Consider the following 72,089-nt stretch of genomic DNA (forward strand, 5'->3'; position numbering starts at 1 on the left):
AAGTCACCTCACTCCTCTGTGCCTCGTTTACCTCATCTATATAATGAGGATTATGATTGTGAGCCGCATGTGCATCTTGGACTGTGTCCAGCCTAACTAGCTGGCATCTATCCCAGAGTTAGTACAGAGGCTGGCACATAGTAAGTGCTTGACAAATAGCATTTAAAAATAGGCCCTGAAGAGACTGTAGAGGCAACTCCAGCCTCCTCATGTGATTCCTCCTCCACACCTTAAAAATCAACCCAGGGAGAGTGTAGTGTTATTAGTTAAGCACTTATTAAGTGCCAGGCACTGTACTAAATTCTGGGTTAGATACATGCAAATTGGGTTGGATACAGTCCCTATTCCACGTGGGGCTAACAGTCTTAATCCCCATTTTACGGATGAGGGGAGTGAGGCAATGAGAAGTTAAATGACTCACCCAAGTCCCCAAAGCAGACAAGTGGTGGAGTCGATTTTAGGATCCAGGTCCTTCTGACTCCCAGATTCGTTCACATACACTGCATCATGCTGCTTCTTGGTGGACACACAAAGGTGAGGGCAGTAAAGGAATGTCAGGAATTGTTTAGAACATCAGAAGCAGGAAGGATCAAAACTGTGCAAGTGTACATGAGAGTCAGAATGATTCCCCTTGGTCTTCCTGTTCTCCACTATCTTTCTCATTCTCCACTGTCCTTAAGTTCCCTCAGGCTGGAAAATATCTTACCCCTAAAAATGGCCAGTAGCACGGTGGTGACTAAATTCGTCCTCCTGGGGTTTTCGGAGGTCTGGGAGCTGAAGCTTATCCACACAACTCTTTTCCTCTTGGTCTACCCGGCGGCCCTGAAAGGGAATCTACTCATTGTCACCGTCCCCGCTCTTGACTGGAGCCTCCACACCCCCATGTACTTCTTATTCAGGCACCTGTCCATCCTCGACCTCTGCTACATCCATGTCACCGCCCCCAAATCCTTCCTCAACTTCCTGACCAACAGCAGCTCCGTCACGTTTCTGGGCTGTGCTTTCCAAGTGTTCGTGTTCATTTCGCGTTCCTGTGCAGACACCCCTGCTCATAGTGATGTCCTCTGACCATGTCGTGGCCATCTGTCACGCCTTGCACTATGAGGTTATCATGGACAATAGGGCCTGTGTAAAAGTTGCGGCCACCTCGTGGCTCTTTGGCACACTGAACGCCATGACACACACACCCCTGCCACCTTCTCCGTCCCCATCTGGTGGTCTAACGTCTTCCCTCGGTTCTTTTGTGATATCCCCCAGGTCATCAGACTCACGGTTCCCAATGGAAATCTTCAGGAATTTGTGGTTAAAACTTCCTCCACCTGACTCACCTTCGATTATTTCCTTGCCACCGTCATCATGTGCGTGTGCATCTATCTTTTGGGCCGTGCTGAAGATGCTGGCCACTGAGGGACGGACCAAAGCCTTCTTCACCTGCCTGCCCTACCTCGCCGTCGTAACCTTATTCATGGCGAACAGCCTCTTTCCCCACCGCAAGCCCGTGTCTTACTCACTTTCGGCCCTGGATCTGCTGATCTCCGTTTTCTACACCGTGGTGCCTCCCAGTGTGAATCCTCTCATCTACAGTCTGAGGAACCAGGGCATGAATGCCGCCCTTAGGTAAATGATAGCGGGGAAATGCCTCTAAAATGAAGGTAGACCCTCCTTCTCAAAGAGGTCATGGACGCTTCTAGCCCGGAGGATGCTGGGTCACCTCCCCTTGGCATCAGTCACCGGAGAATCACTGGTGTTGATGGAGTCTCCAACAGAGAAAGATGGTCGGCACAGTTGCTTAGAACTCAGGGTCAAGGACCACCGTGCCTGAATAACACCAGCCTCTGTTCCTTGCACACCTGCCCACTTTGTCCCTGCCAGTCCCATTTCCTCTGGGGTATGGAGTACATTGAGTGCTTGGGTGGTCTGGGGTAAGAACATTATAAAGGGCCAGAATACATTTTTTTAGAGAAGCAGCGTTGCTCAGTGGAGAGAGCACGGGCTTTGGAGTCAGAGGTCATGTGTTCAAATCCAGACTCTGCCCATTTTCAGCTGTGTGATTTTGGGCAAGTCACTTAACTTCTCTGTGCCTCATTTACCTCATCTGAAAAATGGGGATTAAGACTGTGAGCCCCAGATGGGCTCCCCAGGGCTGGTAAACTCCCCAGCGCTTAAAACAGTGCTTTGCACATAGTAAGCGCTTAATAAATGTCATTATTATTCATTCATTCATTCAATCGCATTTATTGAGCGCTTACTGTGTGCAGAACATTGTACTAAGCGCTTGGGAAGTTCAAATTGGCAACATATAGAGAGGGTCCCTACACAACAACAGGCTCACAGTCTAGAAGGGGGAGACAGACAACAAAACAGAATATGTGGACAGGTGTCAAGTCATCAGAATAAATAGAAGTAAAGCTAGATGCACATCATTAAAAAATGTATAGAATAGTAAATATGTACAAGTAAAATAAATAGAGTAATAAATTTGTACAAATATATATACAGGTGCTGTGGGGAGGGGAAGGAGGTAGGGCGGGGGGATGGGGAGGAGGAAAGGAAAAGGGGGCTCAGTCTGGGAAGGCCTCCTGGAGGAGGTGAGCTTTCAGTAGCGCTTTGAAGGGAGGAAGAGAGCTATCTTGGCGGATGTGCGGAGTTTGGGCATTCCAGGCTAGGCCGTAGAAGGAAGGAAGGGAGGTGAGGTAGGAGGGGGGTGATGGAGAACCTTGAAGCCTAGAGTGAGGAGTTTTTGCTGGATGCGTAGGTTGACAGGCAGCCACTACGGATATATTTTTGAGGAGGGGAGTTACATGTCCAGAGCGTTTCTGCACAGAGATGATCCGGGCAGCAGCATGATGTACAGAATGAAGTGGGGAGAGACAGGAGGATGGGAGATCAGAGAGGAGGCTAATGCAGTAATCCAGTCGGGATAAGGATGAGAGACTGAACTAGCAAGGTAGCGGTTTGGATGGAGAGGAAAGGGTGGATCTTGGCGATGTTGCAGAGGTGAGAATGGCAGTTTTTGGAGACGTATTGGATGTGAGGGGTGAACGAGAGAGCAGAGTCGAGGATGACACCAAGGTTTCTTGCTTGTGAGACGGGAAGGATGGTAGTGCCTTCTACAGTGACAGGAAAGTCAGGGGGAGGGCAGGGTTTGGGAGAGAAGATAAGGAGTCCAGTATTGGACGTGTGAGTTTTAGATGGCGGGCAGACATCCATATGGAGATGCCCGGAAGGCAGGAGGAGACCCGAGTCTGAACGGAGGGAGAGAGAGCAGGGGCAGAGTTGTAGATTTGGGTGTCATCAGCGTAGAGATGATAGTTGAAGCCGTGGGAGCGAATGAGTTCACCAAGAGGGTGAGTGTAGATAGAGAACGGAAGGGGACCAAGAACTGACCCTTGAGGAACCCCTACAGTAAGGGGATGGGAGCGGGAAGAGGAGCGGGAAAAGGAGACTGAGAATGAACGACCAGAGCGATAAGAGGAGAACCAGAAGAGTCTGTGAAGCCAAGGTTGGATAGCATGTTGAGGAGAAGGGGGTGGTCCACAGTGTCGAAGGCAGCTGAGCGGGCGAGGAGGATTAGGATAGAGTAGGAGCCGTTGGACATGGCAAGAACGAGGTCATTGGTGACCTTTGAGAGGGCAGTTTCGGTGGAGTGTAGGGGACCGAAGCCAGTTTGGAACGGGTCTAGGAGAGAGCTGGCGTTGAGGAATTCGAAGCAGCGCGTGTAGACGACTCGTTCAAGGAGTTTGGAAATGAATGGTAGGAGGGAGATAGGGTGATAACTAGAAGGGGAGGTGGGGTCAAGAGGGGTTTTTTTTAAGATGGGAGAGACGTGGGCATGTTTGAAGGCAGAGCGGAAGGAACCATGGGAGAGTGAGCGGTTGAAGATGGAAGTTAAGGAGGGAAGAAGGGACGGAGCTAGAGATTTCATAAGATGAGAGGGAATGGGGTCAGAAGCACAGGTTGCCAGAGTAGCACTTGAGAGCAGAGAGGAAATCTCATCTGATGATACTGCTGTGAAGGATGGGAGAGTAGCGGAGAGGGTTGAGATCCGGGGGGTTGGAGAAGGGAGGGGAGTGACTTTCGGGAGCTCAGACCTGATGGATTTAATTTTATTAATGAAGTAGGATTCCAGATCGTTGGGGGTGAGGGAAGGCGGAGGGGGAGGAACGGGGGGTCTGAGAAGGGAGTTAAATGTATGGAAGAGCTGACAGGGATGATGGGCATGGGTGTCAATAAGGGAGGAGAAATAGTTTTGTCTGGCAGAGGAAAGGGCAGAGGTAAGGCAGGAAAGGATAAACTTGAAGTGAACGAGGTTGGCATGGTGTTTCGACTTTCACCAGCAGCGTTCAGCAGCTCAAGCATAAGAGCGAAGGAGGCGGACAGTGACAGTGATCCAGGGCTATGTGTTAGTGATCCGAGAGCGGCGAAGGGAAAGGGGACCGAGGGAGTAGAGCTGAGTAGAGAGGGTAGGGTTGAGAGCAGTAATCCGATCATCAAGATTTGGTAGAGAGGAAAGGTGTGAGTTGCTGAGAAAGATGGATGGGGTCGATAGAGCGGAGGTCTCTGTGAGGTAGTAATATAGATTTACAGGGGAGAGGAGTGTGAGTGAGGAGGCAGGTGGGAAGGTTATGATCAGAGAGAGGGATTTCAGAGTTGGTGAGGGTGGAGATAGTGCAGCGGTAGGAAATGATGAGATAGAGGGTGTGACAAGTTGGTGAGTGGGCGAGGTGGGGTGGAGCAGGAGGTTGGCAGCATCAAGCAGAGATAGACGACGGGTGGCAGAGTAGCCACCAGGGACATCCATGTTGATGTTGAAGTCTCCTAGGATCAGAGTGGGAATGGAAAAGGAGAGAAGGAAGGTGAGAAAGGGGTCAAAATCATTAAAGGAGTTGGAGGTGGGGTTGGGGGGGGCGTGGTAGGTGACAGCTACAAGAATCTGCAGGGAGTGGTAGAGGCGAATAATGTGGGCTTCAAAGGAGGGGAAAGAAACGCAAGGGGGAGAAGGGATAGTGTGAAAGCGACATTGCGGAGCGAGAAGGAAACCGACACCTCCTCCTTTTCCTGTGAGTCTGGGGGAGTGGGAGAAGAAGAGGCCTCCACTGGAGAGAGCAGCAGAAGAGACCGAGTCGTCCGGAGACAGCCATGTTTCGGTTAGGGCGAGGAGGAATAGAGAGCTGGAAAGGAATAGGTCCAGGGTGAAAGGGAGCTTATCTATAATGGAGCGGGGGTTCCAAAGGTCACACTTGGCAGCAGCTGTGGAGGGAGGGTAGCGAGGAGGAAGGGTGCGAGGGGTGAGGATTGTTTGGATTGGCATGAGTTGGCGGGGGCCTGGGCCGGGAGAGTGGGAAGAGGGGTGGTGATGGGAAAGGAGAACTGGGATGAGGTGGGGGCGGGGGGGAGGGGAGGGAGGTATTACTATTATTATTATCATTTTACCCATCCATTTATGGCCAACGTGGCAGAACTTTGTACCCCTGCAACGTCTTTGTGTCATGATTGAGCAACCTCAATAGCCACGGCTGGCTGCTATGTTAGTCAACTATTTTGGCTGTGTGCCCCTTAAGCACTTTCCCCAGTTCCAAAGCACACATGTAAAACTTATTCGACTCCACGATTTCTCCTATCCTTAATCTATTTTAATCCCTGTCTCCACCTGAAGCAGCGTGATTTAGAGGATAGAGCACGAGCCTGGGAGTCAGAAGGTCATGGGTTCTAATCCCGGCTCTGCCACATGCCTGCTGGGTGACTTTAGGCAAGTCACTTCACTTCTCTGGGCCTCAGGTACCTCATCTGTAAAATGAGGATCAAGAGTGCGAGCCCTATATGGGACAGGGACTGTGTCCAACCTGCCTGACTAACTTGTATCTACCCCAGGGCTTGGAACAGTGTTTGACACATAGTAAGCGCTTAACAAGTAAGCTCCTTGTGGTCAGGGGCCATGTCTATCAACTTTGTTGTACTGTACTCTCCCAAGTGCTTAGTGCAGTTCTCTACACTCAGTAAAACCTCAATAAATATCATCACTTGTTCATTTAATTGTATCTATCAACTCTGTACTGTACTTTCCTGACTGTTTTGCATACAGTAAACTCTCAATAAATGCCATCAGTTGATTGATAGATTGTGTCTCCCAACTCTGTTGTATTATACGTTTATAACCTCTTATTAAAGTCCTTAGTACACATCAGACTATCAGTCAGTTAATGATATTGATGGAACATTTACTGTGTACAGAGCACTGCTCTTGGAAGAGTCCAAGACTCAAATGTTGGTAGATACAATCCCTGCACATCAGATGCTCAATAAAGACTAGGTTGAGAAGCAGTGTTCCCTAGTGGAAACAGCATGAGGTGTCATGGTATTGACACCTATCTACTTGTTTTGGGTTTTTTTTTTGTCTGTCTCCCCACTTTTAGACTGTGAGTCCGTTGTTGGGTGGGGACTTTGTCTATATGTTGCCAATTTGTACTTCGCAAGCACTTAGCACAGTGCTCTTCACACAATAAGCGCTCAATAAACATGAATTAATGAATGAAAGAGCACGGGCCTAAGAGTCAGAGAAACTTGGTTCTAATCCCTGCTCTGCTAAATGCTTGCTGTGTGACCTTGGGCAAATCCATGACTTCTCTGTGCTTCAGTTACCTCATTTGTACAGTGGGGATTAAGACTAGACCCCATGTGGGGCATGGGCTGTGTCAAACCTTGTGTTTACCCTAACGCTTAGAACAGTGCCGGGCACATAATGAATGCTTAACAAATGCCATTAAAAAATCCTTGTTCCCCCTCTTACTTAAAACTGTAAGCCCCAAGTGGGACAGGGACTTTGTCCTTCTTGAATAACTTATACCTACCTATGTGCTTGAAACAGTGCTTTACACATCGTGAGCACTTAAAAATGCAATGACAATATAGTACTAGCAATAATAATAATAATTATGGTATTTGTTAAGTACGTACTATGTGGCAAGCACTGTTCTAAGCACTGGGGTAGATACAAGATAACCAGGGTGGCCACAGTCCCTGGCCCAAATGAGGCTCACAGTTTTAAATTTTCCATTTTACAGATGACGTAACTGAGGCACAGAAAAGTTAAGTGGCTTGCCTAAGGTCACACAGCAGACGTGTCAGAGCCGGGATTAGAACCCACGTCCTATGACTCCCAGGCCCATGCTCTTTCTACTAGACCATGCTACGACCATTGATGTAAATCCATCTATTCCACTGAAACTGCTCTCTTCAAGGTCCTGACTGGCCAGATATTCTATGGGAGCAACCCCAACCTGCTCACAAGATTCCACCCAACATGTTGAAAATCATCATCGTCATCATCAGTGCTATTTATTTATTTATTGCTAACTGTGGGCAGAGCACTGAGCTAAGTGCGTGGGAAAGTACAATACAACAGAGTTGGTAGGCACATTTCCAGCTCATGAGCTTATGCTCTAGAGTGGGGTGAACGGGTATTAATTAATCAGTCAATGGTTTTTTTTGAGCGCTTACTATGTGCAGAGCACTGTATTAAACGCTTGGGAGAGTACATTACACAGAGTTGTTAGACATATTTCCTGCCGACAACGAGCTTACATTCTCCAGGGGAAGGATAGGCATTAAAAGAAATAAATTAGAGATATGCACGCAAGGGCTGTGGGGCTGAAAGTGGGGGTGAATAAAGGATGCAAATCCTAGTGTGAAGGTGAGAAGAGTGGAGTGGGAGAAGAGAAACTGAGCACAATTTAGTGACATGTGCTTTACAAGCTGGGATGACTATTTTCTGATGAGTTCGTGTTGAGTCACCGAGCGTGGTAGATAGTCAAAGGATTGTATCATAGTGCAGGTGTCTCAGGATTGAGGATACACAAGAAGTGTGGTGTAGCCAGCTTTGCTACAGGTCCATAGTCAGAAAGCTGAGGGTCCGAGACTTGGTTCTGCCCGTTGACTTGAAACCATGTGAAAATTAGTCTACCAGTAGTATTTACTGAGCACTTACTGTGTGCAGAACACTGGATGGGGTGCTTGGGAGAGTACAATAGAATAGAGCTGGTAGACACGTTTCCTACCCACAATGAGCTTACACCCTCCCTCAACTTCAAAACCGTCCTAAATAGACCAATGACATTTATAGAACACTAACTGTATGCAAGCCACTCAACTAAACACTTGGGAGAGTCCAGTAAAGCAGAGTTCATAGACACATTTTCTGCCCCCAACGAGTTTACAGTCTAGAGTCGGTCGGGTCAATCATATTTAATGAGCACTTACTGTGTGCAGAGCACTGTGGGAAGCGCATCGGAGAGTACACTATGACAGAGAAGCAGCGTTGCTCAATGGAAAGAGCACGGTCTTTGGAGTTAGAGGTCATGGGTTCAAATCCAGGCTCCACCTCATGTCTGCTGTGTGGCCTTGGGCAAGTCACCTAACCTCTCTGAGCCTCAGTTAATTCATCTGTAAAATGGGGTTTAAGAGTGTGAACCCCACGTGGGACAACCTGATCACCTTGTATTCCCTCCCAGCGCTTAGAACAGTTATTTGCACACAGAAAGCGCTTAAAAATGCTATAAAAATAAAAAAATCAATACAAAATAAACAGACACATTCCCTGCCCACAACGAGCTTACAGTCTAGAAGGGCAGACAGTAATATAAAGAAATAAATTACACATATGTACATAAGTGCCATGAGGCCGGGAGAGGGCTCAATAAAGGCAGCAAGTCAGGGCGAAGGAAAAGGGAGTGGGAGAAGAGGAAAGGAGGGCTTAGGCAGGGAAGGCCTCTTGGAGGAGATGTGCCTTTAATAAGGCTTTGAAGGTGGAGAGAGGTGGGGAGAGGGGTGGCAGATATGAAAAGGTAGGGCATTCCAGGCCAGAGGCCGGATGTGGGCGAGAAATCGGTGGCAAGATGGATGAGTTTGAGATACAGTGAGAAGGTGGACATTAAAGGAGTGAAGCGTGCGGGCTGCATTGTAGTAGGAGAGTAACGAGGTGAGGTAGGAGGGGACAAAGTGATTTAGCACTTTAAAGCTAATAGTAAGGAGTTTCTGTAATGGTTGATGGGCAACAACTGGAGTTTCTTGAAGACTGAGGAAACGTGACCTGAACGTTTTCGTAGAAATATAATGCAGGCAGCAGAGCGAAGTATGGACTGGAGAGGGGAGAGACACGAGACATAGACGTTAATATAAGTGAATAATTCATAATATATCATTTATAGGTATGTACATAAACGCTGTGGGGTTGAAGGTGGGCAAATACCAAATGTCCAAATGTCAATGACACAAGTTCATAGATGAATCAGAAGGGAGAGGGAGTCGAGAAAAAGAGGATTTAATGGGGAAAGCCTCTTGGAAGAAATATGACCTCAATAATGCTTTGAGGTGGGGAGAGTGGTAGTTTGTTGTAAATGGGTATGTAGCCGAGGGGAGAGGAGTTCCAGGCCAGAGGCAGGACGTGCGCAAGAGGTTGGCCACAAGATACGCAGTATCGTGATTCAGTGAGTCGGGTGGCATTTGAGGAGCGAATTGGGTTATAGTTCGAGATCAGTGGGATGAAGGGAGGAGGCAGTGATATGACTGAGTGCTTTAAAACCAGTGGTAAGGATCTGTTTGCTGCACCGGTGGGCGGGCAGCCACTACAAGTTCTTAGGGAGTGAAGAAACATGGACTGAACGCTTTTGCAGAAAAATGAAGTGACGTTTACACTAAAGTTGGGAGACACACAGAGAAATGACTGAGCCAAGATCTCATTTGGGATTGTCCAGACTTTTTCACGGGGTTGTGCAGTGTACGATCCCATTGGAGGTGGGAGAATGGTGCGGAGACGACGAAGACGATGAAGGGAACTGCTGGGCTCTGGGGACCAGTGGTCCCCTCCCTCCACCATGGCCTGAAGGAATTATTATTCAGGAGCCTGCATAGGCAGCAACATCACCTCTGGGGCTGTGCTATGGCTTGTGGGTCCCCCGGGAAAGAAGAGAAATGGGGAGAGAATCTGTGCGGTCAGGAGAAAATCTCCCATCCTCTTGATGCACCAACAGGCAGAAAGAGGCAGGCCGTGAAGAAGCTAGCTGCCCCAGATCCTTCCAGGTGAGTTTGGAAGTGGATGGAAGTGCTATGAGCTCTCAGCAATTGGGGGGGGGGTGATGTAATAATAAGGATAATAATTATAATAACAATGATAACAATAATTCATTTAATCGTATTCATTGAACATTAACTGTGTGCAGAGCAGTGTACTAAACACTTGGGAAGTACAAGTCGGCAGCATATAGAGACGGTCCCTACCCAACAACGGGTTCACATTCTAGAAGGGAAGGCAGACAACAAAACAAAACATGCAGACAGGTGTCAAAAGCGTTAGAATAAATAGACTTACAGCTATATGCACATCATTAAAACAAATGGAATAGTAAATACGTACAAGTAAGATAAATAGAGTATTAAACCTGTACAAATATATGCAAGTGCTGTGGGGAGGGGAAGGAGGTAGGGCAGGGGGGTTGGGAAAGGGGAGAGGAAAAAGGGGGCTCAGTCTGGGAAAGCCTCCTGGAGGAGGTGAGCTCTCAGTAGGGCTTTGAAGGGAGGAAGAGAGCTAGTTTGGTGGATGTGTGGAGGGAGGGCTTTCCAGGCCAGGGGTAAAGGATATGGGCCGGGCATCGATGGCGGGATAGGCGAGAACGAGGCACAGTGAGGAGCTTAGCGGCAGAGGAGCAGAGTGTGCAGTCTGGGCTGGAAAAGGAGAGAAGGGGGCTGAGGTAGGAGGGGGCGAAGTGATGGAGAGCCTTGAATCCGAGTGAGGAGTGTTTGCTTGATTTGTAGGTTGACAGACAACCACTGGAGATTTTTGAACATGCCCAGAGCCTTTCCGTACAAAGATAATCTGGGCAGCAGAGTGAAGCATAGACTGAAGCGGGGAGAGACAGGAGGATGGGAAATCAGAGATTTTGTTTTGCATTGCTGCACCCTCTGTACATAGAACAGTACTCTGCACACAGTAAATAGTAAATATCATCGTGACCTGGGAGAGAGTTGGGCACAGAGGGAGACGCGTGGAGGGGTTCCCCTGCTGCCCTTATTTCTTTGCCAGACCTGTTATTGAGTACTCTGGACAATTTATTCACTATTGTACTGACTAACCTGATTCATTATCAGCTTTATTACTACTGTATCTTTCATGGGTCTGCTCATATCGTGTTATTCGCATGTAAAGAAGGCAGCAGCTGAGGTTCAACTTCCATCAAACTCACATTTAGATAGAATGAATTCACCCATTTTCACAGATGCTTTTATTTCTGTTGCCAGAGGGGAAAAGAATGAAAGGAGGTGTGGGGTTATTATTTTTCTGCTTGGTGGTTAAATGAATATTCAAATATATAAACCATAAACCAGAATAAGAGCAAGTGTGAGCTCGATCACTATTGTCATCCTTATTATTATTATTATTATTGCATTTGTTAAGCACTCACTATGTATCAAACACTTTATCAAGCACTGGGGTAGATACAAGTTAGTTAGGTTGGACACAGTCTCCTGTCCCACATGGAGCTCACTGTCTCAATTCCCATTTTACAGATGAGGGAACTGAGGCACAGAGAAGTTAAGTAACTTGGCCAAAGGTCACACAGCAGACAAGTGGAGGAGCTGGGATTTGAAACAAAGTTCTTCTGACTCCCAGGCCTATGCTCTATGCACTAAGCCATGCTGGTTCTCATTCATTCAGTCATTCATTCAATCGTATTTATTGAGCGCTTACTGTGTGCAGAGCACTGTACTAAGTGCTTGGGAAGTACAAGTTGGCAACATATAGAGACGGCCTCTACCCAACTGCGGGCTCACAGTCTAGAAGGGGGAGACAGACAACAAAACAAAACATATTAACAAAATAAAATAAATAGAATGAATAAGTACAAGTAAAATAAATAGAGTAATAAATATGTACAAACATATATGCATATATACAGGTGCTGTGGGGAGGGGAAGGAGGTAAGGCGGGGGGGATGGGGAGGGGAAGGAGGGGAAGAGAAAGGAGGGGGCTCAGTCTGGGAAGCCCCCCTGGAGGAGGTGTGCTCTCAGTAGGGCTTTGAAGGAAGAAAGAGAGCTAGCTTGGCAGATGTGCGGAGGGAGGGCATTCCAGGTCAGGGAGATGACGTGGGCCGGGGGTCGACGGCTGGACAGGCGTGAACGAGGCACAGTGAGGAGATTAGCAGCAGAGGACTGGAGCGTATGGGCTGGACTGTAGAAGGAAAGAAGCGAGGTGAGGTAGGAGGGGGCGAGGTGATGGAGAGCCTTGAAGTCGAGAGTGAGGAGTTTTTGCCTGATGCGTAGATTGATTGGTAGTCACTGGAGATTTTTGAGGAGGGGAGTAAAATGCCCAGAGCGTTTCTGCACAAAAACGATCTCATGTTTTGAAGCCCGGGTAACAAATAGCACTTCTTTTCTTTTTTCTTTATTCATTTTACAAGTTTCACTTTCTTGTAATGAAACCCCGACCTCAGGAGATCAGTCAGTCTCTATTTCCTTAGCGCTTAATATATGCAGAGCACTGTATTAGGCACTTGGGAGAGTACAATACAACAGAGTTGCTAGATACATTCCCTGTCCACAATAAGCTTACAGTCTAGAGGGGGAGACTGACATTAAAATAAATTACAGATGAGGAAATGGCAGGTTATAAGAATGTGCACATAAGTGCTGAGGGAGGAGTGGGCACCAATAAGTGGCAATTATTGAGCACTTACTGTGCACAGAGCACTGTACTAAGCACTGGGGAGAATGCAGTACAACAGAGCTCCTAGACACGTTCCCTGCCCACAGGGTGCTTATAGTCTAGAGCGGGAGACAAACATTAAAATAAATTACAGCTATAGGCATAAGTGCTGAAGGCAGGGGTGAATAAAGGCTACATATCCAAGTGCAAGGATGGCAGAGAACAGAAAAGGAGTAGGGGAAATGAGAGTTTGGGCAGGGAAGGCCTTTTAGAGGAGATGTGATTTGAGAGTGGCTTTGAAGGCAGAGAGAGTTATCAGTTGTCAGTTATAAAGGGGAAGGAAGCTCCAGGCCAGAGGCAAGATTTAGGTGAGGGGTCAATAATGAGATAGTTCAACATTTCATTCCTTCATTCATTCATTCATTCATTCATTCAATCGTATTTATTGAGCGCTTACTGTGGGCAGAGCACTGTACTAAGCGCTTGGGAAGTACAAGTTGGCAACATAGAGAGACGGTCCCTACCCAGCAGCGGGCTCACAGTCTAGAAGGGGGAGACAGACAACAAAACAAAACATATTAACAAAATAAAATAAATAGAATAAATATGTGCAAGTAAAATAAATAGAGTAATAAATACGTACAAACATATATACATATATACAGGTGCTGTGGGGAGGGGAAGGAGGTAAGGCAGGGGGGATGGGGAGGAGGGAGAGACGAAGGAGGGGGGCTCATTCATTCATTCATTCAATCGTATTTATTGAGCACTTACAGTGTGCAGAGCACTGTACTAAGTGCTTGGGAAGTACAAGTTGGCAACATATAGAGACGGTCCCTACCCAACAGTGGGCTCACAGTCTAGAAGGGGGAGACAGACAACAAAATAGAACACATTAACAAAATAAAATAAATAGGATAAACATGTACAAGTAAAATAAATAAATAAAGTAATAAATACGTACAAACATATATACAGGTGCTGTGGGGAGGGGAAGGAGGTAAGGCGGAGGGGATGAGGAGGGGGAGAGGAAGGAGGGGGCTCAGTCTGGGAAGGCCTCCTGGAGGAGGTGAGCTCTCAGTAGGGCTTTGAATAATAATAATAATTATTATTATTACTATGTGCCAACTTGTACTTACCAAGCGCTTAGTACAGTGCTCTGCACAGAGTAAGCGCTCCAGTGTGGCTAGAGAAGCAGCGTGGCTCAGTGGAAAGAGCCCGGGCTTTGGAGTCGGAGGTCATGGGTTCGAATCCCGGCTCTGCCACATGTCTGCTGTGTGACCTTGGGCAAGTAACTTAATTTATCTGAGTCTCAGTACCCTTATCTGGGAAATGGGGATTAAGACGGTGCCCCCCTGGAACAACCTGATCACCTTGCATCCCCCCAGCGCTTAGAACAGTGCTTTGCACATAGTAATTGTTTAACAAATGCCAACATTATTATTATTATTATTATTATTGTTAATAAATACGATTGAATGAATGAATACAGAGCCGTGTGCTAAGCGCTCATGAATGAATGGCTTCATTCATTCATCTAGACTGTGAGCCCGCTGTTGGGTAGGGATCGTCTCTATATGTTGCCAACTTGTACTTCCCAAACAGTCCAGTGCTCTGCACACAGTAAGCACTCAATAAATACGATTGAATGAATGAGTGAATAAATGAAGGTTGGCAGGACTGGCGCCCACGAGATCCCCGCCGCCATGTTGGCGTCTCCTCCAGCTCGGCCTCGGGCCCTAGACCCCCGAAGGAGGGACCCGGGCCCCCAATGTGGAGGCAAGAGGAGGACCAAGGAGGAGCCCCCCGAGTGGGGGTGAGGGGGCGCCCCCAAAACCGCTCCGACCCCCGACCGACCGGCCGGCCGGCCCACTTACGGTGCCCGAGGCCTTCATCCTGCACCCGCATCCCTCGTGGCCCCCGCAGAAGCTTACTGGTTCCGGATTCCTAATTTCGGGTTGGTGGGAGACACCTAAATCTCAGGAGTTCTAGGTGATCCAGGAAGAGCAGTCTGCGAGACTACTTTTTGATGGTATTAATTAAGTGTTTACTAGGCTCCAGGTTCTCTATTAAATACTGGTGTAGATACAATCTAATCAGTTTGGACACAGTCCATTCCCCATGAGAGTCTCACAGTCTTACTCTCCATTTTACAGTTGAGGTAACTGAGTCACAGGGATTTGAAGTAACACGTCAAAGGCCAAACAGCAGACAAAGGCAGAGGAAGGATTAGAATCCGGATCCTTTTGACTCCCAGGTCAATGGAAGAAGCAGCTGGGAGAAAGAGGAATAGGTTGGGGGGACGGGGAGGAGACTATTTAGAGGAGAAGCTTGGGGAGAGGAAGAAGAGGAAGATGGGGGTTAGTGGAAGAAATGGAATGGAGAAGGAAACTGGGGGTTGGAAGAGGAAGCTAAAGGTTAGTGGAGAAGGCTGGGGATTAGAAGAAGAAACTAGGTGATGGAGGAGGAAGTTGGGGGTTGGAGGCGGGAGCTGGAGGTTGGACGAGGAAGCTGCAGGTTGGAGAAGGTAGCTGAGGGTTGCAGGAGGAAACTTGGAGTTGGAGGAGGAGGTGGTAGCTGGGGGGGGGGAAGGAAAAGGGGAAGAGGCAGAGTACAGCAGAGTAAATTGGAGACAATCCTTTCCTTCAATGAAATCAGTACCTGTTGCCAGTCAGCCTCAGGAGTCACATATCACACTTTTCAACCTAAAGGAGGTCTGAACAAATATGAAACATTATTTTCTGATCATTTTTTGGAAGACTAGAATTTTCAGAGTGAAAGAGGACACTTTATCCTAGGTGAGTAGCTTTTTTCTGTGGTATTTGTTAAGCACTTTCTACATGCCAGGCACTGTGGTAAGCTCTGGGGTAGATACAAGCCAATCAGTTTGGACACAGCCCATGTCCCACATGGGGCTCTCGTTCTTCATCCCCAGTAACCTGAGTAACCTGAGGCACAGAGATGTGAAGTGACTTGCCCCAGGTCACATATCAGTCATGTGATGTTGCCAAGGAATAGAACACCGGTCCTTCTAATCTAAGCCCCAGGCTCTATCAATTAGGCCACGCTACTTCTCAGCTTTCTCAGCCCATGCTCCCCAAAGCGGCCTTCATGTCCCTGTTCTTCAGGCTGTAGATGAGGGGGTTCAGGGCAGGGGGCACCACGACGTAAAACACGGACACCAGCAGGTCCAGCGTCGAGGGAAAATTTGAAGGAGGCTTCAGATACTCAAAGCTGCTCATGGAGAGAAATATGATGACGACGACAAGGTGAGGCAGGCAGGTGGAGAAGGCTTTGACCCGGCCCTCGACTGATAGCATATTCAGCACGGCCCAGAAAGGATGAACGTAAGAGATGCCAATGAACGTAAAGCAGATTAAAGACAACAGGGTAAGGAATGTGCAGACCCCCACTTCCTGCAGCATGTCCTCAGAGCCAGAGAGTCTCATGTGCTGGGGAATGTCATAGAAGAACTGGCGGACGACAATACCTCCCCAGAAAGGTAGAAAGGAGATTGTGGCCGAGTGCATGATGCCAGAGAGGCCCCCGCTGAGCCAGGAGGTGGAGGCTATCTTCCAACAAGCCCTTGGGTTCCTGATGACCTCGTAGTGCAGGGGGCAGCAGATGGCCACATAGTGGTCATATGACAACGCCGTAAGGAGGGTGCTCTCTGACGATGCAAATGAGATAAAGAAAAACACCTGAAGGACACAGCCCAGGAATGATACGGATCTACGGTAGCTCAGGGAGTTGTGGATTGTGTTGGGGATGGTGACGAAGATGAGGCAGAGATCGAGGATGGACAGGTTCCTGAGGAAGAAGTACATGGGAGTGTGGAAGTACCGATCTAGGGTGGTGATGGCATCGAGGAGGAGATTCCTCATCAGGGCCGCTAGGTAGAGCAGGGGAAACAGCGTTGTATGGACCAGCTGCAGCTTCTGGACCGCCGAGAACCCCAGCAGGAAGAATTCCATCACCGTGGTGCAGTTTGACATGTCCTCTCTGGCGGTGAAAGATAATGAATATGAAAAAACTGAGATGTTGGTGCTGTTACTCTCTGTCTCTCACTATTTTAGTCCAAACTTCGCTCTGCTGCCCAGATAATTTTTCTACAAAACTATTCAATTCAAGCTTATCCACTTCTCAAGGACCTCCAGTGGTTGCCCATCCTCCTCCCCATCAAAAGAAACTCCTTATCACCGGCTTTAAAGCACTATATCCCCTTTTCTCTTCCTACTTTACCTCGCTGCTCTCCCATAATAATGATAATTAATTACGGTATTTGTTAAGCACTTACTGTGTTCCAGGTATTGTACTAAGCACTGGGGTGGATACAAGCAAATTGGGGTAGACACAGTCCCTATGCCACGTGGGGTTCACAGTCTCAATCCACATTTTACAGATGAGGTAACTGAGGCATGGAGAAGTTAAGTGACTTATCCAAGGTCACACAGCAAACAAGTGGCAGAGCCAGGATTAGAAATGATGACCTTCTGACTCCCAGGCCAGTGCTCTGTCTCCATGCTGCTTCCCATTTCATCCTAGCCCATACACTTCTGTAACACCAACCTACTCACTCTACCTAGATATCGTCTATCTCACCACCGGCCCCTTTTCCACATCCTCCCTCTGGCCTGGAACTCCTTCCCCTTACAAATACACTGGCCCACCACTATCCCCACCTTCAAAGCTTCATCTTCCCCAAGGCGTCTTCCCTGATTGAGTCCTCTTTTCCCCGGCTCCCTCTCCCTTCTGCATCATCTATGCACTCGGATCTGTGACCTTTGAACCTGATATCCAAAACTACATCTCCTCCCATGATCTCTCTCCCTCTCTCCAGGCTCACATCTCCCCCTGCCTTCGACACTTCTCTACTTGGATGTCCTCCCGTCACCTCAAACGTAACATGTCCAACACAGAGCTCTTTTCCCACCTGAACCCTGTCCTCTCCCTGACTTTTCCATTACTGTAGATGGCACCACCGTCCTTCCCGTTTCACAACCCCATAACGTTGGCATTATCCTTGACTCCGCTCTCTCATTCAACCCACATATTCGAGCTGTCAAAAAATCCCGTTGGTCCCACCTTCACAATATCATTAAAATCTGCCCTTTCATTTCCATCCAAACTGCTACCACGTTCATTCATTCAATCGTATTTATTGAGCACTTACTGTGTGCAGAGCACTGTACTAAGCACTTGGGAAGTGCAAGCTGGCAACATATACAGATGGTCCCTACCTAACAATTGGCTCACAGTCAGGAGGGGGAGACAGACAATAAGAAAAAACATTTGAACAGGTGTCAAGTCATCAGAATAAATAAAAATAAAGCTAGATGCACATCATTAAGAAAATAAATAGAATAATAAATATGTACCACGTTAATGCAATCACTCAGCCTATCCTGCCTAGATTACGGCATCAACCTCCTTGCTGACCTCTCAACCTGTCTCTCACCACTCTGGTCCATACTTCATACCACTCCCCGAATTATCTTTCTACAGAAACGCTCAGGACATCTCACCCCCCTCTTCAAAAATCTCCAGTGGTTTTATATACACCTCTGTTTCAAAGAAAAAAATTCCTCACGATTTGCTTTAAAGCACTCCACCATCTCGTTCCCTCCTATTTTATCTCACTTCTCTCCTACAATCCAGCCCGCACACTTCGCTCCTCGGTGCTAACCTTCTCATTGTGCCTTGATCTCACTTGTCTCACTGCAAACCCCTGGCCCATGTCCTGTCTCTGTCCTGGAATGCCCTCCCTCCTCTGATCTGACAGACAATTACTCTCCCACCCTTCAAGACCTTATTGAAAGCACGTCTATTCCAAGAGGACTTCCCAGGCTAAGCCCTGTTTTTCCTTATCTCCCACTCCCTTTTGAATCATCATAACTTGTTTTCTGTGCTCTTCCTCCCTTCTCCCATCCCCACAGCACTTGTGTATATATCTATACTTTCGTTTCTTTGTATTGATGTCTATCTTCCCGCCTCTAGACTGTGCGCTCATTGTGGACAGGGGTTGTCACTGTTTATTGTAGCATTATTCTTCCCCAAGGGCTTAGTACAGTGCTCTACACAAAATTAGCACTTAAGAAATATGATTGAATGAATGAATAAATAAATCAGTCGACCAACTCTGTTTTACTCTCCCAAGTGCTTAGTTCATTGTTCTGCACACAGTAAATTCTCAATAAACACCATTGATTGATTGCTTAAGTAGTGCTAAACTGAAAGAGAAAAGGAACTGGAGAAGCAGCAGCAGCAAAAGAAACTTGAGTGCCTGACTTGACTGCCTGTGAACCCCATATGGGACAGGGACCATATCTAACTCAATAATCATGTATCTACTCAAGTGCTTACCATAGTGCTTGGTACCTAGTAAATGCTTAATAAATACCAGAATTATTATTATTCACAAGAGGGCACAAAAATCAATTCAGGACATAGGCTCTCAGCCTCGCAAATGCCTTCGGAAGCTCAGTACAATCTCAATTCACCTCCTCTGAGAGATTTGGCTAGATATGATTGGTCAGAAAGATTCCTCCTCCAAAGATGCAGCATGGCCTACTGGAAAGTCAGAGAACTTGGATTCTATTCCCAAGTCGGCCATTTACTTGCCATGTGACCTTGAGCAAGTCTCTTCACTTCTCTGGACCTCAGTTTTCTCATCTATGAAATGAGGATTCAATACCTGTTCTCCCTCCCATATAGACTCTGAGCCCCACGTGGGACAGGGACAGTGTCCAAAATGATAAACGTGTATCTACTCCAGAACGTAGAACAGTGTTTGAAGACTTGGTAAGTAAGCACTTAACAAATGCCACAAAAAGAACCTCTCCCCACCCCATGCAATCTGAGAGAGGCTTTACCACGGCACGGGTGCTGATATTGGTGGAATGGGGGTGACCCAGTGGCAGGATGACTGGAAACTCAGCCGGTCATAGACCAGATCCTAGCTCTGCTCTGGACACTCAGGAAAGTCACCTGATGCTTCAGTTTCTTCCTTTGGGAAAAAGCTTGACTGGGGAAGAAGGATAGAAGGCAGATCACTAGGGAAACATGTGAAAGGGAAGTTCCCCTCCACATCCGTTACTCACTGCTCTATGCAGTGCAGGCCTCTTCTTCTCCCACTCCCCCAGACTCACCGGAAAAGGAGGAGGTGTCGGTTTCCTTCTCGCCCCCCAATGTCGCTTTCGCACTATCCCTCCTCCCCCTTCCCTTTCCTTCCCTTCCTTTGAAGCCCACATTATTCGCCTCTACCACCCCCTCCAGATTCTTGTAGCCGTCATCTACCGCCCTCTCGACCCCCCTTCCAACTTCTTTAACGAATTTGACCCCTTCCTCACCTTCCTTCTCTCCTTCTCCATGCCCACTCTGATCCTCGGAGACTTCAATATCCACATGGATATCCCTAACGACTCCTCTGCCGCCCGCCTTCTATCTCTCCTTGACGCTGCCAACCTCTTTCTCCACCCCACCTCACCCACTCACCAACTTGGTCATACCCTCGACCTCAACATCTCCTACCGCTGCACTGTGTCCACCCTCACCAACTCTGAAATCCCTCTCTCTGATCATAATCTTCTCACCTGCCTCCTCACTCACACTCCTTCCCCCTGTAAATCTGTATTACTCCCTCACAGAGAACTCCGCTCTCTGGACCCCACCCATCCCCCCACCTCGCACCTCACACCCCACCTCGCCGCCCTCTCCTCTCTACCCAATCTTGATGATCAGATTACTGTTCTCAACTCTACCCTTTCTACTCAGCTAGACTCACTCGCTCCCCTTTCCCTTCGCCTCTCTCGTACCACTAACCCACAGCCCTGGATCACTGCCACTGTCCGCCTCCTTCGCTCTTATGCTCGAGCTGCCGAACGCTGCTGGCGAAAGTCTGAACACCATGCCAACCTCGTTCACTTCAAGTTTATCCTTTCCTGCCTTAACTCAGCCCTCTCTTCTGCCAGACAAAACTATTTCTCCTCCCTTATTGACACCAGTGCCCATCGCCCCGCCAGCTCTTCCGTACATTCAACTCCCTTCTCAGAACCCCGGTTCCTCCCCCTCCTCCTTCCCTCACCCCCAACGATCTGGCCTCCTACTTCATTAACAAAATTAAATCCATCAGGTCCGACCTCCCCAAAGTCACTTCCCCCCCTTCTCCAACCCCCCGGTTCTCAACACTCTCTGCTACTCTCCCATCCTTCCCAGCAGTATCCTCAGAGGAGCTCTCCTCCCACCTCTCAAGTGCTACTGCGGCCACCTGTGCTTCTGACCCCATTCCCTCTCATCTCAAGAAATTTCTCGCTCCATCCCTTCTCCCCTCCTTAACTTCCATCTTCAACCGCTCACTCTCCACTGGTTCCTTCCCCTCTGCCTTCAAACATGCCCATGTCTCTCCCATCCTAAAAGAACCCTCTCTTGATCCCACCTCACCTTCTAGTTATCGCCCCATATCCCTCCTACCATTCCTTTCCAAACTCCTTGAACGAGTTGTCTACACGCGCTGCCTAGAATTCCTCAACAACAACTCTCTCCTCGACCCCCTCCAGTCTGGGTTCCGTCCCCTACATTCCACGGAAACTGCCCTCTCAAAGGTCACCAATGACCTCCTCCTTGCCAAATCCAACGGCTCCTACTCTGTCCTAATCCGCCTCTACCTCTCAGCTGCCTTCGACATTGTGGACCACCCCCTTCTCCTCAACACGCTATCTGACCTTGGCTTCACAGACTCCGTCCTCTCCTGGTTCTCCTCTTACCTCTCCGGTCGTTCATTCTCAGTCTCTTTTGCAGGCTCCTCCTCCCCCTCCCATCCTCTTACTGTGGGGGTTCCCCAAGGTTCAGTGCTTGGTCCCCTTCTGTTCTCGATCTACACGCACTCCCTTGGTGACCTCATTCGCTCCCACGGCTTCAACTATCATCTCTACGCTGATGACACCCAGATCTACATCTCTGCCCCGGCTCTCTCCCCCCTCTCTCCAGGCTCGCATCTCCTCCTGCCTTCAGGACATCTCCATCTGGATGTCTGCCCGCCACCTAAAGCTCAACATGTCCAAGACTGAACTCCTTTTCTTCCCTCCCAAACCTTGCCCTCTCCCTGACTTTCCCATCTCTGTTGACGGCACTACCATCCTTCCCGTCTCACAAGCCCGCAACCTTGGTGTCATCCTCGACTCCGCTCTCTCATTCACCCCTCACATCCAAGCCGTCACCAAAACCTGCCGGTCTCAGCTTTGCAACATTGCCAAGATCCGCCCTTTCCTCTCCATCCAAACCGCTACCCTGCTCATTCAAGCTCTCATCCTATCTCGTCTGGATTACTGCATCAGCCTTCTCTCTGATCTCCCATCCTCGTGTCTCTCTCCACTTCAATCCATACTTCATGCTGCTGCCCGTATTATGTTTGTCCAGAAACGCTCTGGGCATATTACTCCCCTCCTCAAAAATCTCCAGTGGCTACCAATCAAACTGCGCATCAGGCAGAAACTCCTCACCCTGGGCTTCAAGGCTCTCCATCACCTCGCCCCCTCCTACCTCACCTCCCTTATCTCCTTCTACAGCCCACCCCGCACCCTCTGCTCCTCCGCCGCTAATCTCCTCGCCGTACCTCGTTATCACCTGTCCCGCCATCGAACCCCGGCCCACGTCTTCCCCTGGGCCTGTAATGCCCTCCCTCTGCCCATCTGCCAAGCTAGCTCTCTTCCTCCATTCAAGGCCCTATTGAGAGCTCTCCCCCTCGTCCCCCTCTCCATCCCCCCCTTCTTACCTCCTTCCCTTCCCCACAGCACCTGTATATATGTATATATGTTTGTACATATTTATTACTCTATTTATTTATTTATTTATTTTACTTGTACATATCTATTCTATTTATTTTATTTTGTTAGTATGTTTGGTTTTGTTCTCTGTCTCCCCCTTTTAGACTGTGAGCCCACTGTTGGGTAGGGACTGTCTCTATATGTTGCCAATTTGTACTTCCCAAGCGCTTAGTACAGTGCACTGCACATAGTAAGCGCTCAATAAATGCGATTGATGATGATGATGATCCGTTATCAATGAACAGATAGACATATCCATTCAAAGCCCCACTGAGAGCTCACCTCCTCCAGGAGGCCTTCCTAGACTGAGCTCCCTCTTTCCTCTCTCCCTCCTCTCCCTTCCCCCAGCCTTACCTCCTTCCCCTCCCCACAGCACCTGTATCTATGTATATATGTTTGTACGTATTTATTACTCTATTTATTTATTTTATTTGTACATATTTATTCTATTCATTTTATTTTGTTAATATGTTTTGTTTTGCTGTCTGTCTCCCCCTTCTAGACTGTGAGCCCGCTGTTGAGTAGGGACCGTCTCTATATGTTGCCAACCTGTACTTCCCAAGCGCTTAGTACAGTGCTCTGCACACAGTAAACGCTCAATAAATACGATTGAATGAATGAATAAACGAATGTAGTAAGCACTTGGGAGAGTACAATGCAACAGAATTAGCAGACATGCTCCCTGTCCATAATGAGCTCACGGTCTAGATGACTGTACTAAGCGCTTGGGAGACCACAGTGCCACAGAATTGGTAGACACAGTGCTGTTCACAACGAGCTTACAGTCTAGAGGGGGAGATAATAATGATAATAACTGCGGTATTTATTAAGTGCTTATTCTGTTCCAAGCACTATTCTAAGCGCTGGGGTGGATACAAGTAAATCAGTTTGGACACAGTCCCCGTCTCACATGGGACTCACAGTCTTAATGCTCATTTTGCAGATGAGGTAACTGAGGCCACAACTGGAGATTTATTTTCCTCTTATGCGAAACTACTTGCTGTACCTCGATCTCAGGGAAACAGCGTGGCTCAGTGGAAAGAGCATGAGCTTTGGAATCAGAGGTCATGGGTTCAAATCCCAGCTCCACCAATTGTCAGCTGTGTGACCTTGGGCAAATCACTTAACGTCTCTGTGCCTCAGTTACCTCATGTGTAAAATGGGGATTAAGACTGTAAACCCCCCGTGGGACACCGTAATCACCTTGTAACCTCTCCAGCGCTTAGAACAGTGCTCTGCACATAGTAAACGCTTAATAAATGTCATTATTATTATTATTATTATTATTATTGTTATTATTATTATTATTATCATTATTATTATCTCATCTGTTTCACCGCCAACCTGTCGCCTGGCCTGGAATGCCCTCCCTCGTCATATCTGACAATCACCATCCTGACACTTTCAAAACATCATTGGCGACACATCTCCTCTAAGAGGCCTTCCCTGTCTAAGCTCTTATTTCCTCTTCTCCCAAACCCTTCTACGTCACCCTTTCTCTGTACTAAGAGCTGGGTCGATACAAGGTTGGACACAGTCTCTGTCCCATATGGGGCTTACATTCTTAATCCTCATTTTACTGATGAGGGAACTGAGACCCAGAGAAGTGAAGTGATTTGCCCACGTTCACACAGCAGACAAGCGGCAGAGCTGGGATTAGAACCCAGGTCCTTCTGACTACCAGGTCCAGGCTGTATCCACTAGACCACACTGCTTCTAGTGATTGAGAGGGGTCTCCTCGGCTTGGCCTGAGGCAGGCCCATAATAGGGAGACCATAACTCCATTGTGATCCTTGAATGTATTGGTAAAAGACAGAGGAATTTGTACCTCCTATCCTTTAGACTGTGAACCCTGGCTGGGCCAGGAAATGAGCCTCATTTATTCTCTCATATCTAACCCAGTCCACTCTCAGAGTAACGCCTGGAGATTTCCCAATACTCTACCGGGCTCAACTGCAGGAGGGAAAGTCAGGCAGAGGCATATCAATTACATTCCTAGATTGACCAGTGGTTAGCGAATGGAAGGCAATCTGCTATAAGTCAAAACTCACCTGTGCTGGGCAGCAGCAGATCCCCTTCTATTCTCTATCTACACCCACTCCCTTGGTGAACGTATTCGCTCCCACGGCTTCAACTATCATCTCTACGCTGATGACACCCAAATATACATCTCTGCCCCTGCTCTCTCTCCCTCCTTTCAGGCTCGGGTCTCCTCCTGCCTTCAAGACATCTCCATCTCGATATCTGCCCGCCATCAAAAACTCAATATGTCCAAGACTGAACTCCTTATCTTCCCTCCCAAATCCTGCTCTCTCCCCGACTTTTCTGTCACTGTAGATGGCACTACTATCCTTCCCGTCTCACAAGCCCGTAACCTTGGTGTCATCCTTGACTCTGCCCTCTCGTTCACCCCTCACATCCAATCCGTCACCAAAACTTGCCGGTCACACCTCCGCAACATCGCCAAGATCCACCCTTTCCTCTCCATCCAAACCGCTACCCTGCTGGTTCAATCTCTCATCCTGTCCCGAGTGGATTACTGCATCAGCATCCTCTCTGATCTACAATCCTCCTGTCTCTCCCCAGTTCAGTCTATATTTCACGCCACTGCACGGATCATCTCTGTGCAGAAACGCTCTGGGTATGGTACTCCCCTCCTCAAAAATCTCCAGTGGCTACCAGTCAACCTATGCATCCAGCAAAAACTTCCCACTCTCGGCTTCAAGGCTCTCCATCACCTCGCCCCCTCCTACCTCACCTCCTTTCTCTCCTTCTACATCCCAGCCCGCACCCTCCACTCCTCTACCGCTAATCCCCTCACTGTGCCTCATTCTCGCCTGTCCCACCGTCGACCTCCAGCTCACGTCCTCCCCCTGGCCTGGAATGCCCTCCCTCCGCACATCCGCCAAGCTAGCTCTCTTCCTCCCTTCAAAGCCCTACTGAGAGTTCACCTTCTCCAGGAGGCCTTCCCAGACTGAGCCCCCTTTTTCCTCTCCCCCTGCACATTCCCCCCGCCCTACCTCCTTCCCCTCCACACAGCACCTGTATATATGTTTGCACAGATTTATTACTCTATTTATTTTACTTGTACATATTTATTATTCTATTTATTTTGTCAATGATGTGCATCTAGATTTACTTCTATTTATTCTGATGACTTGACACCTGATCATATGTTTTGTTTTGTTGTCTGTCTCCCAAACAAGGGTGAAGCCAGGATTAGAACTCAGGTTCCCTGACTCCCAGGTCCGGGGCCATTCCACATTTGTGTGGAAAATCCATCCCTTTGGCGTGGTCTCCAAGTCCCCTCAGTAATCTCCTACTACAACCCAGCATGCACACTACTTTTCTCTAATGCTAACTCTCTGATTGTACTTCGATCTCGTCTGTCTCCCTGCCCACCTCTCGTCCACATCCCGCCTCTGGCCTGGAACTCCCTCCCTCCTCATATCCGACAGACAATGACAGTCCCCCCTTACAAAACCTTACTGAAGGCACATCTCCTCCAAGAGGCCTTCCTTGAATAAGCCCTCCTTTCCTCTTTTCCCACTCCCTTCTGCATCATCCTGATTTGCTCCCTTCATTCATCCACCTCCCTGCCCCACAACATTTATGTACATATCTGGAATTTATGTATTTATTCATTTTAATGTCTGCTCTGTCTCCCGCTCTAGACTGTAAGCTCGTTGAGGGCAGGGAACATGTCTTTTATATTGTTATCTCATCCTCTCCCAAGCATTGAGTACAGTGCATTGCATGCAGTAAGCACTAAATGAATACAATTGACTAACTGACTATCTGACTCAGGTTTGGGAGCACTGATGCCCACCTGTCTGAGCATTATGATTCCATCTACCATATCTACTTTTTCCTCACATGTGGTTCCCGCATGATCGTCCCTTGCAGTATAAGACTGAATCAAGTCGGCACTGAGAAATTGAACCTCTGTGACGAAATTCATCCTCCTCCGCCTGACAAATGATCCCTCCTGGTAATTTTGCCTTTTCTCCTTTTTTCTCCTTGCCTACCTGCTGAGCATCACTGGCAATCTGACCATCATCACCCTCACCCTCCTGGTCCCTCAGCTTCACATGCCTATGCATTTCTCATTGTGTAATTCATTCCTCCTGGTAATCTTTGTCTGCATTTCTGTCTGCATTGTCTGAATTCAGAAATTTCTGTCTTCATTCCCAACTCGTTTGTGGGCATTTTGACAGGGATCAAAATCATCTCCTATAATTGTTGTACAACCCAAATATTCTTCTACATCCTACTGCGGGTGTCATAGTTCGGGCTTGCATGTCCTATGACCGTTATGTGGTCATCTGAAGACCTTTACACTACACAACCATCATGACCCCCAGGGTCGGTACACTGCTCATCCTCTGCTGCTACCTGGAAGGCTTTCTGACTCTCCCTTTGCCCTGCAGCTGGATTTCTGTACCACCAATAACATAAATCCTTTCAGGCGTGACACTGTCTCCTTGCTGCAGATCTCTTTCTTGGACACACTATCTCTGGAGGTGCTGACATTTTATTCTGCCATGGTCAGGCTGCTATCACTCTATCATTAGTTATCCTGTCCTATGTATACATCATTAAGACCATTTTGACAATTCCCTCCACCCAGCAGAAGAAAAAGTCCTTTTTCACCTGTTCCTCCCACATGGTGGTTGTCTCCCTTTCCTATTGCAGTTGTAGCTTCATTTACAGCAATCATTCTAACAGGGAGGTGACAACAACCCAGACGGTGGCCGTTCTCAATACGTTTGTGGCCCCCATTCTCAATTCCTTTATTTACACACTGAGGAACACGCAGGTAAAGGAAGCATTCACAAACATGGCCTGAAAAGTCTTTTAATCCCAGAAATGAAAGGTCTCATTGATCCTCAAGTGAACCGCTAATGGATAAACCCAATGAACGTATCGATCCACCGATCAACCAATCGGCGGTACTTATTGAGCACTTCCTGGGTGCAGAGCACTGTATTAAGTGCTTCGGAGAGTACATACAACAAAGTTGGTAGATACGTTCCCTGCTCACAATGAGGTTACAGTCTAAAAGGAGGAGACAGAGTGTGATATGAATAAATGCATTATGGATGTGTCCATAAGAGCTGTGGGACTGAGGGAGGGGTGAATAGAGTATGCAAATCCCAGGCCAAGGGGGTGGGAGAAGAGGAAGTGAGGGCTTAGTTGGGAAAGGCCCCTCCAAAGTCACTGGTAATTTGTAGGGGGGTCTGCTATGTTCAGCATTTAGTAAAAAGTAAGCACTCAATAAATACCATTGATGGATTGATTGATTGAATCAGAGCATAGTAATGAGAGCCTAGGAGGAGTACCCGAACGTAAGTAGATAAAATACCTGTCCTCAAGGAGTTTACAATCTGCAGGGCAGGGACAGACAGGAAAATAAATTACAGGTCATGGAATCAGCTAACTATAAGGATATTTGCATAAATGCTGTGGGGGTGGATGGTAAATATCTAAGTTCTTAGAGGGTAGAGGTGATGCAGAAAGGAGGGCAAATAGGCTGGGGAGATGAGAGATTCATCAGGGAAGGCTTCTTGGAAGAAATGCAATCTTAGTGGGTTTTCGGGGGAAGCGGAGATAAGCGGATTGTTAGACTTTCCCTTCTAGACTGTAAGCTTGTTGTGAGCAGGGAACATGTTTCCCAACTCTGCACAAAGTAAGTGCTCAATTAATACCATCGATTGATTGATTGATTGATATGAAGGAGGAGTTACTTTCAGGCAATGGGGAGGGAGGGTCAACTGCATGAAAAATGAGGTCCAGACACAGTACATAGGTGGGTGTTGGAGGAGTGGTGCGTTCAGGTTGTAGTGGGAGAGGAGTGAACATAGGTAATGGGAGAGAGTGGACTGAGTACCTACAAATATGTCCATGATTTGCCCTGTATTGTACTGTACCATCGTGCCTCCTTATTCTCTTTCTCTGGTCAATAATTATATATGTTATCTATAAATTATGTATTTCATGTCTTATATTATTTAAATTATTTATTTATTGATATTAATGTCTGTCTCTGTCTCCCCCTCCAAACTATAAGCTCACTGTGAGCAGGAAATATACCTGCTAACTCTATATTGTCCTCTGCCAAGTACTAAGTACAGTCTAGCACTTAAAACACTGCCTGGCACATAGTAAGCACTTAACAAATACCATCATCGTTATCATTATACTATAACAAAAGGCAGACATATTCCCTGCCCACAGTGAACTTAGCACAGTGTTCTGCACACAGTAAGCACTCAATAAACATGATTGATAGTATAAATAAGCATTTTCGATCAACGCTTTTTAATGGTATTTGTTAACTATGACTACTACAAAAAATAATGATGATTATGGTTACTGTTAAGCATTTACTCCTTGCCAGGCCCTGTACTAAGCTCTGGGGTAAATGCAAACTAATTCGATTGGGCACAGTCCCTGTCCCATGTGGATCTAAGTCTTAATCCCCATCTTACAGATGAGACAGCTGAGGCAAAGAGAAGTTAAGTGAATTGCACAAGGTCACAAGCAGCAGTCAAGTGGCAGAGCTAATATTAGAACCCAGATCTTCTGAGTCCCAGGTCCATGCTCTTTCCATTAGGCGACAATCCTCCTCAAACATTTTCAATCCGCCAATCATTCAATGATATTTATTGATTGTTTATGGTGTACAGAGCACTGTACTAAGCATTTGGGAAAATACAACAGAGTTGGTAGACACAATCCCTAGCCTCAAGAATCTTACAGGCAAGAGGGACTTTTCTATTTATTCCTGTCCAATTTTGAGGTCTTCAAGGAATTACCACAATCTATCTTATCATGCATATAAGCACAAGGACTGACCAAGTATAATCCACATTGACACAGTCATTCAAACGGCCAACTCCATTGGAGACCACCCACAAGGGCTTTGAAAAAGGGGGACGTGGTATGGCAAAGCTGAGGAGAGGACTGTCTCAGATGGGTTTTGATCTGCAGGAAGGTTTTCTCACTGCTGCCTTCACGTCCTTGTTCCTCAGGCTGTAGATGAGGGGGTTCAGATAGGGAGGCACCACGGTGTAGAAGAGGGTCCCTACCTGGTCAAGAGTGGATGGGGGCTTGGCGATGGAGGTGGAATATTCTAACAGGGCTGGGGAGACGAATAAAGTCACGATGGAGAGGTGGCACAGGCAGGTGGAGAAGGCTTTAGCCTTGCCTGCTGTGGACTGCATCCTCAACACAGCCGAGAAGATGCGTATGTTAGATAGAGTTATGGAGGCAAAGCAGCCCGACCCTATAGGCATGTTGAAAGCAATGACTCCCAGCTCACTGTGGAAACGCCCGGAGCAGGAGAGTGTCAGGAGCGGAAGGATGTCACAGAATAATTGATTAATCACTTCGGGCCAACAGAAGGGTGTGGAGAAGGACACAGCCTTGTTCGGGAGTCCATCTAGAACACCGTTGAGCCAGGAGGCAGCCACCATCTTCCCACAAGCCCTTGGATTTATGATAATGTCATAGCTCAAGGGGTGCAAATGTCCACGTAGCGGTGGTGGGACATTGCCGTGAGCAAGGCCATTTCATAATTGGCAGCAGATCCGAAGAAAAACTCCTGGAGGACACAGCCAGGGAAAGAGATGGATCTGTTGTTGGTCAGGGAGTTGAGGATGGACTTGGGGACAATGGTGGAGATGAGGCAGAGGTCGAGATGGACAGGTTCCTTAGGAAGAAGAATATGGGGGTGTGGAGGAGCTGTCAAGGATGGTGAGAGCGACAATGAGGAGATTCGTCATCAGAGCCGCCAGATAGAGCAGGAGGAACAGAGCGGCGCGGAGCAGCTGCAGCTTCCGATCCTCTGAGAACCCCAGGAGGAGGAAGTCTATCACTGCCATGCCATTGCCCATGCTTTTAAGGTGATGCTGTGTTTTCCTGGAGAAGGGAGGAGAATCAAACTTCAGTAGGAAAGAGCACAGACATGGGAGTCGGAGGAAACTGGACCCCAGTTTCGTCATTTTTAAAATGGGGATCTGATAGTTCTTCTTCCTCGCCTTTAGGCTGTGAACCCCATGTGGAATGGAGACTATGTCTGAACTAATTATCTTGTATTTATCCCAAGGCTTAATATAGTCCTTAACAAATACCCCAATTATTATTTATTACTATTAGGAGATGAGTATAATATCATATGAAACTGATGTTCCTGATGGCCCTTCTGCTGACCACCTTCTATTGATCCTCAACTCCGCTGACCTCTTGCTTCACCCCACCTCCCTCACTCACCAACGTGGACACACATTCGATCTCATCATCGCTAAGCACTGTAAAATCTCACCACCTCTTAAATCCCTCTATGTGACCACAACCTCTTCACTTGCCTCCTCTCCCACATTCATTCATTCATTCAATCGTATTTATTGAGCGCTTACTGTGTGCAGAGCACTGTGCTAAGCGCTTGGGAAGTACAAGTTGGCAACATATAGAGACTTTCCCTACCCAACAGTGGGCTACACTCCTCCCCCTCATAAATCTGTTTTATTCCTTCACAGAGACCTCCGATATTTTGACCCCATCCAATTTCCTCAACTCATCATTCCCTACTTAGCCTTCATACCGCAACTACCCTCCCTTGATGACGAAATAGACGCTCTCAACACGATCCTCTCTGTGGAACTCAGTTCACCTGCTCCCCTATCCCTTTTTTGTTCTAACCCATAGCCCTGGATCACCTGCACAATCTGCCTGATTCACTCTTGTGTTCAAGCCGCTGCTGGTGGAAATCTAAATATCAGGTTGACTTCGTCCATTTCAAGTTTATCCTTGCATGCTTTAAGTCTGCTCTCTCCTCTGCCCAGCAGAATTATTTCTCTACCCTCATTGGCACTCTTGCTCATCATCCTCGCCAGTTCCAGACATTTAACACTCGTCTCAAGCCCCCTATCCCTCTGCCTCACCCATCCCTTTCCCCTAGTGGCCTGGCCACCTACTTTATTTAAACAATTGACACAGTCAGACGTGAGCTTCCTAAAATCTCCCCTGCCCCTCTTCAGTCCCCCCCTCTTCCGGCCCCCTCTTCAACTTTCCCATCCTTCCCAGCAGTATCTCTAGAAGAGATCTTCTGCATCCTCTCAAAAGCCACCCCCTCCACATGCGCATCCAACCACATTCCTTCATACCTTATCAAACATTTGCCCCTCCCTTCTTCCTTAACAGCCATCTTCAACGGTTTGCTCTCCATTGGCTTCTTCCCCACTGCTTTCAAACATGCCCATGTCTCCCCAACCCTAACAAACCCTCCCTTGGCCCCACGGCTCCCTCCAGTTTTTTTCCTATCTCCCTCACACCATTTCTCTCTAAACTTCTTGAGTGAGTTATCTACACCCGCTGTCTTAAATTCCTCTCCTCCAGTTGTCTCCTTGATCCTCTCCAGTCTATCTTATATCCCCTCACTACACAGAAATCGCCATCTCAAAGGTTATCAGTGACCTCCTTCTTGCTACATCCAACGGACTCTACTCCATTCTAATCCTCCTAGACCTCTCATACGTTTTCAACAGAGTGGACTACCCCCTTCACCTGGAAACGTTATCGAACCATGCCTTCACCGATTCTGTCCTCTCCTGGTTCTCCTCATCTCTCTGGCCATTCATTCTCAGTCTCCTTCATGGGCTCCTCCTTAGTGTGTTTCCACTAAGCCGTGCTGCTTCTCTACTACTCCTACTAGTAATCGTAATAGTAGTAATAGTAGGAGTGATATTAGTAATAATAGCAGTAGTAATAGTAGTAGCCATGATAGCAGCAGTAGAAATAGCAATAGTAGTTATAATAATAGTAACAATAGTAGTAATAGCAGCAGCAATAGTAATAGCAGTAGTCATGGTAGTCATAGTAATCAATCAATGGTATTAATTGAGCGCTTCTGCATAACCCACGGTACTAAGTGCTTGGAAAAGGACAATGCAATAGTAGTAGTAGTAATGTTGGTGATAGAAGTAGTAGCAGTAGTAGTAATGGTAGTAGTAATGGTGATAATAATAATTGTGGTATTTGTTAAGACCTTACTATGTGCCAAAAACTGTACTAAAATACAAGGTGATCAGTTTCCACATGGGGCTCACAGTCTAAGTAGGAAGGAAAACAGGTACTGAATCCCCATTTGGCAGATGAAGTAACTGAGGCAAAGAAAAGTGAAGTGACTTGCCTAAATCACACAGCAGGGAAGTGGCAGAGCAGGGATTAGAGTGAAGATCCACTGATTCGTAGGCCAGTGCTCTTTCCACAGGACCATGCTGCTTCCTGATGCTTCATCCCTCTCCTTAGTCTCCCAGCCTCCACCTCACTTCGACCTCCTAGCTGTAAATTCTTGAGGGGAGGAATCAAGCCTATCAACTCTGTTAAATTGTGCTTTCCCAAAAACCTAATACGGTGCTCTGCACATAGTAAGTGCTCAATGAATATCATTGATGGATTACTATGACTATCATCGTAAGTGCTTAATAAATACCATAATCATGATAATAATAACTATCTTGTTCTGAAAGGCAGAAAGAGAGAAATGAACAGAGGAAGAGGATGAAAAGGAAAAGGAGAATTGAGAAAGTGAGAGAGAGCAATGCAGAGACAAACAGAGTGAGAGGAGTCAGGAGAGAGGTGAGCAGGACAGGAAGAGGAAGGGGAGAGAGAAAGTTTCTGTATTGCCACTGCAGAGCCCACTGGGACTAATCGGGTGTCTATTTTATGTTCTTTGGGATTCTCAGACTATCTCTAAAGACATGTTGGTAATAAGACATAATGATTCACCCTTTCAGTTTTGAGTCCTTTACACCCTTGAAGAGCTAGCAAGTCGGAATTCGGGGTCTCGGATATTTCACTTTCTCCTAGGGATTGAGCAGGACGGTGATCTGCCCATCATGGTCTCCACAGCATAATCAAACTGAGTGTACCTGCGTGGGTCCCTCCCTGCCCCCATTTTATAAGCGGAGAAACGGAGGTGGAGAGAGGGGCGATGAAGGGGTCTGAGAGTCTGTGGTGTTCATTTGGGAACAGGTGTGTGGTTGGGGAGGGAGAAGCAGCCTAAGGGCTGGAGGAGTTGCGGTGGGTTCGCTTGGCGGAGGTACTCAACTCTCATCCAATCATTGGTATTTATTCAGTGCTTACAACGTGCACAGCACTGTTCGAAGCACTAGGGTTTTATCAGGTTGGGCACCGTCCCTGTCCTACATGGACTTCCCAATCGTAAATTGGAGATTGATCGTTCTATTGATTGACTGCATGAGTGCAAGCAATAATAATCAAGCAGAAACTCCTGACTACTGGCTTTAAGGCACTCAATTAGCTCTTTCCTCTCGTTTTAAGCTCTCTCTTCTCCCACAATACCCCAGCACACACACACTTCATTCCTCTCATGCCACTCTGCCATCAATCTCTTGCTTTCCCCCTCCCTGGATGTGTCCACCTTCACATCCGGCAGACCACTACTCTCCGCATCAAGATCTTTCTAGAATAGCGTCTCCATCAAGAGATCTTCCCAGATTATTCTTTCATCTCCCCACCGCATTTCCTCCCCAATGACCACGGTTTCTCCTACACACCACATTGCACTTTTGGACACATCTTTGTCCTCTATGGCTTCCTCTTAGTTTTAATTATTTTAATGTCTATCTCCCACGCTAGATTGTAAGCTCCTTGAAGGAAGGGATTAATTTCTCCTAACCCTATTGTACGGTCACCAGCACTTAGGATAGTAATCTGTACAGAGTATGTGCCTGGTAATTATCATCTATTAACTTATTGTTATGGCTATGTCAGTTCCAAGCAATTCTGTGAGGTACCCTCTCCAAATTCTTTTCACAAAGGATGGTGTTGGGAATAGAGAAGGAGGGAGGGAGGGGGAGAGAGAGAGAGAGAGATGGAGTGAGAGATAGTCATGCTCTGTCATAACTCAGCCCACACCCTTTGCACCTCTATGTCAGCCTCTTCACTGTACCTCGATCCCATCTATCTAGCCTCGGACCTCTCACCCACGTCTTGCCTCTTGCCTGGAATGCCCTCCCTCTCCTTATCCGACAGACGATTGCTCTTCCCACCTTCAAAGCCTTATTGAAGGCACAACTCCTCTAAGAGATCTTCCCTAATTCCTCGTTTCCTCTTCTCCCACTCCCTTTTGCATCGCCCTGATTTGTTTCCTTTATCTGACCCCACCCCCAGCCCAGCCCCACTGCACTAATGTCCATATCCATAATTTATTTATTTTAATTAATGTGTAGCCACTCTAGGCAGGAAAAGTGTCTGTTACAATGTTGTATTGTACGCTGTCGAGCACTTAGTACAGTGCTCTGCTTACAGTAAGCGCTCAATAAATACGATTGATTGATTAGGTATGGACCATCGGGAAGAATGAGGAAATTTTCTCCTGATGTCAATTACTCTCCAGCCAGAAACGCAGATTTTCTGTCATCGATCACACACTGGTATTTGTTGAGAATTTCCAGGGTGCAGAGCACTGTAATAAGCATTTAGGAGAGTACAATACAATACAACAGAATTGGTAGACATATTCCCTACCCACAACAAGCTAACAGTCTAGAAGGGGAGATAGACAATAATAGAAGTAAATAAATTACAGATAAGTATATTAAGCTCTGGAGGGCCAAAGGAGGGTAAATAAAGGATTCAAATCCAAATCCAAAATCAATCAATCAATGGGGTTTTTGTGTGGCATTTGTTAAGCACTTACTATGTGTCAGGCACTGTTCTAAGCGCTGAGATAGAAAGAAGTTTATCAGGTTGTACACAGTCCCTGTCTTATGTGGGACTCACAGAGTACATGGGAGGGAAGGATCATTTAATCCCTATTTTTCAGATGAGATACGTAAGGCACAGGGAAGTTAAATGACTTGCTCACAGTCACACAGCAAGCAATTGCCAGAGGTGGTATTAGAACCCAGATCCTCAGACTCTCATGCCCAGGCTCTTTCTACTAGGCCATGCTGTTTCTATTTTTTGAGTTCTTACCGTGTGCAGAAGGCTGTAATAAGCACTTGAGAGAGTACAGTTAAACAGTGTTGGTAGACATGTTCCCAGTCCACAATAAGCTTATAGTCTAGAGGGAAAGTCGAAATGGAGAAGTCCTTCAAGATGATTAGATGGACTTTTGTTCACACTAGAGATGGGGTTAGAGCAGTGGTCTTGGTTCTGAGTGTTATAACAATAATAATAATATATAGCATGATCAGATCCCACATGGAGTTCTCATTCTAAGTAGTAAAGAGAACAGGTATTGCATCCCCATTAGGTAGATGAGGTAACTGAAGAACAGAGAAGTGTCTTTACCAAGCAGCAAGCATGAAGCGACGTTGCTTAGTGGATAGAGTCGAGGCCTGGGAGTCAGAAGGACCTGAGTTTTAGTCCCAGCCCTGTCACCTGTCTGCCGTGTGACCTTGGGCAAGAGACTTCACTTCTCTGTGCCTCTGTTTCCTCATCGGTAAAATAGTGATTAAAATCGTGAGCCCCATGTGGGACATGGACTGTGTCTGATCTGATTTCCTTGGTGCTTAGTACAGTGCCTGCCACATAGTAAGCGCTTAGCAAATACCATAAAACAAACAAATCAAGGTCATATAACAGAAAACTGGGATTTGAACCCAGGTCATCTGACTCTTAGGCCCATGCTGCATTCCTTTGAGCACTTGGGAAAGTACTGAACGATAAACATTGTACGATTAATGATGAACGATAAACATTCCCAGCGCTTAGAACAGTGCTTTGAACATAGTAAGTGCTTAGCAAATACCATCATTTTTATACGATGCCTGCGACAAAGAGCTTACAGTCTACAGGGGGAGACAGACATTGAAGTAAATTATGGAGTGTGAAGGTATGTATAAAATTGCTGTGGGGTGAACATCAAGTGCTTAGTGGGTACAGATCAAAATGCGTAGGTGATACCAGGGGGATGGTGTGTAGGGGAAATGAGGGTTTCATTAAAATGATGTGATTTTAATAAGGCTTTGAAAATGGGGAGGGTGGTGTTTTGTCGAATATGAAGGAGGAAGAAGTTCCGAGCCAGAGAAAGTATGTAGGCAAGGTAAGATAGGTGAATCAATCAATCAATCAATTGCATTTATTAATCCCTGCTTTTATTCGGAGCACTGTAGTAAATGCTGGGGAGAATACAATACAACACAATTGGTAGACACATTTCCTGCCCACAAGAGACTGTGTCAGAGGATCTGGTTTCTAAATCTGGCTCTGTCATTTCTCTGCTGTGTGACCTTGGGCAAGTCACTTCACTTCTCTGAGCCTCGGTTCCTTAATCTGTAAAATGGGGATTAGGGCTATGAGCCCCATGTGGGACAGCGACTGTGTCCAACCTGATTAGCTTGTATCTACCCCAGAGTTTAGTACGGTGCCTGACACCTAGTAAGCACTTACCTCATCAAGGGTAGGGAACGTGTCTGCTAATTCTACTGTATTGTACTCTGCCAAGCGCTTAGTACAGTGTTCTGCACACGGAAAGAGCTCAATAAATAAGATTGACTGACTGATTGATTGAGTGAGTAATTGACTGGTTGAAAAAGGGCCAATGAAGGGGCTCTGTGCAGCTGTGGGCCGCGGAGCTGGGGAACCCCAGATCTGTGACCCTTCCAGTCCGGCATCCCACACCCCTCCCTCCCTGTCACACAGCACTTATGTCCCTATGTATCATGTATTGATTTAATAGTGTCTGTCTCCCCCTCTAGACGGTAAGCTTGTTGTGGGCAGGGAATGTGTCTGTTTATTATACTTTATGCTCCCAAGTGCTTACTACAGTGCTCTATGCACAGTAAGCACTCAATAAATACTAATGAATGAATGAATGACGGGTCTTGTGGCCCGGGATGGGAGTCGCCACTATCGGCGGGGGATGTGCGGGAGACAATCAGTCAATCACAGTAACTGAGTGCCTACTGTGTGCAGAGCACTGTACTAGGCGTTCGGGAGTGTACAATAGAACAATATAGCAGACACACTCCGTGCCCTCAATGAGCTGACAGTTTAGACAGTTTGGAGGGTGTGCGGGGCATTAGAGGAGCGAAGTGTGTGGGCTGGGTTGCAATAGGAGAGAAGCGAGGTGAGGTAGGAGAGGACATACTGTATAGAGCACAGACCTGGGAGTCGGAAGGACCTAGATTCTAATCCCAGCTCCGCCATATGACTCCTCACTACTGGCTTTAAAGCACTCAATCACCTTGCCCCCTCCTACCTCACCTCGCTATTCTCCTACTACAACCCAGCCCACATACTTTGTTCCTCTAGTGCTAACCTTCTCACTGTACCTCAGTCTCATCTTTCTCGCCACCGACCTCTCCCCCTCAACCTACGTCTGGCCTGGAATGCCCTCCCTCCTCATATCAGACAGATAATTGCTCTCCCCCCACTTCAAAACCTTATTGAAGACACATATCCTACAAAAGGCCTTCCCTAAGCCCGCCTCTCCTCTTCTCCCACTCCAGTCTGTGCCGCTCTTCTTTATTCACCCTCTCACCCATCCCCACAGTATATATATAAATACATATATAAATAAAAAAATATAAATGAATATATAAATAAATTATATATATAATGCATTTATTTCTATATTTATCTATGCATTTATTTATATTAATGTCTATATCCCCCTCTAGACAGTGAGCTCATTGTAGACAGGAATGTGTCTGTTTGTTCTTATATTGTACTCTCCCAAGTGCTTAGTACAATGCTTGGCACACAGTAAGCGCTCAGTAAATACTACTGAATGAATGAATGTCTGCTGCATGACCTTGGGCAGGTCACTCAACTTCTCTAGGCCTCAGTTTACTCATATTTAAAATGGGGATTAAGAGTGTGAACCCCATGTGAGACACATGTTTTGGACAGGTAATGTGTCGAACATGATTGACTTGTATCTATCCCAGCGTTTAGAACACTGCTTGGCACATAGTAAGGACTTAACAATTCCATTATTAATAAGGTGATTGAGTACCTTAAAACCATTTTATTCTAAGTTTGAAGTAAGGACGCTGTGGCAAAATTAGGGTGATGGATGAACCGCAGGAGGTAGAGGTCTGCAAAAATCTGCAAGATGTGGTTTGTTTCTTTTTCCTCTTATGTGCCTGGAGACATTGAGTCTGTACTGGAACTCCCTTCCCTTTCATATCTGACAGACTACCTATCTCCACCTTCAAAGACTTATTAAAACCTCATCTCCTCCAAGAAGCCTTCCGTGACTAACCCCTCATTTCCTCTTCTCTCAGTTGCTTCCGCCTCGCCCTTGCTCTCGGATTTGTTTCCTTTATGCACTTCTCCTTCAGTCCCACAGAACGTATGTTCTTACCTGTAGTTTATTTATTTATATTAATGTCTTCCTTCTCCTCTAGACTGTAATATAGTTGTGGGTAGGGAATGGGTCTGATAATTATAGTATTGTGCTTTCCTATGTACTTACTACAGTGACCTACACATAGTAAACCCTAAACCAATACTATTGATTGAGTCAGAGGCTGCTTCTGACTTACTGTGCAACTGACTGTGTTTCAGGTCTTCTAGATTTGTGAAGGAAAAGTCTCTTCTCCCCATTCCCTATTTCCTAAAACATCCCCACCCCTCCTATGGTTCTTTCTACCCCTTAATGGTAATCTCCCTTTGGCCTCTATCCTCCTCTGTCATCCTTTCCCACTGGTTCATTTTTCTTTTCTTTTCCCCCATAATTCCCAGGGCAACAACACACCCAGTTTTCAAAATGAGAAGTTAAGACACATCTACTACTCATGGGTTCTAATTCCACTTCTGCCACATGTCTGCTGTGTGACGTTATGCAAGTCACTTAACTTCTCTAAGCCTCGGTTACCTCATCTGTAAAATGGGGATTAAGACTGTGAGCCTCATGTGGGACAACCTGATCACCTTGTATCCCCCCCAGCGCGCAGAACAGTGCTTGCACATAGTAAGTGTGTAACAAATGCCATTATTATTGTTATTATTATTATTATTACTATTACCATATCAATCCATCGTATTTATTGAGCACTTATTGTGTGCAGAGCCCTGTACTAAGCGCTTGGGAAGTACAAGTTGGCAACAGATAGAGACAGTCCCTACCCAACAGTGGGCTCACAGTCTAGAAGGGGGAGACAGAGAACAAAACCAAGCATATTAACAAAATAAAATAAATAGAATAGATATGTACAAGTAAAATAAATAAATAGAGTAATAAATATGTACAAACATATAAACATATGCAGGTGCTGTGGGGAAGGGAAGGAGGTACGACGGGGGGGTGGAGGGGGGACGAGTGGGAAAGGAAGGAGGGGGCTCAGTCTGGGAAGGCCTCCTGGAGGAGGTGAGCTGTCAGTAGGGCCTTGAAGGGAGGAAGAGAGCTAGCTTGGTGGATGGGCGGAGGGAGGGAATTCCAGGCCCGGGGCATGACGTGGGCCGGGGGTCGACGGCGGGACAGGCGAGAACGAGGCACGGTGAGGAGATTAGCGGCAGAGGAGCGGAGGGTGCGGGCTGGGCTGTAGAAGGAGAGAAGGGAGTGTCCCAAACCCTGGGGTAGATACAAGATAATGGAGTTGTCCCAAGTGGGGATCACACGGATGAGGTGATTGAGGCGCAGATTAGTTGTTACATACCCAAGGTCACACAGCTGCTAAGAGGTGGAGCTGGGATTAGACCCCTAAACTGGTGACTCCCTTGCCCGTTCTCTTGCCACTAAGCAGCAGTGCTTCTTCCCAACCCTTGGCCTAGCCTTAGCCCTATCGCTAACCCTAACCCTAACCCTAGGCTTAACTCTAACCCAGGCCTCGGACCGACCATAACCAGAATAGGATCCGGCACCTTAACCCTAATACTATCCATAACGCTAAATCTAGCCCTTGCACTAACCCTACCCTTAAACCTAACCCTCACCCTAGGCCTGATTCTAGCTGTAGCCCTAGCCCTGGCCCTGAACCTAAATTTAGCCCTAATCCTAACTTGAACCATAAATGTATACCTAAATTTAACCCCAACCGAGACCATAATCCTAACCTTAACTCTGACACTAAACCTAAATGTAAACCTAAACCCAACCTAGACCATAATCCTAACCCTAACCCTGACCCTGACCCTAGTCCTAGCCATGACCGGACCCCCATCCCTCACCCTACCCTCACCCTACCTATAGCCTTAGCTCTAAGGCTAGCCCCAACCCAAACCTAAACAAGCCCTTACTCTAACATTATCCCTAACCCTAACGTTAAACCTTTACTTTGGCCTAGCCCTCACACAAACACTAACACTAGCCCCAGGCCTAGCAGTAGATCTAACGATAACTCTAGGTCAAATCCTAACTCTGGCATCAACTCTTACCCTAACCCTAGGTGTATCGCTAGTCCTAGCCCTAACCCGTACCCTGAACCTAACCCTAATACTAACCCTAAAGCTAATTCTAACCGTAAACCAAATCCTAACCCTAACCCTACGCCCAACCTAACTCTAACCCTAGTGACCAACATAACCCTAACACCAACCCTACGTCTAGCATTAGCCCTATCCTTAACCCTAACAATAGCCCTAGGCCTTACACTAACTCTAAACCTAACCCTAGCCCTTACCCCTAATCTTTAGCCTAACCCTAGTACTAGGCGTAGGCCTAGCCCCGATGCTATCTGGAACCCTACACATAGACCTCGCTCTGTCTCTCACCATAACCCGAATCCTAAATCTCGCCCTAGCCCTAGCCCTTGTGCTAAACTTTTACCAAAGCCTACCCTGACCCTAACCCTTACCATAATCGTAACCCTAACTCTAAACCTAAGCATAACCCTACCCCTAGCACTAGCCATCTGCCATTTCCTAAATCTTCTCCAGTCCTAGCCCTACCTCTGACCCTAAGCCTTGCCCGAACACTAGCCCTAAACCTAATTTTAACCTTAAATTTAACCCTAACCCCAACATAATCCTATCTCTAAAACTAACCCCCATGCTAATCCTGACCCAAACCCAAACCCAAACTCTAAACCTAACCTGAACCCGAGCCCTAGCCCTACCACCCTTCCTAACCCTTGCCCTAGGACTTGACTGAGCCCTAACCATAAACTATAAACTTAATCCAACATATAACCCTAACCCTAGACCTACATTGAACCTAAACCTAAGCCTAAATCTAACCCCAAACCCTACCTAACCCTACCCTAACCCCAACACTAAACCCTAACAGTAACCCTAGCCCTAGCTGAGCCTGAAGCCTGACCCTATCTCTAGCGCCATTCTTAGCCCTAACCCTAACGCTAACCCTAACCCTCCACCCAACCCTAGCCCTAACCTTCATCCTTACCCTAGGTCTAGCCTTATCTCCAATGCTCAAATTAACACTAAACATACGCTTCGGATAACCTTAACCTTAACCCTTGGCCTAGCCCTCACCCTATGTCTAATCTTGACCCTGACACTAACCTTAACTAGAACCCTAATCCTGAACGTGACCCTATCACGGGCCTTAAACCAAACCCAAACCCTCCAATTCACAATAACCCTAACTCTACCTCAAATCCTAAATCTAACCCAGTCTCACTCGAACCCTCACCCATATCTTAAATCCCTGGGATAGGGGACGCGTGTCCGGGGCAACCCTTGTGGCTGGACCCTTACAACTCTGAAAATGACATTCACCCTTAAACTCTCCCAGGGCAACAAATTGTGCTAATCCTAAACCTAGCCATAACCCTCAACCTAATGTTAAGTTTCAAAGAAACTCTAACCCTAGCCCTCACCCTAACCATAACCGTAATCCTAACCCCAATAATAATTCGAAAACCAATCTGAACCTAAATCTAGCCCTAGGCCTAAGCATGACTCAAATCCAAAGCCGGACCCAGACCTGAACCCGAAGCTTAACCTTAGCCCTGGCAGAACCCTAGGCCTAGCCCTGATCATTAGAATTCTAGTATTTGTTGAGCACTTGGCTATGCGTAAAGGCATTGTACTAAGCGCTGGGATGGATACAAGCCAATCGGGTTGGACACAGTCCCTATTCCAAGTGGGGCTCACAGACTCACTGCCCACTTTAAAGATGAGGTAATTGAGGACCAGAGAAGTGTAGTGACTTGCCCTAGATCACACAGCAGATATGTGGCAGAGCCAGAATCAGAACCCAGGACCTTCTGACTCCCAGGCTTGTGCTCTATCCACTATGCCTAGCCCTAACCCCAACCCAAATCCTAGCTCTGACTTTAATGCTAACCCTAGCCCCAATCCTAACACTCTATTAAACTTTCACCCTCATCCTAACCCTTAGCGAAGCCCAAGCTCTAACACTACCCTACGCCTAAACCAAGATCTAGTCCTTTCATTCATTCAATCGTATTTATTGAGCGCTTACTGTGTGCAGAGCACTGTACTAAGCCCTTGGGAAGTACAAGTCTGCAACAGATAGAGACGGTCCCTACCCATCAATGGGTTCACAGTCTAGAAGGGAGAGACAGAGAACAAAACAAAACATGGAGACAGGTGTCAAAGTCGTCAGAACAAATAGAAATAGGTCCCTCAAGACCTAAGTGTACTGCCCCCTAAACAGACCCCACCCAGGCGCTTCCAGCTGGCTCCAACCTAACTCTTTCCTTAAACTTAACTCTATCCTTAAACACCACCCTAACCCCATCTCTAACCCTAATGCTCACCTAGTCTTAGGCCTAACTCTAACCGTCGCCCCAGGCCTAGCCTTAAACAAATCATGAACCCTAACCCTAAACCCAAACCTAATCCCAACTCGAATCCTGACCCTGACCCTAGCCCTTACCGTTACCCTAACCTTCATCCTAGCCGGAGACCTCACCCTAACCCTAAAGCTAATCCTAACAATATCCCAGTCCCTAGGCCTGCCCCTCGTTCCCAAACTTAACGCTAATCACAACCCTAATCCTAACCCAAACCCTCGATTTTACCCTAAACCTACCCCTAGGCCTAGTCCTGGCTGCAGCCCTATGCCCAACCCTATCCATAAACCTAACTCATTTCTAGCAGTAAACCTAACTCTGACCCTAACCGTAAGGCTAAACCTAACCCTGATTTATAGACAATTTGAACAGTTTCGTCAATAGCCCCCTGTCACCTGTCGTCCGGGGACGGGTTCATTCAGTAATCGGCAAGGCGAGAGAGAGGCCGGGGACAGAAAGCATGAGTTTTATATAAAATTTATTCCGCGAGGCAAATTGAATTATTTAGTTGTTCAGGCGCAACGGATTGAAGTTTCCCTTTCGGGAGGAGTGCAAGCAATCAGCAATATTCGAGCTTCCCAAACTCGAGGAACACAACCATACGTTCATCGCGCGTGGGTGAGGTGGCTAACTCTCACCCATTTGCACTTCCTACTCGGGAAGAATCCAGTTACTTTCCCACATGGGAGGAATTCATTACATTACACGCACACGTGGTGGGAGGCTAGCTCTCACCACGTGCTCGCCCTACATGGGAGGTATCATGATCCCCATCAGTAACGGGGCACCTGGGTCCCACCCACGAGACACTCACCCGTCCCGCGGCCCTTGCTTCAATGTGTTGGTTCTGGTTGCAGAGCGTGCATCTGGGCTTCTGGGCAGAGAAATACAGGTGGGCCGCCGCTAGTGCAGCGGCCGCTCCTCTTGCTGCTGCGTGTCTCGGTGTTCTGCCCCAGAAGGTCAGAGGCAAGACGTATTTGTCACCTGTGCCCCTAAGCCATTCCAGCTTCCGGCCTCAGTTAATCCAATTTCTGCCCTCCCCCCTCCTCCATACCTACTTTGATTGGTACAGGGGCGGGGGACACCTTCTGTATTCCCGGTCTGGGCTGTCAATCTAGTATATCTGGTTGTTGGGGCGGTATCCCACCCTCACTTCCGAGGTCCGCCTGCTGGCTCAGGTGGTGATGGGATATCATTTGACCTTGAGATGGCAGGTACTCCCGGGTCACCTTGGGACACCCCCTGAGGGGAGAAGCCCCCCAATTAGCTGGGGTTGCCAACCAGAGGGCTGCTTCAGCTTTTTTTAGATTGGGCGATGATGAGCCGAAGGCCAGACACAGAACCAGAGTTAAGTTCTGCCTCTTTATTGGGTGCAATCACATAACTGTAGCAATAAGCAACCGAAGGAGAGGGTCGTCCCAGTCCCTATCAGCAAGGCAGGCTATGCAGGGCTTGGTCTAAACTCCTACAACTGATGATTGCAGCAATGCCTCTTACATACCCTACTTATCAAGCGTTTGTGTGCGAAGCCCCCTCATACCCGTTAGCCTCATACCCCCCCGCCCCACGTGTTACCAGGTTGTCTATCTGACTGGGACAGCTCCTGTTCTGCAACCGTGTCCTTGCTATGGGTTGCTCAGGAGGAGGGCGGGGGTGGATTCACAGGTAGGGCACGCTTCCCATTCATTCATTCATATTTATTGAGCGCTTACTCTGTGCAGAACACTGTACTAAGCGCTTGGGAAGTACAAATCGGCAACATATAGAGACGGTCCCTACCCAACAACGAGCTCACAATCCAAAAGGGGGAGACAGACAACAAAACACTCAAGTAGAAAGGTGTCAATAGCATCAGAGTGAATAGAATTATAGCTATGTAAACATCAATGAAATAGAGTAATAAATATACACAAGTGCTGTGGGGAGGGGAAGGGAGGAAGGTAATAGGAGGGAGGAGGACCGCTCCAACCTTCGTCCCATACATACACCTAGAGCAGCCTGGAGCTGGGGACCACAATAGTCTTGATGGAGGGCTTGCACAAGTATCAGTATCCTAGCACCAAAGCTGCACAGAGCACGATGCACTCTAGCACGATCTACTGGGACTAGTGTCCCATTCCTACACTTCCGCACCCCGAATGCCATGAGAACCACCGGCAGTCTGTCACCATCTTTTGTTTCAGTGTCCATATCTACAGTCTGGCTTTGGTTAGGTGGAGTGCGGTGCATTTCCAATCTTGCTGTGAGACTGCCAGGGCTTGTTGTATCACTTCCGTGGCCTCCTCCACCTGCTCCGGTCAAGCTACTGAGTCCACTAGATCCGTTGGAACGTCCCAGAGGATAGTGTGGTGTTCATGCCGCTCCCACCCAGAGAGGTCGGTGAGATTACCAATGCATAACCCTACTAAAGACATATTACTACAAACAAGCATTAAATTAGCACAGGAAGCACTAACATTATAATTAAAGGTGAACATCTTAATGTTTATCTGTTCGCATGCCCAACAGAATTTCGCATTACCTAAATACCAGTAGTCTCCCTCTTCCACCCTGGAGGTGGAAATCGGCCAATTGTCCTGTATGCTATCACGCACCCTGGGGTCATGTGAGCAGAACTAATTCCTCTTTAGTTGGGTACATCCAGAAGGGGAGAAGGGCTCCCATTGATTCCGGGACCCATTCCACCATCCCCACCTCTCTCCCAGAGGGACCACCCGCTTGTCATGCTGCACTATCCCTTATCTTACTAAGGGTGTGGCTTGCAGGGGCGGGTTGCCCACAGGGTGACATACCCTCAGTTTACAGTAATGGATGATACACGCGACATATAGTACCTGAATGGCCGGCCATACAACAGACTCTGGATACAAGCGAGTCAGGCTGGGTGGTGGGGGGGGGCACTGTGCTCGGCTTACTTCTTCCGTTAGGGTAGTGAGATATGGTAGCAGTCCTGAGTCTGGATGCAGGCATCCGACCAGGTAACGTTTCAGGCCCAAGCCAGCTTCCCTGTGATGATAGCCACCCACGTTTTCAGAACTTCAGCTGACAGTACCATTCTTTGCCACCCTCCAGCGTCCTGCAGCATTCCAGTGCTAATTAGCTGCTGGATCTGGCTTTTGTATTGGAGGTCTCAGTCTCGGGCATCCCATAGGTCTTAGATGTCCACTTGGTTCCATACCCCCAGTGAACGGCCGACCCATCCAGTGATGTCGCTCTTCTGTCGTCTGGGGACCCTTGCCAGCGTCCGTTTCCCTAACCACCAGATCCTATTGTGGCCGGAGCTGGGCCAGGGCAGAGGAGCAGCTGGGGTCATGAGTATCTATCCACCACGGTTCCAACGACCAGGAGATTGCCTCAGTAGTCCATCGAGTGTGGTTGAACAGGCGAGCCCCTCCCAGGGTGACTTCCAATAGGTATGCGGCCCTGGTCCCTGGGTATCTATTATCCATATTTTCTGGTATTACTTCGACAACCAGCAGGGGCATGCCCGAGTTCCAGGAACAATCTATCGCGTTTTCCCAGGCCGGGGCAGGGGCGTTCAGCCAATAACCATACTTGGACCATGGAGGGGTGATCCGGGAGGGGCATCTCCCACGCAGCGTAATGGGTGCTTCTAATGCTCCCTCATCCTCATATCCGGGTGGTTTCTCGGTTATCGGGTTGTGTCACAGCCAGGCCGTTTTCTTACCCGTGTCATTGGTGACTTGCCACAGTGTGGTGCCCACCGCGGTGACATTGGTGACACTTGTCTTTGACATCATGACGTTCACACTCCAGTCATGAGAGGTACCCAGCATGTGACAGGGCACCTGCACAGTGGAGATAATACCGTCACAGTCTTCCACATCCCATTGTCGTGCAGCCATGTCCAGGTGATTTCAATGGACCAGGTTGGGGGCAGGAGGGGCCAGATTACAATGGCGCAACCTAGACATTGTCGCGGGGGTGCGTGTGCCATGTTTCAGTCCTTATCCATAGGCGAGGGTGCGGCTGGGCACCAGTCCGGTCTCCTCTTCTCCGTCTACCACAACGGAGGAGGTGCATTCTCCGGCTTCCATTATAGTAGCAGGCAACCATAGTCCTTTAGGTGCAGTCCCGCCGCACGTTTGTCCCACCGATCAATGGCGCTGGGGTGGTGGTGTCACCTTCTAGCCGGGTAAGGGTGGTCCGAAGGGGGAAATTCGTCAGTATTGGCGACCCTGCGTGGATACAAACAGGGCCTGAGGCGGTGAGAGCCAGAGTCCAGTCCTGGCATTCACCTAGGAATTCCAGTCGCACCTCGTTATGTAGCTGAGGATGTACGACTTTTGTCGCCGGCACTATTCCTGCTGGTATTCGCAGGCCGATCCCGGAGGTCCAAAACACATCTTCCTCTCTCACACTAAAGCCTTGCATGTTGCCCCACACCCTGTGCTGCCCCATTCATTCATTCATTCATTCTTCACTCATTCATTCAATCATTCAATCGTATTTATTGAGCGCTTACTGTGTGCAGAGCACTGTACTAAGCCCTTGGGCAGCACAAGTCGGCAACATATAGAGACGATCCCAACCCAACAACTGGCTCACAGTCTAGAAGGGGGAGACAGACAACAAAACAAAACATAGCTCTAAAGAGACCTTGTCGCTGATGCCTGTCACCTCTATGGGATTGTTAATGCCCATCCCATAGAGGCGTTGCAGGCAACTGAGTCCGCTTTTTCGGGGGTCCTCGTTGATGGCCATAATTACAGGGTACAGCCGGGTGGTCCACATGTTCATACTTCCTGTGGGAGTCCTAAGCCTTGTCTTGAGCTACATATTCATTCGCTCTATGATTCCCGTTCCGCGGGGGTTGTATGCCTGCTGGTACATCCACTGAATGTTCTGTTGCGCGGCCCACTCCTTGACCTAGCGCCCCGTAAAGTGGGTCCCCTGATCCGAATCTATGTAGGCCGGCAAGCCGTTTCCACCCCCCATCACCTGAAGTCCTTGTATATTAGAAACGTGCGAGGCTGCTGCCACCGGGTAGGTGAGTGCCATTCCCGTACTAGTGTACACTGCGGTGAGTGCTTAGAACAGTGCTTGCAACATAACAAATACCATCAATATTATTATTATTATTTTCTGGGTCTCAGTTCCCTCATCTGTAAAATGGGGATTGAGACTGAACCCCATATGGGACTGGGACTATGTCTAATCCCAATTTGCCTGGGTCCACCTCTGTGCTTAGTACAGTGCTTGGCACATAGTAAGCGCTTAGCAAGTGCCATGATTTTTTTGGCACACGATCTCTGCCCACAAGGAGTTACCAATCAACCTTCCCTCACCCCAAAGCACATATCGATATCCAGCTGTAATTTCTTTTAATATCTATATATTAATAATATATATTAATATCTACCTTCCCCTCTAGCCTGTAAGTCCTCTGTGAGCAGGGAACGGGTCTACCAATTATGTTATAATGTCCGTTCCCATGAGCAGAAGTACAGTGCTCTGCACACAGTAAACACTTAGTCAATATAACTGATTGGTTGACATTTTATGGAGAAGCAGCGTGGCTCAGTGGAAAGAGCTCGGGTTTGGGAGTCAGACATCATGGGTTCTAATCCCAGCTCCAACATTTGTCATCTGTGTGACTTTGGGCAAGTCACTTCACTTCTCTGTGCCTCAGTTTTCTCATCTATAAAATGGGGATGAAGACTATGAGCCCCAAGCGGGGCAACCAAATAACCTTGTAACTATCCCAGCGCTTAGAACAGTCCTTGGCACATAGTAAACACTTAACAAATACCAATATTATTATTATTATTATTGCTATTATCTCTTTCCCTGGCTTAGGGGCAGGGGCCCTATGTAGTTAATCTGCTATCTCTCCCCCGGTTGAATCCCTCGGGGGATGGAGCCTTGGTGGCCATTGGGCCGCGAATTCTTTTGTGTACAATGTTTACAATCTTGCAAGAATTTGTGTACCTCCCTGAGGGTTCCTTCCCCCGCCCCACCCCCTCGGGTCCCCGTAGAGTTTGATACGTGACATCCACTTCGCTATGAGCTAGTTCCTCATGCTCTCCCTGGATGGCTTTTTTGGGCCGTGCCTCCCGCACTTGTGTGAGCGCGTCTGCGTCCTTGTTCCCGGGGGTCTCCTGGTGAGCTGGCATATGGTACAAGGTGGGGGGGGGGCCCTCGGGCTCTTAATATTCAGGTGATGTCATGCTATATCTCTTTTCCCCATACCTCACCCCGAGCTACCATCCGTTCCTTGGTTTCCTACACCCCAAACCATGTGTTTAGGCTGCTGTATACGGCTCACGAGTGGGTTGCCAAGGCGTCCACATCAGTTACGTGGATAGGAGCATCCCTACCGCCCTGAGTTCAGCTCACTGGCTGGACTGACGGACCCCTTCTTCCCAGAGGATGGTATCCGTTGGGGGTGGACTGCAACCGCAGCCCACGTACCCGGGTTCCCTTTGGCTGACCCATCAGTTACCATGTGTCAGTTGGCGGCGCCCCCTCCCCCTTCTCCACAGGCCAGTTCTTGTAACCTGGTACCGAGGGGATCGAGGGAGGGGGTCCCGGGTCCTCAAATGTCGCCACTCCCAATATACGCTTGGGTACCGCCATGATGAGTACCTGATAGGTAGCGGGAGCCACCTGGCCCACACCCAATCGGAGGGTGTGGTACCGAGGGGATCGAGGGAGGGGGTCCCGGGTCCTCAAATGTCGCCACTTCCAATATACGCTTGGGTACCGCCGTGATGAGTACCTGATAGGTAGCGGGAGCCACCTGGCCCACACCCAATCGGAGGGTGATTCACACTGCGGAAGTGCTGCACAGCAAACCATGAGACCCCAAACCCTTCTATCCACATACGGGGTTCCATGAATTTGCTGGGGTTCCCGTGTACAGGGGTGACGTCTGCACCGGTGTCTACCAGGGCGAGGGTGGACTGAATATTCCAGCGACCCCAGTAACTGGTCAGGGTAACGCATGGCCTCTGATCCCCTCCTATTGACCTGATCTTAAGGGAGGGGCCTTGGACACTTCCCTACGGCTGGTCTCTCCATTCCCTCAGGTGCGGGAACAGCGGTGCAGAAGGCACCATCCAGGGCTGAGTGAACGGGCCCTCTTTTTTGCACCCGCTGACGTCTTCGAGCGCTTTAGTTGTGTGTCGTCCTTCCCCTGTGGTGTACCTTCGATCTTTGGGTAATTTCTTTCCACAGGACGAACAGCACGGTGCTTGGTTGCTTGTCTATCTTTTCTCGTTTGGTCCCGGACGCTATTAAATCTCTCACATTTGGGATCGGGCTACCTTCTGTATTGCTCCTTCAGGAGCGATGGTTTTGTCGGGGCCATATCTCTAATCCTGCTAGGCTTTGCAATCACCCCCTCCAAGGCGACCCCCTCCTCGACTGCTTCTTCGGCGGTCTTACATGCCATTTTTAGGAGCCCCGCATAAAGCTCTTTCGACTCCTTGTTCTCGCCAACCTCCTTTTCGGCTTCGCTGGCCTTACTTTCACTTTCCAGCTGCATATTCAGCACGTGTCGGCATGCCTCCGGAACCAGCCCCCCTTCGTTCGCTACGGCTTTCCTCTCTGGTTTAGACACCTTATGAATGTCCAGGGCTCGTAGTGCGTCCTCTATGCCCTTCGGGGTCTCCATTACAGCACCACATTCCCGGGGAGTGGGGGTTGTGGGGCAACCATATCAAGCACTTCAGCTCCACTCGACCACATACCCGAGTTACATCCCGGGATCTACGATCCCGGGCATCCTGCATCCTTTTTACCAAGGTCTGGGTTTGGGGGCGTCGCCACCTAAGAAGCAGCGTGGCTCGGTGGAAAGAGCACGGCTTTTGAGTCTGAGGTATTGGGTTCAAATCCCAGCTCCGCCAATTGTCATCTGTGTGACTTTGCGCAAGTCACTTAACTTCTCTTTGCCTCGGTTCCCTCATCTGTAAAATGTGTATGAAGCCTGTGAGCCCCCAGTGGGACAACCCGATCGCTTTGTAACCTCCCTAGCGCTTAGAATAGTGCTTTACACATAGTAAACACTTAATAGATGCCATCGTCATTATTATTATTACGCCAATGGTGGGAGGATGCTCCCAAGTCAGGTGGGTTCACCAATCAGAGGGCGGCTTCAGGTTCTTTAGATTGGGCGATGACGAGCCAAAGACCAGACATCGAGCCTGAGTGATCAGTTCTGCCTCTTTATTAAGTGTACTCACATAGCTGTAGCGCAGCAAGCAAGCGAAGGAGGGGGTCCCAGTCCTAATCAGCAGAGCAGGCTCTGCAGGGCTCGGTCTAAACGCCTACAGCTAATGATTGCAGCAATGCCTCTTATTTACCCTACTTATCATGCTTTTGTGTGCAAAGCCCCCTCATACCCGTTAGCCCTCATCCTCCCAGGATGACTATCTAATTGGGACAGTTCCTGTTCCACAACCTTACAGTGTAGCAGTTCCGTGGTCTTGCTGTAGGTTGCTCAGGGGGAGGGAGGGGGTGAATTCACAGATGGGGCACTCTTCCCACACCCTTCAGCCACATGTAACATTGGAGGGGAGGATAAGATTATCTACAATGGGGTGCTACCATCTCAACACCCAACTCTGCGTGGATGCTTCCCCCATTGACCATATCCCCAGACTCACATTCCCTCCTGCCTTCAGTTCATCTCCACTCACCTGTCCCTCCTAAATTCAAATTCAACATTTTGACAACCCACCCAAACCCTCTCTTTCCCTCGACTGTGACACTGTCAGTAATCCCGCCATCCTCTCCCTGTGTCATATGCCTGGAATCTTGCCACTATCCTCCACCCGTCTTGCACATTCAACCCACGTAGCCAGTCTCTTGCCTATTCCTGTCGGTTCTACCCTCACAACATCGTTGGAATTCTCCCCCTGCCTCACAATCCAGTGTCTTCAGACTATGAGCCCCAGGTGGGACAGGAAATATATCCAAAGTGACTACCTTGTCTGTACCCCAGAACCGGAGCCCCCTTCTCTCTGTCTGTCTCTGTCTCTGTCTTTGTCTCTCTGTCTCTGTCTCTGTCTCTCTCTCTCTCTCTCTCTCTCTCTCACACACACACACACACACACACACACACACACACATACACACACAGAGGCCAAAACCAAGGGCATCACAGAGCGACCCCAGGCCCAGCACCAACCCCAGACCTCAGCCCGCAGCGGCTCCTGAATCCACTGCCGCTGCAGGACACCTCCAACATCCACCCTACCTCAGCTAAGGATGGGCTATAGTGCCCCGTATTTCCCCAGCTCCTTGGTATTTTGGTGGTGCCTATTCTCCGCTACCCGTCAGGGCACATGGCTCTAAGAGGGCGGGTAGAGGCACGAGGTAGAGACCAACGGACCGTTGGAGGAGGGAACAAGAATGATGAACGGGGACCATTGAATAAATAGGGATGCCACCTTCATGCTCCACCAGCAAGGAGAAAACACGGAACCCGATGCACAGCGTGACGACTAATGAGGGTTCACCGCTGTGGGAGCAGCAAAGCTTAGTGGGCAGAGCAAGGGCTTGGGAGTCACAGGTAGTGGGTTCTAATCCCAGCTCCGCCGTTTGTGCAAGTTACTTCACTTCTCTGCGCCTCAGTTACCTCATCTGTCAAAAGGGGGATTAAGACGGTGAGCCCCACGTGGGACAACCCCATTACATTGCCTCTACCCCAGCGCTTAGAACAGTGCTTGGCACAAAGTAAGCGCTTAAGAAATACTATTATCATTAATAATAATAATAATAATAATAATAATAATAATCTTCGGGAGGGCCAAGGGAGCTGCCTGGGTCATCTCGGAGCGGGTTTAGGAAAAGGAAGGGATGTGTGAAAACCCTGCCTGTGGAAGCCACTCGCACTCAGTCCATGGATCCGGACCCGCTCGGAGCGTGGACCGATAGCGTAGATATGATCTAAACCCACGGCGAGAGGGAGTAGGATTAAAAGTGCCGCACTCCGAGCGAGTTGGGGGCGAGAAGAGGGGCTGTTTGTTCCTTACACAATACCTCACCAGTAGTGGTGGCGAGGATGTAACAAACGCCATGAACACTAGAATTAGGAATGGGAAACGGCCTGAAAAACCGCTTTCTGTGCTCCTCTCCACGGCCGCCAACCCCCCCGCGAGGCATGACGGGAGAGGTAGTTCAGTTGGCCGAGACGACCGCTATCCAGAGCTACTGTCAGACTACAGCTCCCAGAAGTCTTTGTGCTCTTAGCCGCAACGGCCCAGCCCACACATCCTGCTCCTCTGCCGCTAACCTCCTCACTGTGTCTCATTCTCTCCTGTCCCGCAGTCAATCCCTAGCCCTCGCCCTTCCTCTGGCCTGGAATGCCTTCCCTCCTCACAGCCGCCAGACAGATTGGGTAAAATTCCCGAACACAATATGTAGAGCCGCTCAGTGCCTTGACGCTTGTTTGTGCGGTATACTCTCCCGGGAGGGAATGGGATTTAAAAAGTCTGATTCTGAGCGAGAGTGGGACTCCTTGTTCTCTATGTGACACCTCACGGGGACTGGTAACAGGTACTTAACAAATGCCATAATTACTATCAATATGAATGAGAGTACAACCTAAACATCTGTTTCCTGTTGTTTCCGCGCTCTGCAAAACGACCTTGGCCGAGGGGCATGGCGCTGTCGAGAACCAGCATCACACTACAAATCCCAGAAGTCTTTGTGCCCCGAGCGGCCAGACCACTCTCCTTACCTTCGCAATAGGGTGAGATATAGCGGCGGGCCCCACAGCGGGGCATGGCGGAATTTGTACTTATGCAGGCGGATTTGAACTCTGTATAGAACAAGCAACACCCTACAAATCCCAGAGGTCTCTGTGCCCAGAGCTGCCATGCCCTATCCCTCTCCTTGCGACTGGGGATGACATGTCCTCGTTCTCCTCCGCGGGACGTAATGGAAGTGGTAGTTCGGTAAGCGGAGGTGAACGCTGTCTAGAATAAGCCTCACACGACAACTCTTAGAAGTCTTTGTCCCATCAGTCGCTAAGCTACTCAACGTCACCTCGCGAAAGGGCCTGATTGGCATGTGTCGGTGACTGGTCTCGACTGTGTACAAACCCCACAGATGGGGCAGGAAATAATGAAGTTTTGCTCTTGTAGGAGCATCTTTGGGATAGACAAGTCCATCTGCATTGTTCTTTAGGCAGAGGTGAATGCTATCTAGTCCTAGCATCACACTACAAATTCCAGAAGTCTTCTTGCCCTGAACCTCCTTGACACACTCCCTCTCCTCCCGAAAAGGCTTGACATGGCGGAGGGCCCCGCCGAGGGGCATGACTGGAGTGGTAGTTCGCTAGGCGAAGATTTAGAATGAGCATCATACAACAACTCCCAGAAGTCTTTGTCCCATCAGCCACCAAGCCACCCATCCTCACTTCACGACAGGGCCAGATTGTGTTGGGTCGGTGACTTGGCTAGACTTCATAGGAACACTACGGATAGGGTGGGGACCGATGAGGGTTCGCTCTTGTGGGAGCACCTTTGAGAGAGACAACGTCATCTGCATTTGACAACTCGGAGTTGGCTCATTCAAATGTAGCGATGTGTTATAACCAATCTCGAGTAAGATGCCCGAACAGAGTATGTGGAGCCGCTCAAATTTCTTGACGCTTGTTTGTGTGATATACTCTCCTGGGAGGGATGGGATTAAAGAAGTCTGATTCTGAGCGAGGTTGGGGTCTCCTTGTTCTTATTGTGACATCTCACGGGAAGTGGTAACAGGTACCGAACAAATACCATAATTATTATCAATATGAATGGAACTGCGCCCTGAACATCTGCTTCCTGAGCTTTCCACACGCCACAAAATGGTCGTTTCCCCCCCGCGGGGCATGACAATGGTTATAGTTCGGTAGGCCGTTGTGAACGCTTTCTAGAGCTAGCAGCACAGCACACCTCCCAGATATCTTTGTGCCTCAAGCTGCCACGCACTCTCTCACTCTTCTCGACTGGGCCTGACATGTCTGCGGGCCCCTCCAAGGGGCATGAAGTTGGTGGTAGTTCGGTATTCGGAGATTAACGCTGTCTAGAACGAGCCTCACACTACAAATCGCAGAAGTCTTTGTGCCCCGAGCCACCATGCCACCTCCATTCTCCTCAGAACAGGGCCAGACATGACGGCGAGCCCCGCCGAGAGGCATGACATGAGTGCTAGTTCGGTAGGGGGGTTGAACGCAGTCTAGAACGACCATCACACTACAATTCCCAGAATTCTTAGTCCCATCAACCGCCAAGTCACTCATCCTCACCTCGCGACTAGGCCTGATTGGCTTGTATCGGTGAATGGGCTAGACTACATGGGAACCTTACAGTTAGGGCGGGGACCAGTGAGGATTCTCTCTTATGGGAGCACCTCTGTGAGACAAGGTCATCTGCATTTGAAAGCTCGGAGAGGGGTCATTCAAATGCACTGATGTTTTATAACCAAACTCTTGTAAGATTTCCGAACACTGCATGTAGATCTGCTCAGTGCCTTAACACTTAACACTTATTGAATTTATTAATTAATGTTGTAAACTTTCCCAGGTGGGAATTGGATTAAAGAAGCCTGATTCAAAGTGAGGTTGTGGTCTCCTTGTTCTCTATGTGACACCTCATAGGAAATGGTAACAGGTACGTAATTAATATCATAATTACTAACAATATAAATGGGAATACGCCCTGAACATCTACTTCCTGTGTTTTCTGCTCTCTGAAAAATGGCTGCGGTCCCCCCACGGGGCATGATGATAGTTGTAGTTCAGTAGGTGGAGGTAAACGCTGTCTAGAACGAGCATCATACTCCAACTCCCAAAATTCTTTGTCCCACCAACTGCCAAGCCACTCTTCCTCACCCGGCGACAAGACCTGATTGGCTTGGGTCGGTGACTGGACTCGACGTCATAGGAACCCTACCAATAGGGCGGGGAGTAATGAGTCCGCTCATGGGGGAGTTCCTTCTGGAGTAACAAGGCAGTCTGCATTTGACAGGTTGGAACGAGCACATTCAAATGCAATTATGTGTAATAAAACAGCTCGGGGTAGATGCCCGAACTCACTCTGTGGAGCCTCTCAGTACCGTCATACTTGTTAGTGTGGTAAAGTCTCCCAGGGGGGAATGGGAGTAAAGGAGCCTGATTCTGAGCTAGATTGGTGTCTCAATGCTGTCTGTTCAAAACCTCACGGGGAGTGGAACAGGTACTTCACAAAGACCTTAATTACTATCAACAGAAAATGAAAACAACCTGAACATCTGCTTCCCGCATCTTCTGCACTCCGCAAAATGGCCACGGTTCCTCCGCAAGGCGAGACGAGGATCGTAGTTCATTAGGCGAAGGTGAACGATGTCTAGAACGATGATCACACTACAGCTCCCAGAAGTGTTTGTTCCCCGAGCCACCTTGATACTCTCCCTGTCCTCACGATAGGGCCCGAAATGGCGGCAAGACCTGCCAGGGGGAATGACAGAAGTAGTCCAATACGGGGAGGTGAACGCTGTCTAGAACCAGCATCTCACTAGAATTCCCAGAATACTTTGTGCCCCGAGCAGCCATAACACACTCCCTCGCCTCCCGAAGGGGTCTGACATGGCAGAGGCTCCCCCGAGGAGCATGATGGGAGTGCTAGTTCAGTTATCGGAGGTGAACGCTGTCTAGAACTTATGTCACACTACATTTCCCAGAAATCCCTGTGTCCCAAGCCGCAATTCCACTCACCCTCACTTCGCGACAAGTCCAGACATGGCAGAGGGCCCCGCCGAGTGTCATGACCTGAGTGGTAGTTCGCTAGGCGGAGGTGAACCCTGTCTAGAATCAGCATCCCACTACAACTCCCACAAGTTTTTGTCCTATCAGCCGCCAAGCCACTCATCCTCAATTCACGAAAGGGCTAGATTTTCATGGAGCGGTGACTGGGCTAGACTACATAGTAACCCTCAGGATAGCGCAGGAATTAATGAGGGTTTACTCTTGTGGGAGCACCTTCGTTAAAGACTAGGTCATCTGCATTTGACAGCTTGGAGTGGGCTCATTCAAATGCAATGATTTGTTTTAAACAACCTCGATTAAGATGCCCGAGAACGTATGTGGAGCCGCTCGGTACCTTTACTCTTGGCTGTGTGGTAAACTCTCCCGGGAGGGAATGAGATTAAAGAAGCCCGATTCTGAGCGAGATTGGGTTTCCTTGAGTTTTTTATGTACCATCTCCCAGGGAGTGGTAACAGGTACTTAACAGATACCATAATTACTATCAATATGAATGGGAATACGCCCTGAACATCTGCTTCATTTACTTTTGGCTCTCTGAAAAACGGCGCGGCCCCCCTGCACAGTCTCAGGGGAGTTGTAGTTAGGCAGGTGGTGGAGAGCGCTGTCTAAAACGAGCATCATACTCCTACTGCCAGAATTCCTCGTCCCATCAGACGCCAAGCCACTCTTCCTCACCTCGCTACAAGGCCTCATTCGCTTGGATCGGTGACTGGGCTCAACTACATAAGAACCCTACCGATAGGGCAGTGACTAATGAATTCACTCTTAGGGGAGCACCTTGGGGATGGACAAGGCAGTCTGCAATTGACAGGTTGGAGCGGGCTCATATATATATATGTTTGTACATATTTATTACTCTATCTATTTATTTTACTTGTACATATTTACTATTCTATTTATTTTATTTTGTTAATATGTTTTGTTTTGTTCTCTGTCTCCCCCTTCTAGACTGTGAGCCCGCTGTTGGGTAGGGACCGTCTATGTATGTTGCCAACTTTTGCTTCCCAAGCGCTTAGTACAGTACTCTGCACAGAGTAAGCGCTCAATAAATACGATTGAATGAATGAATGAAAGGTACTTAACAACTACCATATTTATTATGGAACGTGGCTCAGTGGAAAGAGCCCGGGCTTTGGAATCAGAGGTCATAGGTTCAAATCCCGGGTCTGCCAATTTTCAGCTGTGTGACTTTGGCCAAGTCACTTAACGTCTCTGTGCCTCAGTTACTGCAACTCTAAAATAAGGATTAAGACTGTGAGCCCCCTGTGGGACAACCTGATCACTTTGTAACCTACCCAGTGCTTAGAACAGTGCTTTGTACATAGCGAGCGCTTAATAAATGTCATTATTATTATTATTATTTTTATTACTATCAATATAAAAGCGAAAACGACCTGAATGTCTACTTCCCGCACCTTCCGCGCTCCGCAAAATGTCCCCGGCTCCCCCGCGGGGCAAGACGGGAATGGTAGTTCCTTTAGGCGGAGATGAAGGCTATCTACACTGAACATCACACTACAACTCCCAGAAGTCTTTGTTCCCTGAGCCGCCTTGAAACTCTCACTGTCCTCACGACCGGGACAGAAATGGCGGCGGGCCCGGCCGAGGGGCGTTATGGAAATTGTAGTTCGGTAGGAGGAGGGGAAACCTGTCTAGAACCAGTATTACACTATAAATCCCAGAGGTCTTTGTGCCCCAAGCCGCCATAACACAGTCCCTCTCCTCCCAAAAGGACCTGCCATAGGAGGGGTGGGAGTAGCAGTTTAGTAGACGATGGTGAGCGCTTTCTAGAACGAATATCACACTACATGTCCCAGAAATCCTTGTATCCTGAGCCACCATACCACTCTCCTTCTCCTCGCAACAGGGCCACACATGGCGGAGGGCCCCGCCTAGGGACATGACGGGAGTGGTAGTTTGCTAGGAGGGCATAAACGCTGTCTAGAATGAGCATTACACGACAACTCCCAGAAGTATTTGTGCCTCAAGCAGCCATGCCACCCTCCCTCTCCTCACAACAGGGCCAGACATGGCGGCGAGCTCCGCCGAGGGGCATGACGGGAGTGCTTATTTGGTAGGCGAGGGTGAATGCAGTCTAGAACGACCATCACACTACAACTCCCAGAATTCCTAGTCCCATCAATCGCCAAGACACTCATCCTCACCTCACGAAAAGGCCCGATTGACCTGTATTGGTGACTTGGTTCGACAACATGGAACCCTACGGTTAGTATGGGGACTAATGAGGGTTCGCTCTTGCAGAAGCGCCTTTGTGAGAGACAAAGTCCTCTGCATTTGACAGCTCAGAGGGGGCTCAATCAAATGCAATGATGTGTTATAACTCACCTTGTGTACGATGCCCGAACACTGTATGTGGAACCGCTCTGTGCCTTGAGCCTTGGTTGTGTGGTAAAGTTTCCCGGAAGGGAATGGGATTAAAGAAGTCTGATTCTGAGCGAGGTTAGGGTCCCCTTGCTCTCTATGTGACACCTCATGAGGACTGGTAACAGGTAGTTAACAAATACCACAATTACTATCAATATAAATGGGAATACACCCTGGACAACTGCTTCCTTTGCTTTCCACAAATTGCAAAATGGCCACGGGTCCCCTGCGGGGCATGACGAAAGTTGTAGTTTGGTGGGCGATCGTAAATGCTGTCTAGAAAGAGCATCACGCGCCAACTCCCAGAATTCTTTGTCCCATCAGCCGCCAAACCAGTCTTCCTTACCTCATGACAAGGCCTGATTGGCTTGAGTCGGTGACTGGGCTTACCTAAATAGGAACCCTACTGATAGGGCGGAGACTAATGAGTTCGCTCCTGGGGAAGCACCTTCCGGAGGGACAAGGCAGTCTGTATTTGACAGGTTGGAGTGGGCTCATCCAAATGCACGTATGTGTAATAAAACAGCTCCGACAACATGCCCGAACATAATAAGTGGAACCGCTCAGTACCTTTACACTTGTTGCTGTGGTAAACTCTCCCAGAAATGAATGGGATTGAAGGAGCCTGGTTCTGAGTGAGGTTGGGGTCCCTGTGCTATTTGTGTGACACCTCACGGGGAGTGGTAACAGGTACTTAACAAATATCACAATTACGATCAATAGGAAAGCGAAAACGCCCTGAACATGTACTCCCCGTACCTTCCGCCCTCGGCAAAATGGCCAAGGCTCCCCCGCGGGGCAAGACGGGGATGGCAGTTCGTTAGGCGGAGGGGAACGCTGTCTAGAAGGAGCAACACACTACAACTCTTCCTTTCTCATCTCCCATGCTCCTGTCTCTGCCCACTTCAGTCTATGCTTCACTCTGCTGCCCGGATAATCTTTCTACAGATACACTCTGGGCATGTCAACCCCCTTCTCAAAAATCTCCAGTGGTTGCCTATCAACCTTTGCACGAAGCAAAAACGAACTCCTCACTATTGACTTCTAAGGTCTCCATCACCTTGCCCCCTCCTACCTCACCTCCCTTCTCGCCTTCTACAGCATAGCCAGCACACTCCGCTCCTCTGCCCCTAACAACCTCACTGTGCCTCAATCTCCCCTGTCCCGCTATTGACCCCGGACAACGTCCTTCCTCTGGACTGGAATGCCCTCCCTCCTCATATCTGCCAAACTAGTTCACTTAGCCCCTTAAAGGCCCTACTGAGAGCTCACCTCCTCTAGGAGGCCTTCCCAGACTGAGTCCCCTTTTCCTCGGCTCTTCCTCTCCTCCCCATTGCCCCTACTCCCTCCATGTGTTCTACCCCCTTCCCTGTCCCACAGCACTTGTGTATACTCATACATATTCATTATTCTGCTTATTTTATTAATGATTGGTATATAGCTATAATTCTATTGTATATATCTATACAATTCTATTGTATATATCTATAATTGTATTGATCTAATTTGATGCTATTGAGGCCTGTCTACTTGTTTTGTTTTGTTGTCCGTCTCCCCCTTCTATACTGTGAGCCCGTTGTTGGTGAGGGATTGTCTCTATCTGTTGCCGAATTGTACTTTCCAAGCGCTTAAGTACAGTGCTTTGTACACAGTAAGTGCTCAATAAATACGATTGAATGAATATATGATTGAGAGAAGCCGCATGGTGCAGTAGGTAGAGCACGGGACTGGGAGTCAGAAGATAGTGTCTATGTCCTTCTGTCTCTCCGTTTCTAGCGCTGTCGAAGTAAAGTGGCCCTGTGGAAAGAGCACAGGTTTGGGAGTCAGAAAACCTGGGTTCTAACCCTAACTCTGCCACTTGTCTGCTACATGTTCTTAGGCAAGTGACTACGTTAGTTCATCTCTGAAATGGAGATTAAGATTGTGAGTCCTACGTGGGACTGGGACTGCGTCCAACCCGATTCCCTCCTATCAACCCAGCGCTTAGTATAGTGCCTGTCGCGTAGTAAGCCTTTAACAAATAGCATGATAATTTTTATTGTTATATGAAATGTACTATAGTCCATCTCTCCTCGTTCTTTGCCTCGTCTTCTGGTGCTTCAAACACAAGGCCTACCAGAACGCCCACGTGGCCCCATGGATAAGGCTTCTGACTTCGCATCAGAAGACTGAGGGTTCGAGTCCCTTCGTGGTTAATTTTTCTTTATCTTTCCCAGAACATTAGCTGCTCCAAATTGGACACGACTTAGAGGCCGATTTCCGGTCCAGAAGTCTCTGCTCGCAGTGGGAAATGGCCCAACGGATCAATATTCTAACCTTTGGCCAGTAAACATCAATCAATCAATCAATCAATCAATCGTATTTATTGAGCGCTTACTGTGTGCAGAGCACTGTACTAAGCGCTTGGGAAGTGCAAGTTGGCAACATATAGAGACAGTTCCTACCCAACAGTGGGCTCACAGTCTAGAGGGGGGAGACAGAGAACAAAACCAAACATATTAACAAAATAAAATAAATAGAATAGATATGTACAAGTAAAATAAATAGAGTAATAAATATGTACATATATACGTATATACAGGTGCTGTGGGGAAGAGAAGGAGGTAAAACGGTGGGGATGGAGAGGGGGACGAAGGGGAGAGGAAGGAGGGGGCTCAGTTTGGGAAGGCCTCCTGGAGGAGGTGAGGTCTCAGTAGGGCCTTGAAGGGAGGAAGAGAGCTAGCTTGGCGGATGGGCAGAGGGAAGGCATTCCAGGCCAGGAGGATGACGTGGGCCGCGGGTCGACGGCGGGACAGGCAAGAACTAGGCACGGTGAGGAGATTAGCGGCAGAAGAGCGGAGGGTGCGGGCTGGGCTGTAGAATGAGAGAAGGGAGGTGAGGTAGGAGGGGGCGAGGTGATGGAGAGCCCTGAAGCCGAGGGTGAGGAGTTTCTGCCTGATGCACAGATTGATTGGTAGCCACTGGAGATTTTTGAGGAGGAGAGTAACATGCCCAGAGCATTTCTGGACAAAGGCAATCCGGGCAGCGGCATGAAGTACGGATTGAAGTGGGGAGAGACACGAGTTTGGGAGATCAGAGAGGAGGTTGATGCAGTAGTTCAGACGGGTTAGGATGAGAGCTTGAACTACATGAACTACCCCCTCTAGAACCTTAAAATCTAATGGATGAAGCAGTCCAAAATTGCAGGCCAATATCCACAACAGGAGGAAGGACAAGAGCGTGGAATATAAACTCCCTGAAGAAAGAGCAGATGTCTCGCCCTTTGCTTCACCTTTCCTAAGCCCGTATAGTTCCGCAGCTTTGGGGAACCCAAGAACGGGGTGGTGGAAAAAGGAATGAAGAAGATCGCGTTATCTTGGGCAAGTCACTTCACTTCACTGAGCCTGAGTTACCTCGCCTGTAAAATGGGGATTAAGACTGTGAGCCCCATGCGGGACAGGGGCTGCGTCCAATCCGATTGCTTTGTCTCTATCCCAGTGCTTAGAAAGGTGCCCGGCACGCAGAAAGTGCTTAACAAATTCCATAAAAGCCCTGACGTTGTGCCCAGTACTGTACTAAGCACTGGGGTAGATGATAATAATGATTGTAGTTTTGTTAACAATAATAATCATAACAATAATGGCATTTGTTAAGCACATACTATGTGCCAAGCACTGTCTAAGTGCTGGGGTAGATACAAGGTGATCAGGTTGTCCCACGTGGTGCTCACAGTCTTCATCCCCATTTTCCAGATGAGATAACAGAGGCACAGAGATGCAAAGTGAATGTCCCAAATTCACACAGCTGACAAGTGGCGGAGTCGGGATTAGAACCCACGACCTCTGACTCCTAAACCCGTGCTAAGCGCTTTCTATATGCCAAGTACTGTACTAATCACCGGGGTAGCCATAAGATCATCAGGTCCCACAGGGGACTGGAGGTCTAACACGCATTGAATACCCATTTTGCAGATGAGGGAGCTGAGGCCCAGAGAAGTTAAGTGATTTGTCCAAGATTGCACAGTAGGCACGTGGTTGAGATGGGATTCGAACCTAGGTTCTCTGACTCCCAGGCCCAGGCTCTTTCCACTAGGCCACACTGTTTGGTAGGGGTATCGCGGGAAAGGGGATAAATGATCAAAGCTTTGAACGGGGAGCGGGGCGGTGGACGAGCTATTTCATCAAATGGTCTTCTCTTCTCCAACTGGTTTCGTTGAGAAACTCTCTTGTCTCGGACATTCCCAAGTGCTTCGTATAGTGCTCTGCACACAGTAAGCACTCAATGATAATAATAATGATGGCATTTGTTAAGCACTTACTATGTGCAAAACACTGTTCTAAGTGCTGGGGAGGACACAAGGTGATCAGGTTGTCCCAAATGGGGCTCTGTCACCCGTCGTCCGGGGACGGGTTCGTTCAGTGATCGGCGAGGCGAGAGAGAGAGAGAGAGAGAGAGAGAGAGAGAGAGAGAGAGAGAGAGAGAGAGAGAGAGAGAGAGAGAGGCCGGGGACGGAAAGCCTGAGTTTTATATAATATTTATTCCGCGAGGCGAATTGAATTTATGTATTTGTTTAGGCGCAATGGATTGAACTTCCCTTTCGGGAGGAATATAATCAACTAGCAATATTAGAGCTTCCCTACACGGGAGGAACACAATCATACGTTAATCGCGCGTGGGTGAGGCGGCTGGCTCTCACCCATGTGCACTTCCCACTAGGGAAGAATCCACTTACTTTCCCACATGGGAAGAATTCATTACATTACCCGCGTGCGTGGTGGGCGGCTAGCTCTTACAGTGTGCTCTCCCTACATGGGAGGAATCCACTCATGATTCCCATCAGCAGCAGGGAACCTGGGTCCCACACACGAAACACTCACCCGTCCCGCGGCCCTTGCCTCATTGTTTTGGTTCTGGTTGTAGAGCGGGCACCTGGCCTTCTGGGCAGGGAGAGACACGTGGGCTGCTGCTCCTGCGTGTACTGGTGTTCTGACCCCGAAGTCAGAGGCGACAGGTATTTATTGCCTGTGCCCCTAGGCCATTCCAGCTCCCAACCTCAGTCTATCCAATCTCTGCCCTCCTCCCTCCTCCATACCTAATTTAATTGGCACGGGGGCGAGGGACACCTTCTGTATTCCTGGCTTGGGCTGTCAATCTAGCAGATTTGGTCGTGGGGGCGGTATCCCACCCTCACATCCGAGTTCCGCCTGCTGGCTCAGGTGGTCATGAGGTAGCCTTTGACCTTGAGATGGCCGGTACCCCAGGGTCACCTCCGGACAGTCTCAGAGTCTTAATCCCCATTTTACAGATGAGGTCACTGAGGCAAAGAGAGGTGAAGTGACTTGCCCAAAGTCACATAGCCAATAAGTGTTGGATCTGGATTAGAGCCCATAACCTCTCACTCCCAAGCCCGAGCTCTTTCCATTGAGCCACTCTGCTTCTCTATGAATATCATTGATTGACTGATTGATTGATAGAATGGGCAAACCATACTCAAATAACAGTTCTTCTGTTAGGTAGCTGTGAAGTATTATTTCCTTCAGTCAAATCACCAAGAGTCTTCACAGGCTCGCTCGGAGTGTAAAGAACCATCATGACCTAGTGGAAATTTCCCAAATTTGGAAGTTGGGAGACCTGGGCTTTAACCCCAGCTCCACATTGGCCTGCCGGGTGCCCGTGTACAGGTCACTTGATTTGTCTGTGCCTCAGTTTGGTCCTCTGTAAAGTGAAGGTTCAGGGAACGAGGCATCCAGCTAACAGCAAACCGTGCTTGTGAAGGCTTAACACTGATATTCTGCATCGTTTCTTCTCGACTGCAGGGCGGTAAAATAAATTATAGATGGTGATGATGATAATAGTATTTGTTATGCACTTACTGCGAGCCAGACATAAAGTTATGTACACAGGTGCTTTGAGGTTGGAATGTGTTTACATATACGGCGGGTATAGGCTTAAGTACATAGGTGATGCAGTAGGAGGGACAGGGTGTGATATCTTGGTAGAGGTGATCTTACGATGCCAAATGGGAAGGAAGAGGGAGTTTCAGGGAGTAACATTAACAGGGTTTCACCCCAACCTTCTACACCACGCAGTGTGACATAATGGGAAGAGCCTAAATTTGGGTGTCTAATCCCGGCTCTGCCACTTGCTTGCCGTGTGACCTTCATAAGTCACTTCACTTAGAGAAGCAGCATGGTCTAGTGGATTCACTGCTCTGCACACAGTAAGCGCTCAATAAATACCATTGATTGATTCGTTGGTGTAAAGCAGAATACCAATAAATTTAAATTCAGCTAATTTTCCGAAATTGGACTGATTTCTGCAACTGAAACCGTATGAACCTTTAGCCCATTTCACAGCTGGGCCATATCATTTTTAAAAAGTTATGGAAACAGACACATAACTTCATATTCATTATTGCAACATTCTGCCTAATTCTCCATAAATGTCTACACACACGGACAAATACACAAATACACACATGCCTTTAACTTTTTTCGAAAGAAGACTGGACATGTTCTACTTTGATCTGCCTCTTTTCTAGACTGTAAACTCGATGTGGGCAGCGAATGTTTCTACTAACTCTGTTATATTGTACTCTCCCAAGTGCTTTAGTGCAGTGCTCTGCACACAATTAAGCGTTCAATAAATAGCATTGATTGACAGATTAATGTATTTTCCCCCCTCTGGCTCTAAGCAGGAAACGCGTCTACCAACTATGTTGCATTGTGCTGTCCCAAGACCTTAGTACAGGGCACTGCACACAGTAAGTGCTCAATAAATAAATAATTAATTGATTAATGTCTGTATCCCCCTCTAGTTTGTAAGGTCCCTGTGGGCAGGGAACGTTTCAGTCAAAACTGTTTTATTGTGCTCTAAGAAGCATCTTGACTTAGTGGAAAGAGCCCGTGTTTAGGAGTCAATGGACGTGCATTATAATCCCGGCTCTGCCACTTGTCAGCTGTGTGACCTTGCACACACAACTTCACTTCTCTGTGTCTCAGTTACTTCATCTGTAAAATGGGGATTAAGACTTTGAGCCCCATGTGGGACAACCTGATTACCTCGTATATACCCCAGTGCTTATAACAGTGCTTGGTACATAGTAGGTGCTTAACAATACCATAATTACTATTATTATTACTATTATTAGTATCTTCAATGCAGTGCTCTGCAAACAGTAAGCAAGCACTCGATACATATGACTAATGGGCTTTGGGCAGGGAATAATAATGACGGCATTTGTTAAGTGCTTACTATTTGCCAAGCACTGTTTTAAGCGCTGGGGGAGATACAAGGTGATCAGGTTGTTCAAAATGCGGCTCATAGTCTTAATCCCCATTTTACAGATGAGGTAACTGAGGTACAGAGAAGTTAAGTGACTTGCCCAAAGTCACACAGCAGACAGGTGGTGGAGCCGGGATTAGTACCCACGACCTCTGACTCCCAAGCCGGGGCTTTTTCTAGTAAGCCAAGCTGTTGTATGGTACTCTTTCCAGTGGTTAGTACAGTGCTCTGAACACACCAAGTGCTCAATAAATATTACTGATTGATTCATTGTTGGGTAGGCTCCTCCTTTCTCCATTCCTTCAACTGTATCTATTAAATGCTTATTGTATGCAAAGCACTGTACTGTTTGGGAGAGTACAATAGAATAAAGAACACACATTCCCTGCCCACACCGAACTTACAGTCTGGAGGGAAAGACAGACATTACTAGAAATGAATAAATGACAGATATATACACAAATGCTGTGGGTCTGGGAGTAGGGTATGAATAAACGGAACAAGTCAGGGCCACACAGACAGGAGTGGGAGAAGAATTCTCAAATGCGGAGTCATCGCTGAACTCCAAAGGGTGATCCATTTTCGTTAGCAAGTCCCTTAACTGCTCTGGGCCTCAGTTTCCCCATCTGTTAAACAAAGGCCTTGAATATACATTTTCTTTCCCCTCAGACTGCAAGTTCCATGGGGGACTATGTCCTATCTGACTGCATAGCACTTCCGCCAGGGCTTTGCAGCCTAAGAGATTAAGGATGTCACAATTATTATTACTATTGCAGCCACAGGATTTCTCTGTGGTTTGAGCTTTCAGACGCCGAAGGATTTCTGACCTTGTTGTGATGGATTCCCAACTAGGGTGACCGACGTTTTTCCGATACGGTCCTGGAGAAAATAAAACGATCAAAAACAGCTACTAAATACTTTCCTGACGCTCAATATATACTACTAAAGAACCGATATCATTCATCCATTTTTATCATGTGAGAATTTGATGGCAAATGGTGACCCCCTCCCCCACAACAATACTATTATTATTATGAATGAAAGTACAGTGTTTATTACGCACTTACTACATATCAAGCGCCCTTCTAAGAGTTGGGGTGAATCGGGGATGCAGCGTCACTTAGTGGCAAAAGCACGGTCTTGGGAGTCAGAGGTCATGGGTTGTAATTCCGGCTCTGCCACTTGTCAGCTGTGTGATTTTGTGCAGTCACTTAACTTCTCTGTGTCTTAGTTCCCTCATCTGTAAAATGGGAATTAAGACTGTGAGCCCCACGTGGGACAACCTGATAACCTTGTATCTACCGCAGCACTTAGTACTGTGCTTGGCACATAGTAAGTGCTTAAAAAATGCCATCATCATCATCATTCAAATTAACATTCCTATTAGTACAGGGCCGGGCACATAATAATAATACTAATACTAATACTACTACTACTACTACTACTAATAATAATAATAATAATGGGATTTATTAAGCACTTGCTATGTGCAAAGCACTGTTCTAAGCGCTGGGGAGGTTACAACGTGATCAGGTTGTCCCACGGGGGGCTCACAGTCTTAATTCCCATTTGACAGATGAGGTAACTGAGGCACAGAGAAGTGAAGTGACTTGCCCAAAGTCACACAGCTGACAGTTGGAAGAGCCGGGGTTTGAACCCGTGACCTCTGACTCCAAAGCCAGGGCTCTTTCCACTGAGCCACGCTGCACTTAACAAATACCATAATAATAATAATGATAATTATTATTACAGTCTAGAGGGGAATCCACTTCTTCCTGGCTCCGTTCCTTGTTTGGGGTTTATTCTCCCCTATAGACTGTAAACTCTTTGTGGGAAAGGGAATGTGTCTGTTTTATTGGGTTCTCCCAAGCGTTCAACACAGTGCTCTGCATACAGAAAGGTCTTAATACCATCCATTTACTGATTCACTAATGGCGAGTTTTGATTTTATTAGTTCTTGCCCTCATTCCCTGACAAAGATACAAGTAACCACCTGATGTTTACAGGTGTCAATTAACTCCAGGATCATTCATTCATTCAATCGTATTTATTGAGCTCTTACTGTGTGCAGAGCACTATACTAAGCGCTTGGGAAAGGACAATACAGTAATAGAGGGTGACAATCCCGGTCCACAACGAGCTCATAGTCTAGCGGGTCGAATGTCATTTAAAGCCATCCACCATAGTCTACATTCAGGCACTTCTGAAACATATCCTCACCAGATATAGATTTGTATTTACTCGATTATTTAATTTTAGCCCCCGATTTGTAAATTCACTTATGCCCGTCTCCTCCATTAGACTGAAAGCTTCCTGTTGGGCGGGAATGTGTCACTTGTTCATTTTGTACTCCCATGTGCTCAGTACAGTGCGCCACACTCAGTAGGCTCTCGAGGAATGCTGCTGCTTCTATTGTTACTCATGAACAAATGACCATCTGTCTTTTCATCACGGATTGCCTGGGGCTAAATGAACTGAATTCTTGGAAGGATTTCTCCTGTAATAGAGTTTCTACTAATCACTGTGGCATTTATTAAGCACTTACTCTACGCGCAAACACTGTGCCAAACACAGGGGAAGATAGAAGACAATCACGTCGGACACAATCCCTGTTCCAACTGGAGCTCCGAGTCTAAAGGGGAAGGAGAACAGGTACTGAAATCGCCGTTTTACAGCTGAAGCAAAGGTCGTGGGTTCTAATTCCGACTCTGCCACCTGTCAGCTGTGTGACTTTGGGAAGTCACTTAACCTTTCTGTGTCTCGGTTACATGATCTGCAAAACGGGAATTAAGACTGTGAGCCCCACGTGGACAACCTGATAACCTTGTATCTACCGCAGCGCTTAGAACGGTGCTTCTGAGGCACAGAATAATGACGTGACTTGTCCAAGGTCACAAAGTAGACGTGTGGCAGAGCGGGGATTAGAACCCTGGTCCTACTGACTCCAGGTCCGTGCCCTTCCCACTAATCCAAGCTGTGCCTACCAGCTACTTTGGATTGTACTCTCCCAAGAACATAGAACAGTGCTCTCCACACGGTACGTCTTCAATAAATATCATTGATTAGTGGCCTTGGGAAGTCGCTAACCGCTCTGTGACTCAGTTCCTTCATCCCTTCTAGACTGAGAGCCCACTGTTGGGTAGGGACCGTCTCTACGTGTAGCCAGCTTGTACTTCCCAAGCGCATAGTACAGTTCACTGAAAACAGTAAGCGCTCAATACATACGATTGAATGAATGAATGAATGAATCCCTAAAATAGGGATTAAAGCTGTAAAACCTACGTGGGACAGGGACTCTGTCTGACCTGATTACCTTGAATCTATTCCAGCACTCAGTATCACGCCCGGCACATCAATCAGTCATCGAGACATTACTGTGCACAGACCACTGAACAAAGCGCTTGGGACGGCTTGCCTGTCCCGGCGTCGACCCCCAGCCCACGTCCTCCCTCTGGCCTGGAATGCCCTTCCTCCCCACATCCGCCAAGCTAGCTCTCTTCCTCCCTTCAAGGCCCTACTGAGAGCTCACCTCCTCCAGGAGGCCTTCCCGGACTGAGCCCCCTCCTTCCTCTCCCCCTCCCCCCTCCCTCCCCCCTGCCTTACCTCCTTCCCTTCCCCACAACACCTGTATATATGTATACATGTTTGTACATATTTCTTACTCTATTTATTTTACTTGTACATATCTATTCTATTTATTTTATTTTGTTAATATGTTTGGTTTTGTTCTCTCTCTTCCCCTTCTAGACTGTGAACCCACTGTTGGGTAGGGACCGTCTCTATATGTTGCCAACTTGTACTTCCCAAGCGCTTAGTACAGTGCTATGCACACAGTAAGTGCTCACTAAATACGATTGATTGATTGACTGATTGTTTGGGAGAGTACAAACGTAGCAATATAAAAGCTGGTAGACACATTCCCTGCGCAGTCTAGAGGCAAGCAGGCCTCTAACAATGATCATTAAACAAACCCAAACAAAAAAAGAGAGTGAGGATCTTAATCCCCATTTTCCAGGCACAGGGAGGCTAAGTGACCTGCCCAAAATTACACAGCGGACCAGTGACAGTGGAAGAGCCGGGACTCCTGGTTCCCAGACCCAAGTTCTTTTCCATGAGGCATGTTAGGAATCAATCAATCAGCGGTATTTAGCTGATTATCAGCTTATTGTGGTCAGAGCACTGTACTAAGCGACGGAGAGAGTGACAGAATCACCCAGCTCCGAACGGGAGCTGTCCACCTAACCCAAGTGGGTGGACTAGTTATGAACACATTTATTTATTCATGAAAATTATTAATATTTATAAACAAATTTACTTACTTATATTGTGTGTCTCCACCTGTAGCTCACTATGGGCTGACAATGTGCCTACCAACTCTGTTATATTGTAATATTTTACTCTCCCAAGCGCTTAGTCCAGTGCTCTGCACACAGTAAGCGCTGAATAAATACGATTCAATGAATGAATGAATGCTCTGCTCACAGTAAGCACTCAGTGAATATCATGGATATATCACAGTGAATATCACGGATCGGTTTCCGTGAGGGAAACGTGATATTGTCTTTTCCAGAGTATGCCAATCCTCCAGACACTGTGAATCATCAGGAAGGGGCTCACGGCTGAGAAGGTGAAAGCCAGCAGCATGCGACTACTCATCGACAGGGTGGACTTCTCTCTCATGTTCAATAAGACGCTCACCATGATCGAATGCCGCCTGTAGGGGAGGACGAAGAGGGTGACCAGGGCCACGACCCTCTTGGCTGCCCTGACCTCGGGCATCGCCCCGGGGGACCATCCGTGTGCGAGGAGGTGGCGGACTCGCCGGTGGTTCCTGTGCAGGACAAACACCATGGAGCCTCTGGCCATTTTTACGAGCTCCACGAAGAACAGGTCGTGGAGGGAGAACGTGACGGCCATGAACAGGTCGGTTTTCACGCTGTCGCTGACTTTAGTGCAATATTTCAGGGCCAGCATGAGTCGAACGCTGCTGCTGTTTCGCAGACCTCTCATGTTCATCACTGTATAGAAATCTACCTTCACATCGAGGCCCCAAGACAGGAGGCAGGAGAGGACGACACACCCAAGTAATCTGGCTTTGATCCGGGCCCACCGGGGGGTCCTGGGGCTGATGGTGAAAGCCTGGAAGACGCTCAGGAGGCAGGTGCCGCAGATGACCATGCCTCGGGCCACGTGGCACATGTACAAGAAGATTCGACATCTGAGGTCATCCAGGAAATTCCTCCGCCCCCACGCTGACAGGGTCCCTGGAATCCCGTTGGTCAGGAGCGTGATGGCTTTGGCCAGCGTCACTTGTGCGAGAATCACGTCGGGGGCGCTGAGCTTGAGGCTGACGGACACCGCGTGGGTATAGAACACAAAGAGGAATCCGTTCGCTGAGAGGCCGGCGATGAGCTGGAGGAAATTGGCCATCCCGAAAGCCATTTCCGTGGCGTTCATGCTCCGGA

General features: G+C 48.0%; 1 protein-coding gene and 1 pseudogene across 1 annotated transcript; both read right to left on the reverse strand.

Annotated features, from left to right (window-relative positions):
* Positions 1–15,055: 15,055 nt before the first annotated feature.
* On the reverse strand, positions 15,056–16,689 carry LOC119921878 (olfactory receptor 14J1-like). The gene is made up of 3 exons (XM_038741867.1): positions 16,538–16,689; positions 15,877–16,426; positions 15,056–15,085 (listed from the first exon to the last, which is right to left on the reverse strand). Exons 1-3 carry the CDS (start codon positions 16,687–16,689, stop codon positions 15,056–15,058), a joined length of 732 nt encoding a protein of 243 aa, XP_038597795.1.
* A 12,797-nt stretch (positions 16,690–29,486) lies between these two features.
* On the reverse strand, positions 29,487–30,413 carry LOC119921870 (annotated as a pseudogene).
* Between the last annotated feature and the right edge of the window lie 41,676 nt (positions 30,414–72,089).

This window comes from Tachyglossus aculeatus, unplaced genomic scaffold, assembly GCF_015852505.1.
Source record: "Tachyglossus aculeatus isolate mTacAcu1 unplaced genomic scaffold, mTacAcu1.pri SUPER_32, whole genome shotgun sequence".
Taxonomy (NCBI): domain Eukaryota; kingdom Metazoa; phylum Chordata; class Mammalia; order Monotremata; family Tachyglossidae; genus Tachyglossus; species Tachyglossus aculeatus.

Bases quoted from the DNA above. Each gene is read 5' to 3' on its own strand.
- LOC119921878 (XM_038741867.1), bottom strand. From the start codon at position 16,689: ATGTCAAACTGCACCACGGTGATGGAATTCTTCCTGCTGGGGTTCTCG. The intron at 16,427-16,537 runs GTACTTCCACAC...GAGCTACCGTAG, and splicing joins GCCATCACCACCCTAGATCG to ATCCGTATCATTCCTGGGCT. The intron at 15,086-15,876 runs GTGTCCGTGTTT...TCCAACCCCCAG, and splicing joins CCTCGACGCTGGACCTGCTG to TTTCCTTCTCCATTCCATTT.